We start from the raw sequence: 71,191 nt of genomic DNA, 5'->3' as shown, positions 1-71,191 counted from the left end.
GAAATATATATGTATACCTATGGCTGATTCAGGTTGAGTTTTGACAGAAAACAACAAAATTCTGTAAAGCAATTACCTTCAATAAAAAATAAATAAATTTTTAAAAAAGAACTCATAAATACAGCCTGCAAAAAATAAATAAATAAAGAGTAAACCTAAAACATCTGTGAACCCTAGAGAAGGCAGATGTCACCCAGGACAGCGCAAGTCAAGTACAAACATTACTGTCTCGCCTGTGACTTCCTCCATATGTTCCAACCTTAACCAGCTTCATGGGTGTATAAAGTCATTCACTGAAAAGGGCGCCTGGCTGTAGGTACCAAAGGGGGCTGAAATCCAGCATGTTTTCAGTCTCCAAACCATATGCCCCTGGCATGGGGCTGTGCCTACTTGGAGGAAGAGTTGCCTTTTTCTACTTCAAACAGAGGCACAGTGGTCTCACATGGGGTTGCATTCACTCACAAGGGGGACCTTTTTCTAATCTCTACAAACACACCAGATGAATAAACAGCCACTCATCTTGGAAGGATGAGACAGCAACAAGATGAGGAAAGTGGAAGCACTGAATGAAGAAGGAATGGAACTGATCACACAAAATTTTTTCATAGGAGGTGACCCACATCCTAGAGGCCCATGCTGGGAGAGAGGAAGGAGCCTCAATTTTAAATCAATTTTAGAGTGATGACTGTTAGAGGGAGCTGGGCATTTCTGTTAATTAACTGATGTTGTTTGGGAGACTAGCATTTCAGGAGGACTTTTAACACCTAATAGTGATTCGAAAAGTTGATGGACTTGACACAGGTAAAAGGGACAAGGGAAAACCAGCCATACAGAATAAACTAAAGGGCCAGTGGAAGACAAAAATTAAGATGCTTTCTACAAGGACCTACTGTATAGCACAGGGAACTCTGCTCAATGTTATGTGGCAGCCAGGATGGGAGGGCCATTTGGGGGAGAACGGATATATGTATGGCTGAGTCCCTTCGCTGAACACCTGAAACTATCATAGCATTGTTAATCGGCTATACCCCAATACAAAATAAAAAGTTTTTTTTAAAAAGATGTTTTCTGATTTATACTCTGTAGTAGAGACTTCTGACTCCCTATTAATATATATTCTGTCCTTTGCAATTTGATACAACATCTAGAATAAATTTTGTCTGATGAAATGTAAGATGGGTTGGTGTATTCAAATAGGTGGGCCTTAGGAAGCATTTTTGGGAAAACCCCCTGGAGAAGGAAATGGCAACCCACTCCAGTACTCTTGCCTGGAAATTTCCATGGACTGAGGAGCCTGGTACAGTCCATGGGGGCGCAAAGAGTCGGACACAACTGAGCGACTTCACTACTACTAGGAAGCATTACTACGAACAAAGCTAGTGGAGGTGATGGAATTCCAGCTGAGCTATTTCAAATCCTAAAAGACGATGCTGTGAAAGTGCTGCACTCAATATGCCAACAAATTTGGAAAACTCAGCAGTGGCCACAGGACTGGAAAAAGTCAGTTTTCATTCCAATCCCAAAGAAGGGCAATGCCAAAGGATGTTCACACTACTGTACAATTGCACTCATTTCACATGCTAGCAAGGTTATGCTTAAAATCCTTCAAGCTAGGCCTCAGCAGTATGCAAAATGAGAAATTCCATATGTACAAGCTGGATTTAGAAAAGGTAGAGGAATCAGAGATCAACTTGACAACATTTGTTGGATCCTAGAGAAAGCAAGGAAATGACAAGAAAAAAAAAAATCTATTTCTGCTTCATTGACTATGCGAAAGCCTTTGTGTGAATCATAGCAAACTGTGGAAAGTGCTTAAAGGGACGGGAATACCATATCACCTTACCTGTCTCCTGAGAAACCTGTATGCAGGTCAAGAGGCAACAGTTAAAACCGGACATGGAACAATTGGGAAAGTTGTATGACAAAGCTGTATATTGTCACCCTGCTTATTTAATCTCCATGCAGAGTACATCATGCAAAATGCTGGGCTGGATGAATCACAGCCTGGCATCAAGACTGCCAGGAGAAATACCAACAACCTCAGATATGCAGATGAAACCACTATAATAGTAGAAAGTGAAGAGGAACTAAAGAGCCTCTTGATGAGGGTGAAAGAGGAGACTGAAAAAGCTGACTTAAAACTCAACATTCAAAAAACTAAGATCAAGGCATCTGGTCCCATCACTTCATGGCAAATAGAAGGGGAAAAAGTGGAAGCAGTGACAGATTTTATTTTCCTGGGCTCCAAAATCACCACAGACGGTGACTGCAGCCAAGAAATTAGATATTTCTTCCTTGGAACGAAAGCTATGCAAACCTAGCTGTGCTGTACTGTGCCATGCTGTGCTTAGTCGCTCAGCTGTGTCCAGCTCTTTGCGACTGCATGGAAATCTAGACAGCATATTAAAAAGCAGAGACATCACTTTGCCAACAAAGGTCCATATAGTCAAAGCTATGGTTTTTCCCGTAGTCATGTATGGATGTGAGAGCATAAAGAAGGACCATAAAGAAGGCTGAGCACCAAAGAATTAATGCTTTAAAACTGTGGTGCTAGAGAAGACTCTTGAGAGTCCTTTGGACTGCAAGGAGATCCAACCAATCTATCCTAAATGAAATCAGTCCTGAATATTCATTGGAAGAACTGATGCTGAAGTTCCAATACTTTGGTTATCTGATGCAAGGAGCTGACTCATTGGGAAAGACCCTGATGCTGGGAAAGATTAAAGGCGAAAGGAGGAGCGGGCGGCAGAGGGTGAGATGGTTAGACAGCATCACAGACTCAAAGGACGTGAATCTGAGTCAGAGGAGCCTGGTGCACTGCAGTCCATGGAGTCACAAAGAGTCAGACACTTAGCGACTGAATAACAACAGCAAGTGAGGTGCCACTTCCAGGACTGGTCTAGTAAATACCTCCCACAATACCCACACACAGGGGAACTCTTTCCTCTTCTGACAGCTGGATGCAGCTGGATCCATGAATGACAAGGAAGATAAGAGCTGCCCCACAAAGCTGAACACCTGTTCAAGACTACTAGGTGAGCAGGAAATAAACTTCTATTTTGTTAAGTCACTATAGTTTAGATTTTCGGTATTAAAGGAATCACAATTCTTTAAAACTAGAAAGGAAAAAAAAAAAAACCAAGTGGAAATTATTTCTTGCCAGGCAAGGGAGAACTACAAGGAGACAGATAATGTCTGTGAACATAGTAAAAGATGGGGTTTGTATAGATTTGGGGGAAAATGAGGGGTTTAGATTAAATATAAATGATTGGCAATGACTGGCTCAAACTGAAGTGGGGTTAGTCATTGATCAGGTGGATTCCAAGAGCAGACCTATTGTAACAAGTTTGGTGTCCATGGGTGATTCAGCCCAAGATTGATTATGAAAAGTCTTACCTTTTCGTGTTTCAATTCCTGAGGGCATGAGGAGTTTCTTCAGGCAAGAATGGAATTTTTTTTCTTTTTTAAAAACAATTTATTGGAGTATAGTTGATTTACAATGTTGTGTTAGTTTCAGGTGTACAAAAGTGAATCATTTATACATACACATATAGTCACTCTTTTTAAGAGTCTTTTCCCAAATAAGCCATTGCAGAGTATTGAGTACTGTTCCTTGTGCTATACATAGCTCCTTAATAGCTATCTAGTTTATACATAAGAGCGTATATATGTCAGTCCCAACCTCCCAGTTTATCCCTCCTCCCACCCTTTCCCCCTGGTAACCATAAGTTTGTTTTCTATAACTCTATTTCTGTTTTGTAGATAAGCTCATTTGTACCCATTTTTTAGACTCCACTTGTAAGTGATATCAGCATATTCATCTTTCTCTGTCTGACTTATTTTACTCAGTATGATGATCTTGAGGTCCATCCATGTCGCTGCAAATTGCATTACTTCATTCTTTTTTATGGCTGAGTTATATTCCATTGTATATATGTAACACACTTCTTTATCCATTCCTCTGTTGGTGGACATTTAGGTTGCTTCCATGTCCTGGCTATTGACAATTGTGCCGCTATGAATATTGGGGTGCACGTATCTTTTTGAATTATGATTTTCTTCAGATATAGGAGTGGGCTTACTGGATCATATGGTAGCTCTGTTTTTAGTTTTTAAATAAACCCTCATACTGTTCTCCATAGTGGATGTACCAATTTACATTCCCACCAAGTGTAGGAGGATTCCCTATTCTTCACACTTTCTCCTGCATTTGTTGTTTGTAGATTGTTTGATGATGGCCATTCTGATCTGTGTGAGGTGATACCTCACTGTAGTTTTGATTTGCATTTCTCTAATAATTAGTGATGTTGAGTATCTTTTCATGTGTTTTTTAGCCTTGTATGTCTTCTTTGGAGAAATATCTGTTTAGATCTTGCACCCATTTTTTGATTGAGTTGTTTGGGGGTTTTGATATTGAGCTGCATGAACTGTTTGTATATTTTGAAGATTAATCCCTTGTTGGTTGCTTCATTTGCAAGTATTTTCTCCAATTGTGAAGGTTGTCTTTTGTTTTATGGTTTCCTTTGCTGTGCAAAAGCTTTAAGTTATTTTTCACCTGTGACCCCATTTATTTTTGTTTTTATTTTCATCATACTAGGAGGTGGGTTGAAAAAGTTCTTGCTGTGATTTATGTCATAGAGTGTTCTGCCTATGTTTCCTCTAAGAGTTTTATAGTATCCAGCCTTATATTTAGGTCTTTAATCCATTTTGAGTTTATTTTTGTGTATGGTGTTAGACAGTATTCTAATTTCATTCATTTACATGTAGCTGTCCAGTTTTCCCAACACTGCTTATTGAAAAGACTCTTATCTCCATCGAACATTCTTACCTCCTTTGTCATAGGTTAGGTGGCCACAGGTGTGTGGGTTTATGTCTGGACTTTGTATCCTGTTTCGTTGATCTATATTTCTGTTTCTGTGCTGGTACCATACTGGTTTTGTAGTATAAAGAGTGGAATGTTCCATTCTCATCTCCCTTTTGGTAGGGAGATTTGTAGTATAAAGAGTGGAATTTTTCTGTAGCTTTGTTGTATAAAGAGTGGAATTTTCCATTCTCCTCTCCCTTTTGGTCCTCACTGACAGATCATCGAAGAGGCTACTATTGTCTAGAACAAGAATGGGCAATTAAAAAAAAAACACAAACGAACTTATTTACAAAAAGAAAGAGACTCACATACATAGAAAACAAAAGTATAGTTAGCAAAGGGGAAAGGGTTGGGGGAGGGATAAATTGGGAGGTTGGGATTAACATATATATACCACTATGTATAAAATAGATAACTGGGACCTGCCTGATGGTCCAGTGGTTAAGAATCCATTCGCCAATGTAGGGGACATGGGTTTGATCCCTGGTCTGGAAAGATCCCATGTGCCTCGGGGCAACCAAGCCTGTGAGCCACAACTACTGAGTCTATGCACTGCGACTGCTGAAGCCTGTGCGCCCCAGAGCCCATGCTCTACAAGAGGCCGCTGCAGTGAGAAGCCCACTCACTGCAGCGAGAGAGTAGGCCCTGATCACAACTAGAGACTGTTCACAGCAACAAAGCCCCAACACAGCCAAAAATAAATAAATACAATTTAAAATAAAATAAATATGATAATATATAAATAAATATAAAATAAAACCAACAAGGACCTACTGTATAGCACAGGGAACTTAATATTTTGAAATAATCTATAAAAGAATCTGAAAAAGAATATATATATATACATATATATAACTGAATTGCTGTGGTGTACACCCGAAACTAACCCAACATTGTATATCAATTATACTTCAATTTTTAAAAAAAGATATGAAAAAGAATGCTAAAAAATATATGCACAGATATATCAGGATGTATCTTGTCAAAAATTAGAAAAAAAAAGAATGGGTAATTTTTTATTTTCTTGTGAAGGGCCAGAAGGTAAATATTGTAGGCTTTGTGACCCATACTATCTCTGTTGCAGATACTCAGCTCTGCTGTTGTGGTACAGAAGCATGATGAATATATAAACAAGTAAGTGTTCAATAAAACTTTATTTAAAGAAATAGACGGTTGGCCATGTTTGCTCCACAGGCTACAGTTTGCTGAGCCCTGGTCTAGAATTCTAATCTAATTCATCTAGATTGGATGGATTCTCAGATTCCTTCTTAGACATGGTTATGGCTTTCCCTGCCAGCTGAAACAGTGGTTGTGGTGGTCATCGTGTGCTTTGATTCAGGCTCATCTGTTGCACCAGCTCACAAGGCAGCCACTACACAGTGGAGTTGAATTCCAACACCAAGTAGAGAGTAAACGAATGCAACATCAATAAATGTACAACTAGCAGAATAAAGAGGGACTGGAAAGTTCACCAAAGTCATGATCCAGATTTTCACAGATTAAACCCTCAGGAAAGATCCTCTTCTTGACCTAAATTATGGGAATAACACAAGGAGTATTGACCAGGTTGTTACTTTTTGAAAATTTTTGAAGTTTCTCTTACTTTTTTGCTAATGTTGAAAACCTGTCTGAGAGGTCTTTGGGATTACAAGCTGCTTAGAAGCAAATAGAGCTGAAATTTCTGGGGGAACTATATTGCCGCAAACCCCCACAAGCCTGGCCTGAAAAAATAAGTAAAACCATAAAACAGCTCTTGGATCTCCAACCATCCGGAAGCAGGTTGTCAAAGCTGTACAGTCTTCAAGGAAGGCATGCTTCCACTTCACACAGAGCCAGGGAGAAAAGTGGCTGAGCAAGGACTTGCCAGAGGGCAGAAGCAGGGCATGCGGAGAACAAGAGAGTAACAATGACAAGGGCAAAACGGGGCCTAATCCGAGAACTGCCTTCGCTGCCAGGATAGAGCATCTTTTCATAACGCCCTTTACCTTTTTGCTTTAATTGATGTGTAACTGACCAACATTCTGTTAATAGTTTCGGACGGGGCCTAATCCGAGAACTTCCTTCGCTGCCAGGATAGAGCATCTTTTCATAACGCCCTTTACCTTTTTGTTTTAATTGATGTGTAACTGACCAACATTCTGTTAATAGTTTCGGACGGGGCCTAATCCGAGAACTTCCTTCGCTGCCAGGATAGAGCATCTTTTCATAACGCCCTTCACCTTTTTGTTTTAATTGATGTGTAACTGACCAACATTCTGTTAATAGTTTCGGGTGCACAGCATGGTGATTTTTCTGTTACGAGATGATCACCACAGGTCTAGTCACCATCTGTCACCATACAAAGATACTACATAATTATTGACTATAATCCCTATGTGGTTCATTTTATCCCTGTGGCTCATTCATTTTGTAACTGAAAGACTGCACCTCTTAAAAGCAAACCACCTTACCTCGTAATCTCCCCATCCATTTCACTTACCCACCCTCTCTCACCACCTCCCCCGCCCCCACAACCACGTGTTTGCTGAGTCTGTTTCTGTTTTGTTGTTTGTTCATTTGTTATGTTTTTTAGATTCCATATGTGAGATAACAACCGTATTTGTTTTTCTCTGACTTTTCATTTAGCACTATACCCTCTAAGCCCATTTATGCTATTACAAATGGAAAGATTTCATTATTTTTAGGCTGATATTACATTGCATATGTCAGGGTATATATATGTGTTATATGTATGTTATACATATGTTTTATATAGAGCTTCTTCATCCACTCATCTATTAATGGACACTTAGGTTGCTTTTGTAAATTGACCATTGTAAATAAGGTGGCAAAAACATAGGAATGCATATATATTTTTTAAGGTCCTTAAAATCACATTTTTTAAAGGTAACATGTGCATAATAGGAAACCAAAAAACACAAGAAGCAGAAAACAGTCACTCAAAATCACAGTTTACCATTTGATGTGTCCTTCTGGTCCACTAAAGAGTGGACCTTTTCCAACAAAACGTTTCACTTATCTATTACCGAGCCAGATGGACCCCTAGTGAGGAAACACCAAGAGTCAAACATTCCATTTCTCCCTTAAAATACTCATGAGGTGTTCAGACAGTAGGTCATTAGAAGGTGTAGAGAAGACCCAGAAGGAGAGAAAGATCACCTATATTAGGACCATACAGAGATAACTATTGTTAAGACTTTGGTATATAGTCTTCCAGTTAATTTTTTAATTTTACTTATTTATTCATTTATTTATTTCTGGCTGTGCTGGGTCTTCACTGCTGTGCCCAGGCTTTCTCTTCTTTCAGTGAGAGGGGGCTACTCTCTATTTGCAGTGCATGGGCTTCTCGTGGCGGCAGCTTCTCGTCGCAGAGCACAGGCTTTAGGGCACACTTCAGCAGGTGCACACGCGGGCTCAGTAGTTGTGGCACAGGGACTTTGTTGCTCAACCACATGTGTGATCTTCCCAGATCAGCGATCGAACCCACGTCCCCTGTGCTGGAAGGCAGATTCCTAACCACTGGACCACCAGTGAAGTCCCAGTCTTCCAGTTTCTTTAACGTACATACACACATATAAGGGGGTGTGTGTGTGTATGCATATCTGTGTACACACACATATTTTTAAAATCTTATAAAAATGGATTCATAATATAGTTTTATAAAAATTTTAACTTAAAATGTATCCTACATAGACTTTCAGCAGGTTAAGTAGCACTTCATATGCAAGGATTCTTACGGACTCAGTCTGATTCTTCTCCAATGTCTTCTCTTGGAGCTGTACCCATTTTATTGCCAGTTTTCATTTGAATCCATTGGGAAATGGGACAATGCTGCTTTTGTTCCTTGGCCAGGAATCACTTGATCCTGAAAGTCTTGTGAGAAGACATTGCAAGCAGCAAATTCCTGTAATTTCTACTCTTAAATGATGTAGGAAGTATTGTTGATTCCACTGCCTCAGGCTTTCAAACAGAAAAGTAAATTACAAACAGATAAAATTCAACCAAATGATGTGAAAAATAGACCCTGTACTACTTGTGAAAAGGTGCAGCAGGTACTGCTCTGGAGCCATTGCTCTGGCCAGGAGATGGTCAGGATCCCTTGAGGGGTGAGCTGGGAGTTTCTTGTAGTGCAGCCCAGTCTCCGGAAATGGAAAGTCACTGGGGATATCCCCTCCAGAGAGAACAGCGTCCCTGGCAGTGCAACCCCAGACCTTACCTTTTTGAATTAATGTTTTTTTTCTTCAGAAAAATATTCAGAAGTAGAACTGCTAGATCATATGGTAGGTCTCTTTTTAGTTTTTTGAGGCTCCCCCTGGCAGCGCAACCCCAGACCTTACCTTTTTGAATTAACGTTTTTTTTTCTTCAGAAAAATATTCAGAAGTAGAACTGCTAGATCATATGGTAGGTCTCTTTTTAGTTTTTTGAGGATCCCCCATACTGTTTTCCATAGTGGTTGCACCAATTTACATTCTCACCGACAGTGCAGAAGCGTTCTCTTTTCTCCACATCCTTGTTAACATTTGTTATTTGTTGTCTTTTTGATAATACCTATTCTGACAGGTATGAGGTGATACCTCATTGTGGGTTTCTTTTTCTTAACTTTTAAACTCATTGTGGTTTTGATTTGCATTTCCCTAATGATTAGCAATGTTGAGCATCTTTTCATGTGCCCTTGGCCATCTGTATGTCTCTTTCAGAAAAATGTCTATTCAGATCCTCTGCCCAAGAATATCTTCATAATGTATACGTCTGAATTCCACGATAGCTTTGGACATGACTGCTTTGTTTCCCATTCTCCCTTTTCCTAACAGGGACTTTTATTGCTGTTTTTCTGTCTTATCATTGGGTACTGGGTGGAGCAGTAATGAAGTATTGATAGCAACAACTTGACTTTTAGCTCATAGATTGCTAGACCATGAGGAAATTCATCCAGGATAATTAGAAAAGACTGCAATCATGATTTTGAAATGAAATTCAATAATTGAATGAGACTTTTGTCTTCACCCTTGGGGAGAAGGTGAATATATTTGGTGACCAGAGAGGTTGACTGCAACAGAGGCCTTATCTGTCTAGCAAAATCTATTAATCTCTGGAACTATTAGACTAGTTTCCCATATTCCCATTCAATTTGAGTATGGCCACATGACAACATTTTCTCCAGTGTGAGTGGAAGCAGAGTGTACCACTTTCTGACCCAGGTGGTGGCAAACCAGACGACCAGAGCCGAGGCCTATGAGGGACAGTAATGTAGGAGCGCTTCCTCCCTGACCTAAGTATCTGTCCAGAACTATTAGGTAAGCAAGAAATACATTACTTTGCTGAGTCGTGTTTTGGATCTATTTGTTGCAGTTGTTTAGCCTGCATTAACTGATACACACCCCATGAGTCATGCTTGTTCAACATAATGATTATATATGCACATCCTGTTTAAACATAATTATTAATGGTAACATACAAGCATCCTGTAATGAGCCTTGCTTTTTTCATTTAATGTCTTGGAAAGTGATCCACATTAGAACATTACAAACTTCATTTTTATCTCCTTTCCATTTTGCTTTTTGATAGCTTAGTACCATGTTAGTTAACCAGTTCCCTACACATGAACCATTTAGGCTGTTTGAACGATGTTGCAGCTCTTTCGGTTTGTACTCTGCAAATGTAAGGCAGAGGTCAGCTTCAGGTCCACCAGTATCTGGCTTTACTCTCTGAATTAGGACTTTACTTAGCTTCTTTTAGCCAAATTACAAAGCTAATATTTGACCATATTGATTCTCTGTGGCCTACTATTGTAAAACTCAAATGGTTACAAATTCAAACATTTACATTGATGGGAAGAATATAGCATGGAGGTCAGCAGCATGAATTATAGTCAGAGACCCTGCGCTCAAAGCCCAGTTCTGCTACATGTAACATGTATTTGACCTCTGGCAAGTTGTTTAACTCCTATATGCATTAGTTTTCTCAAACAGTAAAATGCAGGTTGGGGCCTCCCTGGTGGCTTAGAGGTAAAGACTCTGCCTGCCAATGCAGGAGACACAGGAGCCACGGGTTGGATCTCTGGGTGCGGATGATCCCCTGGAGAAGGAAATGGCAATCCACTCCAGTATTCTTATCTGGAAAATCCCATGGACAGAGAGCCTGGGCAGTCTACAGCCCATGAGGTCGCGAAAAGTCAGACACAACTGAGTGACTGGGCACAAGATGAAGGTTACTGTGAGGATTAAATGATAAGTAAAGTGCTTAGCACATGATAACCATCAGTTAATAAGCAGTGCAGAGTTTTCCATAATATATAATTTTGTCTAATTACCAAAGAAAACAAAAATTAAACTTGAGTCTAAGGTTAGCACATGTATCATAACTATCTTTATTATTAAGATGGGAAATTATTTTTCAAAAGATTAAATCACTTTTTCTTTTCCAAGATGATTTTATTTTACCCACTTTTCTGTGACTTCCTAGTTTCTAAATTCTACCACTGATGACTTCCTGTCAGTAGAAATGTACTGACTTCATTCTTTTTAAAGACTACAATTTTGTGGGGTAATGACTCAGTTTTATTAAGGAGAGAGCCCTCAAAGCTTGTGACTATTCATTTGTATTTTGTATCGAACTATTAGGGTTAGATTGTATTGGGTTCAGGCTGATCCTATGTATTTTTTGTTTGTTTTTTCAGGCTGATCCTATATTATAGGTTCCAGAAATTTAGTCATTGTAGATGCCAAAATTAATGTTAAAGCAAACAACACAGAGGGTTCATCGAGTTGGGAGTGAGAGGGAGGGAGTTGCAGAAAATGTACACAAATGTAAATGCCATTCTCCAAGTACTTGAATTCCAGAAGTGAAACTGGAGGGTTCAACTGTCCATATTAGGAAACGACTCGTTGCTTGATGACCACAGTGTTAAGCCAAGTATTTTGCCCTATTTTTTTGTGAGGGTGGCGGGGAGTGTGAAAGGGGATTGGTCAGGAGAACACTACTAGTAAATCAGTTAGCTTTACAACCACTCTTTTCTCTTCTAATATAATCTTAGTACAGTTATAAGCATTATGAAATCAAACTTTCACTTTAATTGGAGAGACTGAAAACCAAGCTCAGTTTTTCAACATGAAGTTTCTGAAACAGATTCCCAAATGGGGTTATCTCATTCCCTGAAATTGCATCCGAGTTAAGAACCCATGCTAAGATTGGCTTGAATCCATCAAAGCATTCAACACGTGCTCTTGCCATAAAGTAGCAAATGAAGGCTTGGAGAACAGACAATCTTTTCAGCTTCTCTAGCTCTGAATATATTCCACATTAATAAAACATCAGGAACTCCTAACACCTATTAAACTATACTTGGTTTCCTTTAGCTCAGATTCTGGATTAACTAGCCTTAAGCTCACAACAGGAAGGAACATAGCTGTGCTGTGTGGGAACAATAAAGACATGATGAGCCCAATGCCTAAACATTACAGAAGTAAGTGCTCCCCACCCTATATTTGGGAAACTTCTTCCCCTCTGAAGTTTCTCCAATATACTTTGCATCTTCTGAGCTCATGTTTCTAAAAATCCTTGCCTGGTCTCTTCCATAACATCTCTATAGTTGTCTCAATTTTTTTTTTTTTTTTTTTTAAACACAGAAAGGGCAAGAGTCCTGGTCAATCTTGATAATGAAAAGTGAAAGTGAAATTTGCTCATGTTCTTCTATACAGTCTGTGGAATTCTCCAGGCCAGAGCACTGTAGCCTTTCCCTTCTCCAGGGGATCTTCCCAACCCAGGGATCAAACCCAGGTCTCCCACATTGCAGGCAGATACTTTACCAGTTGAGCCACAAGGGAATCTTCCTGACCCAGGAATCAAACTGGGGTCTCCTGCATCGCAGGAGATTCTTTACCAACTGAGCTATCAGGGAAGCCCAATCTTGGCAACAGAAAATGTATATTACTATTTTTAAGAACTCAACATTCAAGCTGGTGCTTGGGAATAAAGATTTTTGATGGGTTAAAGCCCCTGACCATATGTAGGTGTCTGTGGACACATTTATAGGAACTGGTTAGCGCCACTATTCTCCCAGCCAACCAAGCTCACTGCCAGGCTGACTTCAGCTTGGGCACCCTCTCCTCTTAGTCTTGTCAGCACTTGATAGTATCTGGTTTATAATAGCTCTGTTGGATGGGAGGCCAGGTAGCTCCCAAAGAGCCACGACCAGAGACGCAGACCTGAGACCAGAGGTCTTGTTCTAGGACAGATGGCTTGAACTGCCTCCTATTCCTGTTTGCTTTGGAAGCCTATGGGACTACTGAGTACTGGAAATCTGGGTGGAGCCTTGCAAAAATAGCTTTCAATTCTGTGTCAAAAAAGAGTGAAATGAACCAATGTTTGCAGAGATGAATCACTTACCTTAGGGGTCTGACCTCTTTCAGGTCAGGGAAAGAACAATATAGTCTAGTTCATCAAAATGCTGGAAAATCCCAGAGTCAAAGGATTGGAAAGGACCTCTGTGGTGAGAACAGGTTAAAAGGGAATGGGCTTCCTGCAGGGGAAGGCTGGCTGCTCACCACCAGCTGGCCTTATTATTTCGGGCCTCAATAACTAGGTGCTGGCAGTTTCCCAGGGTTGATTGGCTTGTGGAGGCTACCAAACAGAACTCAGACATCCGGCACCAAATACTATCTGATGTGAAAGATGAATAACAGGCACTTCCCTGGCAATCCAATAGTTAAAGACTTCATGCTTCCACTTGCAGGGGGCACGGCTTCAATCCCTGGTCAGGGAACTGAGACTGTACATGCTGTAAGGTCAAAAAATAAATTAAAAAAATTTTTTTGAGAAAATAAACAAAAAATGAACAATAACAAAAATACAAACAGTTTTGTGAAAGAAAGGACCCAGGAGTCAGACTGATGGGCATATATGTTCCCCTGTAGGAAAACACATTGGAAGTCAAATCAGGATATGGATAGCATTACTGGTACATCCACCACCACAAAAGCAAGGTCTCCTCAGGAATGTGTGAACAGGATACACCTCCTTTCAGGCTTGTCACATTCTTTCTTTATACACAGTTATCAGTTCAGTTCAGTTCAGTCGCTCAGTCATGTCCGACTCTTTGCGACCCCATGAATCGCAGTACGTCAAGCCTCCCTGTCCATCACCAACTCCCGGAGTTCACTCAGACTCACGTCCATCGAATCAGTGATGCCATCCAGCCATCTCATTCCTCCTGCTCCCAATCCCTCCCAGCATCAGAGTCTTTTCCAATGAGTCAGCTCTTTGCATGAGGTGGCCAAAGTACTGGAGTTTCAGCTTCAGCATCATTCCCTCCAAAGAAATCCCAGGCTCCTGAGGCTATACCTTGATCTCAGAGCAAGAAGAGCCTTAATCATCTGTCACATTTTAATTTTCTATTACAGTAAAAGGACGGTCCCCTCCTGCCTTACCTGAAAAGCCTTTTGTGGGGCCAATGCAGATGGAAAATGTAATCACTGTTAACTTCAATGAGAAAACATTTTTTATGTTCCCAAGTCCCCAGATTGACACCTATTCATGTGAAAACACCAAATCTCTTTAAGATGGACACAAATTACATCAGTAATTCACACTGGTTATTATAAATTCATAAAAGCATTTTCTATTCATTAATTGTAACTAATTACATTTTTCTATAATGTGGCCATTTACCATATTTCTCAGCTTGTTTCTTAACTTTTATGCCCTGTACTATTTAAGGATAAATTAATAACAAAACATACATACAAATAGTACCTAATATTTATATAATTCAACCTTTATTTTTTAAAAATAATTAAATCAATGAAAACCATGCAAATGATATCACCTATATTGAACAGCTGAAATAAAAGACATGATGTAAGATTACATCCCTGCTGTATTTAAGCAAAATGTGATGGGAGAACTTTAGGTAACATAGGCCAGCTATGTGAAGATGATGTACAGAGACTTTCTTCTTCAGCTCTAAGAATTCCACCAACCAAATCTAGCTGGACAGATGCAAAGAAATGCCCTGGGTTTCAGTTACCTTTTATTGCCAAACAAACTGCCCCAAAACTTACTGGTTTAACTTTAAAACAATAAACCTAATTTTTCACTGGTTTATGGGTTTGTCAATGGACTTCTGGTCTTGGCTAGCATAGCTTGGCCTAGATGGTCTACAATGGCCTGGTTCACACATCTGATGGTTGGCAGGCTAGTTTGTCTAAGGGGCCACACTCACATGTCTGGCAGTTGCTTAGATGTCAGTTGGGGTGACGACTACATGTCTTTCATCATTTATCAGGTTAGCTAGAGTTTTTCACAAGGTGGTGAAAGAGTTCTCAGCAGCAACAGAGAGCAAGCCATAACTGTAAGCACCTTTTAAGATTTTAATGGACTTTCCTGGTGGTCCAGTGATTAAGAATCTGCCTGCCAATGCAGGAGACACGAGTGGGTTGGTGGGGTTCGATCCCTGGTCTGGAAGGATCTCACATGCCGAGGAGTGACTAAGCCTGTGTGCCACAAGTACCGAGCCCATGTTCTAGAGCCTGTGCTCTGAAACAAGGGAAGCCACCGCAATGAGCAGCCCATGTACCACTATGAAGAGTAGCCCCCACTTGCTGCAACTGGAGAAAGTCCACACATAGCAACAAAGACCCAGTGCAACCAAAAGTAAATAAAGTTAAAAAAAATTTTTTTTAATACTTCTAGTATCAGACTTGCAAATATCCCATAGAAACAAAGGAAATCAAATGACCAAGCTGAGATTCAGAAAATGGAGAAACAAACTCCACCTCTCAATAGGAGAAGCTGAAAAACACTATGGTTATTCTGTTCAATCTACTACATCTTGGATGCCAAAGGAGATTAAATATTTCTGGTAACCAGAACAGGTGATTATCTCCAGAGTTTAAACACCTGACTATGGGGGGTGAGGGGTGGGGTGTAGGGTAGAGAGTGTGTGTGTTGTTTCAACTACTACTGAGTTTATCTAGGAAGGCTGCCCCTTCTTGGGTCCTCTACTCTACCCAAAGCAGAGTTAAAACCAAAGACGTAGGCAGAGGCTAGGGTTCTGCCGGCCACATGAAGGAATTTAGGTCTCAATCCCAAGAGTAATGGGAAGCTGTAGAGCATTTTAAAGAGAGAGAGATAAGATCGCTTGGGCTGCAATGAGGACAGTAATTCTAGAAGCTTTGCCAGGAAGGGGAATCTTGAGATAAGGCCTTAGTCACAGAATATAGGGTCAAGGGAAAGGGTGTTTTTTTTTGTTTTTGTTTTTTCAAAGCAAAAGATGGTTGAAACTAGAGCTTGTTTGAATGCAGATGGAAGGATCCAACATTGCAAAAGGTTAAAGGGAGAACCCTGGGAATTAGGAAGGGAAATTTGAGCTCGCAAGGCAAGTTTGGTTTAAAAACTTATCATACAATATGTGACTTCCCAGGTGGCGCAGTGGTAAAGAATCCGCCTGCCCATGCAGGAGACACAGGAGATGCAGGTTCAATCCCTGGGTCAGGATGATCCCCTGGCATAGGAAATGGCCACCCACTGCAGTATTCTTGCCTGGAAAATTCCATGGACAGAGCAGCCTGGTGGGCCACAGGGCTGCAAAGAGTTGGACATGACTGAGAGTGCATAGCACGCATATTCTGAGCACAGTAAAAAAATAAAACATGATCATACAATAAAACTGACTGTATTTTTGTTATACAGTTCTATGGATTTTAACACGTTTAGACTCACGTAATTACCACCACAGTCAGGATACAGAAGGGTTCCATCACGCCCAAATCCTTCTTTTTGCTATCTCTTTATAGTCACTCTTCCATTCCTAAATCCGGGAGCCACTGACTTATTCTCTGTCACTATGTTTTTAATATTTTCAAGATTTTCATTCTGAGACCAGCTTCTTTCACTCAGCATAATGCCTTTATTGTTATGTTGTTGTAACACCAAGTTGTTGGGTATGTCAATACTTAATTCCTTTTTTAAAAAAAATCCTTCATTCCTTTTTATTGCTGAGTAGCATTCCATCGGGGTCAGCTTTGGACAAAATTTCTTGGTTAGTAATGATATCACTATTCTACCAGTTACTTGGGACAAAAACCTTGACATCATCCTTTACTCTCTTCCCTAACCTAGACATAATCCATTAGTAAGTCCTGTGGCTTCATTTTCAAAATGCACCTGAAATTTGACCCGTTCTTACCACCTCCACTGCTGCCATCATCTTCTGCCAGAACTGGCACTTCCACTCTTACTTCTCTACCCTCATTGTCTATTCTCCACATAATAGCTAGAATGAAACTTTAAGAGGCTTAAATGTGATCAAACAACTCTTCAGTGGTTTTAGTGGTAACAATCCAAAGTTGTCACCATGGCCTACAAAGTCCCACATGATTGGACCCCAGGCTACCTCTCTGATCTCATCTCCTACCACTCTCCCCACACTGACTCTGTATCAGCTAGAGCAATCTCCTTGCTATTTCTATAGCATGTCAAGCACCCTCCTGCCTCAGAGCATTTAAATTTGCTTCTCCTGTCTAGAACTTGCTTTCCCAAGATATCCACATGGCACAGCCCCATCAGATCAATTCCATTTTCTGCTTAAGTGTCCCTTATCAATGAATCTTTCTCTAACATCTAAAATAGTAGCCACCTGAGACCACTGTTTAACCCTTACCTTGCTTTGTTCTTCTTAGAATATATACATACACACATATATATTTGTTTTTCTGTCTCCTCACACTAGAAACATCCTTGAAAATTTTTGTTCATTGCTCAACAAGCACTTAGATGATGTCTCATCTGGCATATAGTTGTTCAATGAATATTTTTGATTGAGTAACTTATAGGAGGCAAGGACAGGATGGAAACACATGTAGATTTCTAGATTTGAGGGCATTCTATATTTTCTATTACTTAGACAGTAGGATAATCAGGGAAGCAGTACAGGAAGCACAGGATTAGAGATTTGCAGACAGTGGAGAGCAAGTTAACTAGAAAAATATGATGAGATTTCCATACACTGTTCAGAGCTCATTTAAGGTTGAAATGATTGTATTTAGGGATGCCAATCTGCTCAGCAGGACAACTTACTGTGACAAGATACAGGCATACAGAAGCATGTTAATCCATCAACGGTGGAGGACTTGTTTGGGGAAAAGAGGAGTGTTGGGGCAGGCTTAAGAGTAAGAGGGGGACTGTAACGATGTAACATTGAATTTAAGATGGATAAGGAGGGAACTGAAAAGTGGGACTTAAGTAGAAGCTTTCATCAGATTGGAGGTTCTGATAAAGCGAAAAAGACAGTTATGGTGACGTTCTTGAGCAGTCAAGCTCAAGGTTATCAGGCTGTGGTTGGATAGAGGTATGTTCGAATTACTGATTCCCAACAGGACAGTTTCTGGTGACAAGATCCAGGTTTTTTGACTGGGATTGGGAGGCTGAGAAAAGGGATGAAGCCTGCAAGTTAAATGAATTGTCAGTGATTCTGAATTTATCAAGATGGTAGATGGTTAGAGAAAGTAAGAAAAGGAGCTGGATCCACATATTAACAGATCATCTTCACAGAGGTGGTTAAATGGGTGCCAAAGTCTTACGAGTAAGCGTCACAGAAGCAAGGGTTTTTACAAGAGGTGACAGTATTTGGCACATTGCCCCCACTTCTGGAACCTGGGAAGTGAGAATACTAACCCATGTGAGAGAGTTCCAGGGGATGCTGAATCCTCAGATGACACAGAAAAGCTAATCTGGAAGCGGGAATTTCAGAGGAAAACGGTTTGTAGGCAGGAGGCTGGGGAGGGGACCGCAACAGCAGAAAGCCCTGACACTTCTTGTCCTTTATTTACCTTCCTCCCAACCTACCGCTGGCCCGCGTTACACCAGCCCTCACGCTAGAAAACTCGCAGAAAAAGGAGCAAGCGGACCGGCTTTTTTCAACTCCCCGCGGAAGTACTCTCACCGGAACTCCTCCGTGTTTGCGCTTTCCCATTGGCGGAAGCTTCTGCCAGCTTCCAGTAGCTTCCGCCCACGACTCGGTTGGGCGGAGCTTTCCCTGGAAGTCACTTCCGCTAACCCCGCCCCTCGTTCCCTTTTTGGCCACTTCCGGCACCAGGCCCCGCCCGTTCCTTGTGGCCCCGCCCCCTTCCCGCCCCGGGCCGGCAACCCGGCCCTGCGGCGCCGCTTCCGGTGCGGGCCCCGCCCCGGCTGTGGCCCCCGGCTGCGGAGAACTCCGAAACGCAGCTGCCGCGCCGGGGCCTGAGTGACCGCCTCCTGTGCTGCCGGCGGACCCGGAGCGCCCCGCACAGGTAAGCCGCGCGGGGTCCGTCTCTCTCAGCCTCGGCTGAAGCGGGTGCTGTGGCAGGTGGAGGGGACGGAGGAGTAGAAGGGAAGGCAGGTGTGTAGCGGCAGACGTGAAGGCGCGGGCCGGCGGAGCACTGGGGGCCGCGGAGGAAAAGTGAGAGCGCTGGGAGGAGCCCAGAAGCGCCCTCGCCCATTAGGGTGATTTGAGATAAAGGGATGGGAAGAGTGAGGGGCCCCTGGGAACGGAGAGAGCAAAGATAAGGTGGCGTTGGGACGATCTAAGAAGAGCCAGCGGATTGGCTTGGGGGTGGAGGGGGGCTTGGTAGAGGTAAAAAGGGATAGAGTTGGGTTGGGGGGATGTAAAGAATGGCGGGGTGATGGATGTATGGGGTAAAAGGGGGCTGGCTGGCAGAGGGATCTGGCAGCGAAGGTAGAAGGAATGGTGGGCGAGGCGGGCTTCAAAGCTGCAAGGAGTCCGTTGCGCCCGTCTTGCAGGTCCGGGAACTTTAGGGGAAATGGGGGAGGGGGCCGTGTGAAGGGATGGAGTGGTTTAGATTTTTGAGACCTAAGTTTTCTAAAAGTAGGCAGGTGGTTGTTTGGATCTACTAGCTGTTTAGGGTCAGGGGGAAGATGGGCTCTTTGGGGGAGGGTGTGCGCATCGAGTTGTAGAACTGAGTCATCTCAGTCTTCCTAAAGAGGCTGTGAGATACCACCCCCCACCCCTCCCCGCTGAGGACAGCATACAGAGAAGATGGTGCCACAAGAGGAGAAACAGTTGTTCGATGACTGGCAGGACTTGTTTGAAAAATTATCCCGCTTGTGATCGATTGATGTTATAATGCTATAAGGAGAATGAAAATGACCACCGAATTCTTTGCTTTTCCTTATTCTTTTGTTTACTTTTCTTTGATGCAGATTGTTTTTATTTTAAATGAACACTTTTGGCAACTGGATTTAACGTGGGTGTAAACCTTTTCATGCTTTGGTACGCTATAAAAAGGGCTATAGCAGAATGAAAGTATTGCTGCAGGCATAACTCACACTTTCTAAAGTGCGAAGAGAGGAAGTAGAGGCAGTAAGAGGCAAATTGGAATTTGAATTTTTCACAGAATGCAAAAGACAAACGAAGTACTTCTAAGATTAAACAGAAAATGAAAATTTAAAAATTTATTTTTTTGCCTAGCTTGAAAAGTTGTACCTTTTCAATCTGTTAAAAAAAAAAAAAAACAACATAAATCCAAGCAGTTGATTTTGCTAGGGGTGTGATTACTTCCCCGTGAGTTTTTGAAGACGTGAAGACATTTAGGTTTCTTTCTTTCTTTTTTTTTTTTAAGTCTTTCTGCCCAATCCTTAAACAGTTGAACAGTGCATTTATCAAATTTATCAAGTCCCAACCTGTGCACTGCTGCTGCTGCTTTTATGTGATGATAGCACTGCATGCCATGTTGCAAGTCCTGTTCACCTAAAATTTGCCCGTGCATAGTAATCCATTCAGTTGCGAAGACTTGCTGAGGAAACATAACTCAAGTGAGGTTTGCTGGGGGTGGGGGCCTGAAAAGGAGGAAGGTAAAGAGGGGGGCTGGTTAAAGGAGGAGAGGGTGTGAAAGGGGTGTGTGTTTGGAGACTGATTGGTAAGAATGCTGATAAACCTGCCTCCAGAATACTTTTGGCCTGAAAGCCTTTCCTTTTTGTATTTGTCATAGAATGTCATAGAAGTGAATCAGAAAGAAAGGGGATGTGACGAGATTTTCTAGACTGTTTTTAAAAAAGCTTTAAAAAAAATTAAAAAATTTACAAAAGGAGCTTTGACTTGTTTAGACGATATTGATACCTGTTTCCAATTAATTAAAGCTTAAAAATCTCCAGAGGAATCCCCCCTCCCCCGTTTGTTTTTGAGTTGACGATTGCAATTTGAGAACTCTTGCCTCCTTTCGTGTTTCATTCTCTCATGTTGTTGAAATTGGATTCTTTTTGAGGCTATAATGTCCAGTTAGCATTGGCTCAGCCCACTCAAAAAGTAGGCTGGCCATTTATTCTGGGAAATTTTAAAAGTTTAAACCCAAGGGGAGTTTGCTAGGTTCTGCTTTTCTATGAGAAAAATCTTTGTGTCTGCCTGATAACTCTGTCTTGCTTTGGTGGCAATATCTTTCTCTGATGGGCCTGGGAACATAAGCAATAGTCTCTTTCTTGTAGGCAGGCCCTTCTTTCCCTTTTTTATTGTGGTTTTCTTATTCACAACCTCTGTACAGTGCAAACCCAGTTGCTTTTTCAGTAATAAACAGATTAGTGTTTGATAATGTTGAGGAAGAGAGATCAGAACACAGATGTTTGCAGACTTCATGTCATCTAGGTTTACTTTGTTTTAAACCTACCAGTTGTCCAGCACTACTGGGATTCATCCCATATTTCTCCTCTTAAATCCTGTTCTCTTCCTCACACTTTTTCTTACTCACCTACCACCCCCCCACACCCGCCCCAAACTCCCACCACTCAGATTTACCGGCCCATGTTTAATGTTCAGAATTCATGTCCTTTACTGGAGCAAAGAAAACATCTTTTTTCCCCTAAGTTATTTATGTATTAATTTTTGGCTGCGCTGGGTCATCGTTGCTGCACTTTCTCTAGTTGCGGTGTGCGGGCCTCTCATTACGGTGGCTTCTCCTGTTGCAGAGCACTGGCTCTAGGGCACACGAGCATCAGCAGGTGTGGCACGTGGGCTCAGTAGTTGTGGCTCCCGGGTTCTAGAGCCACAGGCTCAGTAGTTGTGGCGCACAGGCTTAGTTTCTCTGAGGCATGTGGGATCTTCCCAGACCAGGGATCAAACCCAGGTCTCCCGCCTTGGCAGGCAGATTCTTTACCACTGTGCCACTAGGGAAGCCCAGAAAACCTTTTTATACCTGTTTTACATCTTTTTTTTTTTTTCCCTTTCTTTCTCCTATGTGGTTTCTATTGATCACATAAAGGTTTGGACCCCGTGTGCCTGTCAGGCTGTGCCCAGGTTTGGAGCCATGCCAGTTTGTGGGTGAAACTCGAGGCAGTGATGGAGCCACTGCACCCTCAGCAGAAGCAGCCGCCGCCACCACAGCCACCCCACCTGGCTCCTCTGCAGATGGATGCCAGAGAGAAGCAGGGGCAGCAGATGAGAGAAACCCCGTTCTTGTACGCCCAGAAGCTGGTCACACAGCAGACTCACCTGTCTGCCACACCTGGGAGGCCTTCTGGCAGCCCTGCTCTGGGTCCCTCAGCCAGAGTTCCACCGGCCACTGCAGTGGCCCGAGTTTTTGAACGGAGCAAGGTGAACTCAGAGCCTGAGGAAGAGGAAGGAGGTTTGGAAGGTGAGGATGGGGATGATGAAGCAGAGGTGGCTGAGAAACAGACCCAGGCTGCTTCAAAATATTTTCATGTGCAGAAGGTGGCTCGCCAAGACCCCAGAGCAGCTCCCTTGCCTGGTCTGCTCCCAGCGCCAGGGCTCGCACCCCATGGACAGCAAGCTAAAGAAGACCGTACCAAAGATGCTTCGAAGACCTCCGCTTCAGTCTCCGCGGCAGGGCAGCCGGGCTGGAACCGTGATGAGCAGCTCAAGCAGGTCAGTCTTTCCTCTTGGGGGCTTATTTGTTCCCCCAAAAGGCTAGCCAGGGAGGGATACTGGACTGCCAGGGTCTGTGCCAGTCTGTGTCTTCTCAGCCTCCTTCAGTGACCAGCAGCCTAGACAGGGATAGACCTTGAGTTTTTCCCTCATAGTTGTTTTCTTGATTAGAGCAGTGAAATGTATAAGTTACTCCTAAAATAGATAGTTCCAAGTTTAATGGGAAGGATTGTCAATACAGTCTTTTGGCGGGTGGGGGGGAATTGAGGAAGAATGAGGTTGCAACAGTGTTATGAGGGATATCTAAAAATGAGATGTATGACTCCAGTTTCAGTTTTTCTAGTAGTAGTATGATAAGAGAACTGTCTTGTCTAAGATAGAGTCTTAGCCCCAGGCTAACCCAGGATGGAGCTTTTTAAGGGCAATTTTGTTGTTTTGTTGCTAAATGTGGCTGATGGGAAGCTGTTGCATTGTGTATATTTTCCAGCAAAGAGCCTTGTAGACATGATTTCATCTCACCCTTATTATACCTCCTTTGAAACATGGAAGGGTAGACCTCACAATTTTCAATTTATTTATTTATTTTGCTGGGCTGCTCGGCTTGCAGGATCTTAGTTCCCCAACCAGGGATTGAACTCAGGCCAGACACTGAAAGCACTGAGTCCTAAGCACTGGACCACCAGGGAGGCTCTCACAATTCTCTTTTTAGCCAAGGCAAGCTTCAGTGATTCCTACACAAGGCAGAGCTTGAGAGTCATCTAGGGAGAGCTCCAGAATAGTTTTTAAAAATGTAGACTCCAGGGTCCTAATGAATTAATTCAGGAGGTGGAACCTAAGGAATCTGTGCTTTCTTCGCCTTCTGCTGCTGCTTGTCTTTCTGACTTGCCATGCTCCTTTTCTTCACCCAAAGAATGGGAGTGATGATCAGGTCTTCCAGGCCAGGTGACTTGGTGCTAAGGCAGGGAGTTCATAATAAAGCTGGTAATATTTGGGTACTCCCTGTAAGCACATAATACTTCTTTTTTTTCCCTGAAAAATACTTACTTATTTATTTATTTGGCTTTGCTGGCTCTTAGTTGAGGCATGTGGGGTCTGTAGTTGCAGCATGTGAACTCTTAGTTGCCGTATGCAGGATCTAATTGCCTGACCAGGGATGGAACCTGGGCCCTCTGCGTTGGGAGCTCAGAGTCTTGGCCCCTGGACCTCCAGGGAAGTGCGCAGCATACATACTTCTTGTGGTCCGATGATGCTGTTTAGAAATCAGTTGTGAAGAGCTATGGATTTACACAGAGCACCAAGAAGCCATATGAGAAAGGTCCTTTGTAGGCTGAAGAATCAGCATCTTTGTACCCAGGAGCCCTACCTATGCAGTTGGTCTGAGCTTTACAGTAGCAGTGTTGGCAGTAGATTCCAGAGCCAGCGAAGTGGGTTCAAATACCACCTCTTCCATCTATTACTCTTGTGATCTTTCAGTAGGGCTCTTAATTCCTTTGAGCCCTCTGTGAAATAAAAATACCAAGCGTACCTCCAAGGATGTTGTGAGGATTAACAGAGCTGGCTCACGGTGGTAGCAGTGCCCCAGGTGCTTTTTCATGCACGCAGTGCCATCCTCCGCTGCAGCTCCGCAGACATGCTCAGAAGCAGGGGAGACACCGAGAGGCGCAGAGGTTTCCCCTCTGATCACCAGGAAGGTGGTGGCAGAGCTCGGACTAGGATCAGAGAGTCCTAGCTTCCCCGACAGCAGCAGCCTGGCTGCCAGCCCAGACCCGCCTCCCGGCTGATTGCTTTGGTTTAGCAAAACATCTGTGACTTGCCGGCAGCCCCCGAACTGCTGTGTGGTTGGCAGAGTTCCATGCTGGCCGCTGAGTCAGCTCCTAGCAGGAGCCCGCCCTGACAGCACTGGGAAAGTTCAGGCCCGAGGCGGCTGGGCTGCCCCTGCCTTGGCAGCTGGCCAGCCTCTGCGTGTGTGCGGTCGTTCCTAGAAAGTGCAGCCTCGTGCGAGGAACAAGTGGAGCTCCAAGGCCTGTCTGTCTTCAGGAAGTGCAGCAGGTGTTGAGGTCAAGCCATGAGAGCCTTGAAAAAAGAAACTCTGCAGAAGTGGCATGTGGGTACACACACACGTGTGTGCCGTGGCCGACACCCAGCGCCAGTTCTCAACAGCATCAGCCCCGGGCCTGTGAAGCTCAGGGCTCAGGAGGCTGGCTGTTGGCTTCTGAAACCCTCTGAGTTCATTTTAAATTTCTGAGGCATACTCACTAATTATAGACTGCCTGACAGAGCGCTTGCCAGAATGTTTTTAAATGCCAGCGTGTGTGTGTTTAGTTGCTCGGTCATGTCCGACTCTTTGTGACCCCATGGACTGTAGCCCACCAGGCTCCTCTGTCCGTGGGGATTCTCCAGGCAAGAATACTGGAGTGGGTTGCCATGTCTTCCTCCAGAAGATCTTCCCAACCCAGGGATCGAACCCAGGTCTCCTGCATTGCAGGCAGATTCCTTACTGTCTGAGCCATGTAGCTGAGGCCTAATCTTTCACCCTAAATTTACCCTCCCCCTGAATTTGGAGATCAAGAGCTGGGTTAGGGGGTCACAGGGTAAGAATGACTTTAAACTTCGGATGTGCACGTTCTTTTCTCCTTTTGAGTTTAAGTTTTCAACATTGATTTGGTCTGTGCCTTCCCTTTGTCTAATCCTGCTTCTGAAAGTGGTAGTTAATGTGCTTGGGGATTTTAAAAACTTTTTAGTTGTGCTTTGGAAAGGGGACTAAAAAGATGATATTCCTAGGGAGAGCCTGTAAAAACTATTATAAACTAAGACTAGCTTTTTAAAAATTTATTATTATTATTCCAAGTCTTATTTCTTACCCATTTAACTTCTCGAGAGCAGAAAAAGATCTTATTAATGTGTGACAGTGTCCATTCTGTTCTTTCACACAACAGACTTTTACAGAAGCTTCTTGGGTCAGGCCCATACTCCGGGGGCTAAGGCCTCTGCTTCTCCCTTGAAGAGCCCTCCAGCTAGGTTTAGCAGAGGCAGTGTGGAAACCTCAAGGGGAATTGAGTCTTGGGTTGTAACAATTTTACTCTGTCCTGAGTCAGTTAAAGCCCAACTGCCCAATCTGAGCTCTGCTGCAGATATTTTAAGTTTTGTTTCAGGTATTCATATACCAAGATAAAGTTGATTTTGTCTGCAGCATAGCTAACATAGCTTGGTAAATCAACAGGAACACTCAGAAGTATTTTAGAAGATTTAAGGGTGCTGTGGGGGACTACAGCAAGCATCTGCCAACTACAAGCAAAATTTGAAAAGTTTAAGGGCTCCACAGATTATCTTTTGTTTCTGAAATCATTTTATAGCCTATAAAGTCAAAATTATTTGGTGTTTTCTCCTTGAAGAAACTTAGAAAATAATTCATTCTGTATTCATGGTGGAATCCATTTAGATCAGTGTTACTCAAATGGGGACTATCTCCTCACCCGCTCCTGCTCCCAGGGGATGTTTGACAATGCTGGGAGATACGTTTAGTTGTCGTGACCGGGGCAGGTGGAGTTGTACTGCTGGCACAGAGTGTGTAGCGGCCAGGGATACTGCCACACGTCCTGCAACGCCCAGGACAGCTCCCCACAACAAAGGATCACCTGGCCGCAAATGGCAGTAGCGCCAAGGTTGAGAAACCCTGCTCTAGATTGTGCCATTAGCGAGCGAACAGAGACGCTCTGCTTTCGTCAGACACTGCCCTGGTGCTTCCTTCGCATCTTGGCCTTGGTAACTGAAGTGTTTGGCAACCTGGAGTTTTCTTCACTTCTGTTTTCAGTATCCGTGTTGAGTTTGTATCTTCTCCCATCACCATGTGGGAGAAGAGACTGTCCATTACTTGGAAAAGGATTGGGACCCACAACTTTATGCTCTGTCAGTGCGTTCTTCCAGCCCAGTGTTTCAGGGTATCTAAGATGTCAGTGTTGACTTGTGAGAGAACTTGGTTGCCCTTCTAGATGTGAACCCCAAAAGGTCAAGGTACAAATCCTCGGCAACCTTGTTATGTATTAAGAGATGTGATTATTAAATCAGCATTGGTTTTGGAACCTAAAGATGTGGGTTTAGATCCTGTCTGCACCGCTTGCTATAGCGCTTGGGATGGATGCCCTGTCCTACCCATGCTTCCGTCTTTCCCAGAGGATGATAATCCTCTCTTGCCATCCTCAGGGAACAATTTTAAAGATATTACAAAGGTGGAAGAAGAGAATATGAGTGTGAAAAATCTTCCTAAAATGTATGCCATGATGCAAAGGTTAGGTTGAATTGTCACTAGCACCTAAATGCTTTTTGAAGCTGTAACTTTTCAGTTTTTACTACCTTTATAGGGGTAAGATGTTGCATAAACGTTAGTGCTGTAAAACTATGACCAAACTCTAGTATTCTGGGGTTCTCTGAAGCATTTCAGGATTATGTGAGCTAAAGCCATTGCATGTTTGAAGATGCTTCTTTCCATGTTAAAATAGGGATATTTCTCCTTTAGGTAGAAGTAAGCTTTATGTTGAATTCCTATAAATACTTGGTTAGGGACTTAATGACTCATCCCTTCATGTCTGTCTCCCCTCCCATCCCTTCCCAATTTTCAGGACTTGTTCGATCAGTGAGCCGATTTCCCTGACTCTTTCAGTCTCCTTTAATCAATAAATCTGCCCAATTCAGTTGCTACCAGGGAAAGAGAAGTCACTGTTTATTTTTTAAATTTTTGTTTACTTCTCTTTTGGCTGCACAGGGTGGCTTGTAGAATCTTAGTTCCCCAACCAGGGGTCACACACAGGCCTCAAGAGTGAAAGCACAGAATCCTGACCACTGGACTGCCGGGGAATTCCAGAGAAGTCACTTTTTAAAAGCTCTCTCTTGGTTGCACATCTCCTTCCAGCATGTTGTGTAGTCCAGGCTGCCCTCCCACTTGCCATAACGAAGCTTCCAGAGGCTTGGTTTGCACGCCTTACCTCGTTTGTCACCTTCTACTCACTCCTCAACACACTTCAGTCTGGACTGTGTCTCTTGTGTGTATATCCCTGAAGCTCCTCTTGGTAAGGCTTCCCAGGGATCACCGTGTTACTAAGCCCTGCCTGCCCTCACCTCCTGTGATCTCTCTGCAGTATTCAATAGAGTTCAGTGGGCTCCTCTCCTTGAAACATTTTCTTTTTGCTTTCTGTAGCCCCATCCATTGGTTTATTTTCTGTGATCTCTTTCTCTTCTGTCTAAACCTCTAGAACTCCAAGTTCCCCAGGGCTTAGTTTTAAACCCTCTTCTCTATATGCTTCCCCTGGGCAATTTCTTTCACTTTCATGACTTTAAATACTACCCACAAGCCACTGAGTCCAATGTATATTGTTTGAGCCCGTGTTTCCATTCTCAGTTCAGTGGATGTTTTATTAGATGTTTTACTGGCACCTCAAGTTTAATGCATGTAACTCTTACTTTCTAACCTACTCCCCCACGATTATTTCCTCCTTTATTTTGCTTCACTGTAAAGGGCATTTCTACCCACTTCGTCATTCAGAAACCTTAGGCTGGCTGTCTTTGTATACCTCCTACTCTGTCGCTCTGTCTGGCGATGTCCATCACCAGGTCTTGTCAATTCTCTCATCTAGAATCCTGCCACTTGTTTCCTCCACCATCACCTGCTTAGTCCCAGCTACTTACTGCTGTAGCTATCAACAAGTTTCTGTGTCTTCCCTCCCCCAGTCTAATTCTCCACGTAGCAGCTAGAGTGATCTTCTAAAAACCAAATCAGATTATGTCACTCCTTTAATGCCCTTCAAGTTTTTTGGCAGTTGCTGTAATTGTAAAAGCCAGAACCTGCATAATCTGATCCTGCCTGCCTCTCCAGCCTTATTTTTGCCAATATCCTGACCTATCACTGTACTCCAGCCACCCTGGCCTTTGCATATGCTGGTTTTTCTGCCTAAAGTACTCCTACCCAGCCTTCTGTTTTCACCTTAAACATCACTTTCTCAGAGGCATTAGTGTGGGTCATGTTATACCTCGGAGATATGACAGATTTGTTTGTGAATATCACTATGCAATAAAGTCACGTGAATGTTTTGGTTTCCCCGTGCCTGTAAAAGCTGTGTTTACATTTTACTGTAGTCTGCTAAGTGTGCGGTAGCATTATGTCTAGAAAAACAGTGTACATACCTTAATTTTAAAATGCTTTGTTAATTAAAAAAAAATACCATTATCTGAGACTTCAGCCGACTGTAACCTTTTTCAATAGTAACATCAAAGATCACTGATCACAGATCACCATAACAAATATAACAGTGATGAAAAATTTTTTAATATTTTGAGAACTACCAAAATGTGACCCAGAAGACATGAAGTGAGCAGAGGCTGTTGGGAAATGGCACCACTAGATGTGTTCAATGCAGGGTTGTCACAGACCTTCAATTTAAAAAAAAAAAGCAGTATCAGCAAAGCACAGTGAAGCAGAGCGCAATAAAATGAGGCTTTCCTGTATTGGCTATAACTGAACATTGTGCTTTTATGTTTGTGTGGTTTATTTGTTTGGTATCTGATTCCTATACTCAGTGGTAAGCTCCAAGAGGATGGAGATGTGTTCTGCTTATCTCTTGTGTCCCAGCACCAGCAGAATAATAGCAGATATTATTATGCGCTGCATAAATATTTGTTTCTTCTTTGTTTTAATTTGCTCTTTTATTTTTTTATGTGAATGGCACCATTTCATTTCTTTAAAAAAAAAAAAACAACACTATTTTTTAGAGCAATTTAAGGCTCACAGCAAAATTGAGCGGAAAGTACAGTGCCTTTTCATACACTCCTGCGCCCACACATGCCCAGCGTGCACCAGAGTGCTGCGTTCGCTACAGTTGACGAACGAACAGTGACACGTCATTATCACCCAGAGTCCATCGTTTTACTCTAGGATTCACTCTTGTTACACATTCTGTGGGTTTTGACACACACGTGACATGAATCCACCATTATAGCAACATACAGAATAGTTTTCCTGCCCCCCAAATCCTCTGCTCCACCCATTCATACCAACCTTTTCAGATTGACTTCTTTCACTTAGTATTAATAGTGTGCATTTAAGTTTCCTCCATGTCTTTTCATGGCTTGTTAGCGCCTTTCTTTTTAGCACCAAATAACATTCCATTTTCTGGATGGCCGCAGTTGATCCATTCATCTGCTGAAGGACATCTTGGTTGCTTCTAAGTTTTGTCATGTATGAATAAGCTACCATAAACATCTGTGTATAGGTTTCTGGTAGATAGAAGTTTTGAACCCATTTATAGTAACAACAAGGGGCACGATTGTTGGATTGTGTTGGAAGAATGTGTTTACTTTCGTAAGACACTGCCAAACTGTCTTCCAAGGGTGGCTGTGCCCTTTTGCGCTCCTACCAGCGATGAATGAGAATTCCTGCTGCTTCACAGCCTCATCAGCATGTGTTAGTATCAACGTCGGGGATTGTTTTTTAATTGACGTTTTCATTGAGATGATTGTATATTCACACGCAGTTCTAAGAAATAATTTAGAGAGATCCTATACACTTTGTCCAGTTTCCCCAATGGTAACATTTCATAAAACTGTAGTATATGATGACAACCTGAATCTTGACATTGATGGGATCCACTGATCTTATTTAGATTGCCTAAATTTTACTTGTATTCTGTGTGTCTGTCCTGCTTTTTAACGCTGTTTCATTATGTGTTTAACACATTTTCTGAAATTCTTGTTACTTAACAAAAATGCATTTGAAGCTGCTGATTTCTCTCAGGGTCGCGCTTTTGCTGTATCCCACAGGTTTTGATGTGCGGTCAAGTTTTGATGTGCTTCCATTGGTTAGTACAAAATCTCGGTTGTGATTGCTTCTTTAACCTGTGGGTTTTTTCAAAGGTATTTTTTAGTTTATGAATATGTGAGTTTTATCTTTTAAAAAATATAATTTTATAACTTATAATTAAGCTCTAACCATTGGTGTCAGAGAACTGGTGTACTGTCAATTCATTATGATGTCCTCTGTGTTGACCTTATATGTTATCAGTTTTTATAAGTTATTCATGTGTGCTTGGGAAGATGTATACTGTCTATTTGATAGACATGGGGTTGTATATCTGTTGGATCAAGCTTTTTAATTGTGTTATTCATGTCTTTCTTATCCTTACTAAGTTGTGTTTGTGTGATCACTTTCAGAAACAGGTGAATTAAAATAATCCAGTGTGAGACTGGCTTTCTTTTGGTTAGTATCTTGAGACCACATGTAAAAGACTTAAAAATCTCTTGTCTTTTTTATTAGGTTAATTTAATCCATGTAGTTAGTGAAAGTGAAAGTCGCTTATGTCCCACTTTTTGGGACCCAGGCCAGAATATTGGAGTGGGTAGCTTTTCCCTTCTCTAGGGGATCTTCCCAACCCAGGGATCAAACCCAGGTCTCCTGCATTGCAGGTGGATTCTTTACCAACTGAGCTATCAGGGAAGCCATGTAGTTAGTTATTAGGACTGGTGATGCATATTTACCGATTTCTGCCTTCTAACTTTGAATTTCCAGTTTAACTATACTTTTACTTTGCTTCTTGTTTTTTCCGTCTTTTGTTCATTTGATTGAATTGTCTTTAATCAAATCTTTTTCTCTTTCATTGGCTTAGAAATTATGCATTTTTTTTTTTTTTTAATGTCAGCATTACTTCTTGCATGACATTCTTTCCCTTTGGCTGTCTTCTTCCCTTATGGCTCAGCTGGTAAAGAATCCGCCTGCAGTGCAGGAGACATGGGTTCAATCCCTGGGTTGAGAAGATCCCCTGGAGAAGGGAAAGGCTACCCACTCCAGTATTCTGTCCTGGAGAATTCCATGGGCTGTATAGTCAGTCCATGGGGTGGCAAAGAGTCGGAAACGACTGAGCAACTTTTACTTTTGTCCTTTCCTTGTTTAGTAACTCTATATACAGTAAACTCAGTCTTGGTACTGAAAAAAATTCTTTTAGATATATATCTTTCTTTATCTTGCCCCTAATCTTGTACCATTGTTCATAAATGTAGATTCTAGAGTGACCGTTATTTGCCTTAACACTTTGAGGATATGGTCCCATTTATCTCCTAATAACTATTTTTGCTATTGAGAAGTCTATTGTCAGTTTAATTGTCACCTTTGTGAATCTTTTTTCCCTCTTTTTTAGCTTAAAAAATTTTTCTGACTCTGCTGTTTTGCACTTGTATTATACTAGTGTTCTGGGTTTGAACATATTTTTATTTACCCCACCTGGGCCTTAATCTGCTCCTTCAACTTGGTGTTTCCTTCCCACCTTGGCTCCTATTTTTCCTTGACCACTATTCTACTAGAAGTATTTGAACCTTCTCTTTAGCCTTCCTAGTAGCTTTTCTTTATAACTGAGTCTCTTTATGTCTTTTTCCTGCATTCTAGAATATTTTCACATTCTGTTTTCCAGGGTCTGATTCTCTCTTCAGCTCTGTCTATACTACTTAACCAAAAAAGTAGTTATCTTAATATTGTGTTTTAGTTTCTATTCTCTTTTTTGGTTTAAAAAAACTGCCTCTTCTTACCATATGGTTTCTATTTCTTCCTTTAGCTCTTTGAACTTCTTTAACTTTTAAAAAAACTTTTTATTATGGGCTTGTTAAAACCTTTTTATTATGAGAATGTCATAGATACAAAAGAAGGAAATGGTAATGAACCACGTGTGTCCTTTGCCCAGCTTTCACCATTACCAGCATTCTGTCATCTTTCAGCATGCTTGTTTTAAAGATGCTTTTAGATTATTATTATTATCTCTAATTCTTGAAGTGCAAGTTCCCCTTATGTCACGCTCCCCTCTGATGGTTTATTTCCTCTTGCAGTGGTTTGTTTTTGTTTTTCAACGTAAGCCTATTTTGAGTTGGGATTAGTTTCCATGGGATTCCCATGTGTTTTGGATTATGGAAACATTCTGAAGGGGAGTTTTGTTTTCTCCTCTGCTGGGGCCCTACAAATTTAGCTGGTTGCCATTGGTTTGGGGTGTGTGCATTTGGAGTCTGCATCTGTACCTCTACGTCTGTACGGTCCGTGGGATCACAGAGAGTCAGAGCTGACTGAGTAGCTTACACTCACTCTGTACCTGGTGAGAGCCTGAGTTTCCATTTTCTTATGAGCCCTCTTTTTCCATGCGGCCCCTCGCAGATGGCAAGGTTCCTTGCTTCTTCTGCAGGTTGGTGGGCAGTTTTTTAGGCTCCAGTTCATGGCGGGGGTGGGGCAATGGTATAGAAGTATAGTCCTTCCTGGCCTCTAGCTTTATGAATTTATCTCAGCTCTGGTTCCTGGCATGCAGGGGGCCTGTAGCCTGGACTCTTCTTTCTTAGGGGTGATTAAATCCCCAGTCCTCAGCCCTCTGCTTTTAAGAACTATATCTGGGTGCTTTCTCCCTTGAGTCCTTCAGCTTTGGCGCCTGCTCACTAGTCTCTGATTCCTCCCTTTTTGTTCATGACACAGTAGACTCCGCTTTCCTTCTTGGTTTCAAGCTTAGCTGTGTGTGTAAGGGGTGTGGAGTATTAAATTTTATCTAACATTTCTAGTGGGGTTTTCTTTGGAGACAAGAAGGTGGTAGAGTTGCTCTACATCAGACTCTTCTCACTCACGATTTTGTTTGCTGCTTTGGTTTTTCATTGGTTTTTGATCGCGTCAGCATTTGTGCCTCTCCTGTGCTGGGAGTTTGCCTTATTTCAGTGAGTTGTGTGAAGTAGGCCCTGGTGGTCGCCCCGTTTATGTGTTTGTTTTATTTTACAGGTGAGGAGAGAAGGGGGCAGAGTTGGGAAGCTGGGCTGTGAACACAGGTGGTCCAACTTCTGCCTCCATGCCTCTCCTCTCAATATTCTAGAGAGAGCAGGGCAAACATAATCTTTTCTAAGTTGTTTCATTAGCTAAAAGCAACTATTTTTTTCTGATTTTCCAAGTAATTCAGACACATTTTAGAAAATATGAAAATTTGTAAGGAAGGGACTTCCCTGGTAGTCCAGTGGCTAAAACTCCACACTCCCAACGCAGAGGGTTCTGGTTCAGTCCCAGGCTGGGAAACCAGATCCCACATGCCGCAGCTAAGACCCAGCACAGCCCAATAAATAAATATTTTTAAAAAACTTTGTATGGCAGAGGCCATCACAATATTGTAATTAATCCTCCAATTAAATAAGTAAATTTTTAAAAGTTTGTAAAGAAGAAAATATAATCAACCACATAACTTCAGTATAAATGTAAACTTTTTTTGTATTTTCTTTGTGTGCTTTTTTTAAAATGCCTATTATAGGCACTTTTTTGTTGTTGTTTTATTTTTGTGTTCAGCTTTTACTACCTAATAGCCCATGAGCAATATTTATAATTAAAATTTATTTTAAAGTGTTGTTTTAAAATAGTTTTATTTTTATAAAAGATATCACAAGTTATATTGACTCAAATAATTTTTAAGATACAGAAACACATAAAGTAAAAGTCAGCCTAACCTTCCACAGGTCATTGTTTGGTCTATACCTTTTCAGAGTATTTTCTCGTCACAAATACATTTACTTGTTTTTAGTAGATATAGAAGTTTTACAACTTAGTTTTTTACTCAGTATTATGACTATCTTTTCACACATGTTTATAAAGATCCATTTATTAGTGTTTTTATAATCATATCTCAGAATTGTTGAAGTAATGTTGAATAGATGCTCAGGAAAAATTGAAACAATATAGAAAAATACAGTAAAAATGCAGAGTAAAAATGTATAGTTTTTAAAAATAGAGTGTCTGGTTGCCTACCTTGCTCTCTCCCAGCCGATCCTCCAATCCCACAGGAGGCCGCAGTTAGGAATGAATCAGCCTCTATGACTGTTCCCGTGTATTTACCTATTTAGTGTGTGACCACAGAATGTGTGAGAACATATGTGTTTAGTATAAAAGCAGACTGCGTTTGTAGGTGCTGTTTGACCCTTTGCCCTTCTGTCTGTATTGCTGTGGTAGGCTAGATGAAATATTCTAGAAGTTACAGTCTGCTTAATCTGCAGGTGTATGTATATGACTGTCTTTTCATATGTTTATTTGCCTTTTGTATTTGTTCTGTGACTTACCCTGCCTTTGCTCATTTTTCTTTTTTTTAACTGTGAAAAGCACAGGATTTACTCTAACACGTTTTTAAGTATATAGTTCATATTATTAGCTCTACGCACAGTGTTGTACAGCAGATCTTCAGAACTTTTCTATTTTGGATGGCAAAGTTACACCCATTAAGCTTCCCATTTCTTACCCTCCCACCCCCGCCCCAGGCCCTGGTAACCACCATTCTACTTTTTTCCTTTCTTTTCCTGAAATCTGTTTATTTGTTTGGCTGCGCCATGTCATAGTTGCAGCACGAGGGATCTTTAGTTGCGGCGTGTGAACTTTAGTTGTGGTATCTAGTTCCCTGACCAGGAATCAAACCTGGGCTCCCTGCATTGGGAGCACAGTCCTAACCACTGGCCCACCAAGGCGTTCCCCACCATTCTACTTTCTTCTTCACTGAGTTTACTTTAGATACTTCATACAAATGGAATCACACAGTACTTGTCCTTCTGTGAGTGGTTTATTTCACTTTATTTAGGCTTATTTACATTTTGGTTGAAATGATTTTTTTGTGTATGGTGTAAAATAAGAATCTATTTCTTGAATGTGGATATCCAGTTTTCCCAACACCATTTGTTGAAGGGACTGTCCTTTCCCCATTGTGTATTCTTGGCATCCTGTCAAAAATCAGTTGATCATATGTACATGGGTTTATTTCTGGGCTCTATATTCTCTTCTCTTGGTCTATATGTTTGTCTTTATGCTAGTATCATACTATTTTATTATTGTAGCTTTGTAATATGTTCTGTAATCAGGATGTCTGAGGCCTCAGCTTTGTTCGTCTTTCTCAGAATTGTTTTAGCTATTGGGGTCCTTTGTGGTTCCAAAGAATTTTAGAATTGTTTTTTCTTTTTCTGTTAATATATGCCCTTGGGATTTGGGTCAGGGTTGCATTAAATCTGTAGATCACTTTTGGGTAGCATGGAGATTCTACAATATTAAGTTCTTCCAGTTCATGAACACAGGATGTATTTCCATTTATCTGTATCTCCTTTGTTTTCATTCAGTAATGTTTTGTAGTTTTCAGTATACAAATCTTTAATCTCTTTAGTAAGATTCATTTTAGGTATTTTGTTCTGTTTGATGATTTGCAAAGAAATGAGATTGCTTTTCTTAATTTCTTTCTCAGGTTGTTTGTTGTTAATGTACAGAAACAGAACTGATTTTTGTATGTTGATTGGGTATCCTATAGAATTCATTTATTAGATCTAACAGTTTATGAGTGTGCTGTATGTGTGGCATCTTTAAAGGTTTCTATTGATTCATATAAGTGCGTGTCATCTGCCAGCAGAGGTAAGGTTATTTTTTTCCCTTCCAGTTTGGATGCCTGTTTACTTCTTTTTCTTGCCTAATTGTTCTAGTTAGGGCTTCCAGGACTATGATGAATAGAAGTGGTAAGAGTATGCATCATTGCCTTGTTCCTGATCTTAGAGGAAGAGCTTTTAGTTTTTCATCATTGAGTAGGATGTTAGCTAGAGACTTTTCATATATGGCCTTTAAAATGTTGAAACCATTCATTCTTTTCCTAGTTTGTTGAGTATTTTTATCATGGAACAGTGTTAAATTTTGTCAGTTTCTTTTTCTGCATCTCTTGAGATAATCTTGTGACGTTAATCCTTTGTTCAGTTAATGTGGTATGGCACATTGATTGATTTTTGAATGTTGAATCATCCTTGCATTCCAGGGATCAATCCTACTTGGTCATGCTGTATGATCCTTTTAATGTGCTCTCAAATGTGGTTTGCTATTAAGGATTTTACATTTATATTCATCGGATAGTTTTCTTGTAGTGGCTTTTTCTGGCTTTGGTATCAGGGTAGTACTGGCCTCATAAAATGAGTTTAGAAGTATTCCCTCCTCTTCAGTTTTTGGACAGAGTTTGGGAAGGATTGATGTTTTAATTCTCTAAATGTTTGGTAGAATTTACTTGTGAGGCTGTCCCTTCCAGGGCTTTTCTTTGTTGTGAGGTTTTTGATTACGATTCAGTCTCCTTACTAATTATAGGTCTCTTCAGATTTTCTCTTTCTTCATGATTTAGTCTGGGTGGGTGTAAGTTTCTGGGAACGTATCCATTTCTTCCAGATTATCCAGTTTGCTTGCATATAATCATTCAGGGTAGGCTCTTATAATCCTTTTTATTTCTGTGGCATTGTTGTGATGTCTGCTGTTTCATTTCTGAATATGTCTTCTCTTTTTTTCTTAATTTAACTGAAAAGGTTTGTCAATTTTGTTTATCTCTAAAAAAACCTGTTAGTTTCGTTGATGTTTTTCTGTTCTCTGTTTTGTTTATTTCTGCCCTAATCTTTATTATTTCCTTCCTTCTGCTAACTTTGGGCTTAGTTTGTTCCTTTTCTGGCTCCTTGAAGTATAGTTAGGTTATTTGACATCTCTCTTACTTTTTAATGTAGATGTTTGTTACAACTGTAAGCTTCTCTCCTAGTGCTGCTTTTGCTGCATTCCACGAGTTTTGGTGTGCTGTATTATGTTGCCTTTACTTGTTTTTTTCTATTCTGTTATCTTTTCTTACTGATCTGTAGTAGCTCTTGTGCACATAGATCCTGGTCTTTGTGTTTCAAGTGTTTTTCTCAGTTGTTGGCTTTTCAGCTTAATTATAGTTCTTTCACCTGGTACTTTAAATTTTTGATGTTGCTAAACCTAATTGACTTTTCCCTTTATGATTTCTGTTATACGTAAAAAGGCCCTCCCATCTCCCAAGATTATAAAATATATATATGTTGTTATTTTATGGTTGTATTTTTATATGTGTATCTTAACTCCATCTAGAATTAGTGGGAAGGATGTGAAGTAGGGATTGAACTCTTTTAAAAAGCTGTGTTAAATGGCTGCACAGTGTTCTGTCACATGGAGAGGGCTTTCACGTGTTCCCTGTTCCCTTACTGTCACACTGTTAGGCTTCTGCCATTTTTTCTTATTATAAATAAAGATGTACTGTATTTCTAGTTGCTGCTTTTGGGTAGATTCATAGAACAGAACTACACGGTCAGGAGGAGACTAAGCAGGCAAGGCAGTTACCAGCAGGTACTTGAAGGTGCACAGCCGCGTTAGTTTCTCAGCCGCACTCTTGGATCACTCGGCAGCCTTCTTCAAGTCACTTCCTCGTGTCTTCCTTGTGCCTCGGTTTTCTCATGTGAAAAATAAGGGTTGTAATAGTACCTTCCTCAGAGCATGGTGCTGAGGTTTAAATGTTTAATGCACATAAAACACTGGAATAGGGCTGGGTTAGCAGTTATTATTACTTGTTATTGCTGCTGCTGTTTTTATTGACATAGGCATTTTAAGGCAAGTGACTTTCAGAAAAGGTGCTGGTGTTTTAATATTTTCCCCTGGGAATCTAGGTGATCCCATTGGCCCAATCCCTTCTTATCACTGAGTGTTACCATTTTTTAAAGCTTTTCTAATTGAATGTATGAACAAACTTCTTTTTGGCTGGCCTGGGAAGGGGAGGAGGGTGGGACTACAGTCTCTTCTGTTATCTTCCTGAACTTTAAATTGTTTTCTCTAAGAAATGGCTTATATTGCCTTTTAGTTCCCTTTTATGGAGTTGTCCTTTAAAACTGGAAGTTCACCTGCTTTTCAGTGTGTGATTCCCCGCCCCCCCAAATTCATCACTTAGCCCATAGCGACTCTCCGAACGTCATTCCTTTGGCTTCTTTTTCAGGTACTGATGTTCATTTGAGCCCCTTCTGTCTGCCAGGCCCTGTGCCAGGGGCACAGGCGCCTCAGAGGAGTAAGTTCCCGTCTCTGTATGAGAGAGATTCAGCCTGGGAGAGGTGGCAGGCAGCACAGGGGTGGCTGGCATCAGAGTCGCAATGTGTGTGCCACAGTGCCATCCACCTGTGGAGCGGGGGTGGGAGTGGGGTGGGCAAAGCCCTAGGAGAAGCTCTCAGATTGTCAGTGGGATTGATTTCTAAACATGATGCAACTCTTCTGCCTGAGGAAACTTGCTCTGTAGAATCCCAAACTTGAAGGAAAAGTTTTTTTTTTGTTTTTTTTTTTACTTTATGAAATAATTCATCATAGCAGTTTAAAAAAAAATTGTTCTTTCTATACATTTAAAATATGTAGTTTGAAAAAAAATTGTGAAACCTTTCTGAAGCACTGACTTAGGGCAGGTTTCTTGACCTCTTCAGGTCTCAGGGCAGGTGTTCTCCCGCTCGGCTCTCCCGCTCTGGCTTCCTGAGCTCTGCCGTGTGAAGGGATGTCAGCAACCATTATGGACAGTCAGGTGGTTGGTAGCTAACGGCGTGAATAATCTGTGCTGCTGACTCAAATACTGCAGAGAAAAGGAGCTGGAACTTTCCTGTGGGGTGCTTAGACTTAGCCTTGTCGGGGCCACTTCACTCTTCGGTATAGATGTGTTTTCATCCCCAACAGTGTGTTGGAGTTTTCTTCCTCCTTTTTGTAGGAACACCCCATTTCTGGGCAGTCTTCTTGATTATGGCATGAAAGTGTGATTATATGCCTAGATGGAAAGGCAGGACTGCCACCCTCTCTCCCTTCCTCCACCCTTCCCCCTTTCTGCTGCTTAATCAGAAAAGGGTCCCTTGGCTCTTTTTCCAAGCCACCGAGTTTGAATTGACCTTTGTTGCCAGTAAGAACGTGGGGAAGCACTTTCTGGTTCCTGCTAAAGTTACCTGACAGCGGAAGGTGTGCATCTGATAATGATAACTCCAGTGCTTCCAAGGCCTGAGCCGTTGAGCTAAGAGCAGTGATCCTGATCTTATCAGTAGGGTTCTGGAGTCCAACAGTGTCGCTTCTAACAGTATCTGTTTTACTTCCTGGGGCTCCCCTCTCCTTTCAGGATTCTCCTGTAATCCAGCCCATTACCCCTTTGTGCATGTCTCATTACCTCTTGGGATCAGTTAAAACTGGTGGGAGACCAGAGGTGTTTTTTCTTTTCTTCTTGAGATCTGGGAACTGGACATTTAACATTACAGCATTATCCACTTGTCCAGTAGTAGACAGTCACAAGTGTTAGGGGTAATACCTACAGAGACACAGGCATAGCAAAGAAAAGGTAGTTCATGTGTTGCTTATTTTAAAAAAAGAACAGTACTAACAACAGCAGTATTCAGCTGGAATACTTTTGTTACACTTTATATTTCAAAGTTACCAGCTGATATCCTTGAGCTTGGGATCAGCCCTTTGAAGTCTACCCATGGAGCTGACTATGAGGTTCAAGGCCCAGGAATTTGCCCAGATCTGAAAGGTGGGTGGGATTCATTATCTATCAGATTATAGAGTAGACAGAAAGGAAACACATTACTGTTGTGTTGCTTTCAGAGAACACTCAAGAATCTCTGTAAAGCTGTAGTGTGTGTGATGGTGTTCTAAGGACAGGACAGCTTCTTAGAGGTTTCAGAATATGGGGAGCTCAAGTGAAGAGCTAGTAACTTAGCCTCTGTGCTTTAAACCTGAAGGAAAGGGTTAACTCTTGCCTTGGGGAAGAGTGAGGAATGGGGACTAAAATTGCTTTGGACATCTGAGCTGTGCTTTAATAAGATATTCCAGGTGGTCAAGGAGTAATCCTAAAATAGCCTAGATACTTAATTGCTTTTAAAGTCAGGCGCTTCTGTCTCTGGGGAGGCACAGCTCTAAGGAATGCAGTGCTGGCTCCTAAGGTCTTAGAGGCGTGGTCTGGTTGGTTTTTTTTTTTTTCTTCTTCTTCTTCCAGATCCCCAGTGAAAAAGCCCAAGGTACCTTTCTTGGGTCAGGAGACGCTGGTTAAATGTCTCTTCTCACTGGAAGTTTGGCAATAAGCCTTTGGCTCCTGCTGCTGCCAGCTGCTATAGCCTGGCTTCATCCAGGGCTGTGGGATTGTTCTCGTCACCTGTAACACACCCCCAGAGACAGTGGGCTGTTTTCATTAGTGCTCCAAGGCGTCCTGCTTGATCCCCTGCCCAGCATCGCTCCTTTTTCATTGGAACTGACTTTTCTCACGTTAAGATTCAGATTCATTCTTCTTGTCCTGTTTCATCCCCTCCGTCCAGATCTAGTTGATTCTCTGACTTGGCTGCTCTTAGGACAGTCATTTCTCCCCGGTTCTACTGCTCTGCCCACCCTCAACCCAGATTCTCAGTGTGGCCAGCCCCAGTGCTGGATTTTCCTCTCAAATCTTCACTGCTGTTTACAAAAGTAATGTATTGACCTTGTGAATCATTACCGAGAAACATTAAAAATACATTTTATTAAGTGAAGAGTCATATTGCTATCTTACCTGAAACACTAAATATTGTGATTGTATCAGTTCATTAGTCTATAATTTTAGTGCAGTCTGAATTTTCTTTGTTGTGGGTATGGGTGGGGAGGAGAAGCAAGTGTTGGGTCATGACAGATGATTCAGATGTTAATCTAGAGAAAATAAACAGTTTTTAAAATCATCTCTCTCTCTCACCATTAGATTCTAACATCCAATAAGTCAGAGGTTCTTATCTATCTTGTTCTCTTCCCCTTAGAAACTTTCACAGTATCTCGTATATCCTGGTGATCCAATGTTTGTATGTGAATGAATAAAATGAAAAAATTGAAAAAAAGTGAAAATCTCCCATAATTCCAGTCTAATTAGGTGCCTACAGACATTTGTATGTGTATATCATGCATTTTCCAACAAAAATGGATCATTAAAATCAGCTAAAGCACTGATTTAATCATCTGTTTTTCTGTTCAGAAAACATCCACGGCCTCCCCGCTCTTCACGTTTCAGAGCTTAAATTTCCTCCTGGTATTCAAGGCATCTCACAGCCTCTTTCCACCTTAACTATTCAGACTTGCATCCTCCCTGCCAAAACATGCCTGTTTATCCCCCACTCCACGCTCACTGAGGCTGTAAACCTCTCGGCCGTTCTTCCGGGCCAGCTTCATCCTCACCTCTGAGCACCTCCTTCCTCCCAGCTCCCTGGCACTTTGTGTTTTGGCCCTTTGGCTTGCTCTGCCTATTAAATGCTGTGTGTGTTCAGCTTGTTCTTCCAGCTTTGTGGTAGAACTCCAGTGTGGGAACCACTTTGGGGGAAGTAGTGATTCTCCTCAGCAGCCTGCACACTTCTCTTAAATGAGGCAGGTGCTCAGGAAAGCAGCGCTGAGTGAATGTCCTGGGCTCTTTGCTTCTCCTAGGGGCCCCATCTCACGTTGGATTCCACACCATGACACAGCAGACAGACAGTCCTCTGGGGACAGGAAGCAGCCCACCTCCTGAGAAGGCCCACTCCATTCCTGGGCCGTTCTGATTGTTGGAAAAGTCTTTCTTGTAATCAGCCTGAAATCTTCTCTCGGTTAACTTCTGGTTAACTTCTGCTCGGTGACTCTAGTTCTGTCCTCTGGGGCTTTAGAGGGAAAAGGAAAAAAAAAAAGACAAGCCCACTTCCTCTTCCACAAGGCAGCCTTTTCGATTTTCAAGGATGATGAATACATTGCCCCTTCCAGGGTTGAAGTGTTGAGGAGGCAGTATTTAAATTTTGAGTGGCAGTTAGGTTAGACTCTGATCGGTTATTTTTTTCGGCCTTCTATGAGCAGGTTGGGAGCGCTAGGTGCCATATTCTTTCAGCCCCCTCAGAGCACTCACCGGCTTGTCTCTCTCCCCTTCTCTCTGTCCTGAGGGGAAGGTGGGCAGCTCCTCTTAGCCAGGACGTTCTGTTTGGAAGGTAGTGGTAAAAGGTGAGCTGTTGTTACTCTGGTGCCCTCGGTAGTCCCAGATAAGTCCCCTGGGCAAGGCCTGTGGGAGGGCTGGTTTTCTGTTTGGCTGCACCTGCCAGGTGAAACCAGTGAGAAGAATCAAGGAGTAAAAGAATCTCCCGTTGACAGAGCCGCCCAAGGCCAAGCAAGACCTGGCATTTGTAGGCGTTCTGCGTACAGAGAACATTATTCTTCATTTCTTCCCTCCATCCCTTCCTGAGGTCCCACCCAGAACACTTTCGACTGTTCTTTGCACCCACGAGGCAGTGTGGTGGTGTACCAGAGAGACAGGCAGACCTGGGCTTCGATGCTGATGCTGCCACTGAGAAGCTCTGAGACTGCGGGCAAGGTGACTTACTTGCTCTGTGAGCCGTTATTTTCCCATCTGCAAATAACCCCCTCTCCATTGTGGAATTAGGGAGAAATTGCTTGGTTAGCTCTGGGTCCGGCCCTGGTTACACAGAAGATGTGCAGACACTAGCTTCCTGCTCTGCTTTCTTCTTTCTACAGCTTTCTTTCACAACCAATTTTGAGAGATTTATAGGCAAAACACTCTGTGGCCTCCCTGGGGGAAATGAACTGAATGTGGGTATGGTAGGGAAAGCTAGCCTTAGGTGGGTATTTGGGAACAAACTGTCAGTTTCCTGTGAGTTCCTGGTGAGATCAAAGCCGGTAAAGTGAGCCCTCAAGTAGGGGAGGCTGAGAAGGTCGTAAATGGCAGCGAGCGGCCACTCTGGCTACTGTTGCTTCCGCACGTCTCTGGGCTGTTGAATCCTGGCTGCCTGCTGCCCACAGGGAACAAAGCCTCTTCCCTGGCTGCTCGACTGCATGTGGCGACCTTCAACTGAAATGGTTTACTTGGGGACCCCTCTTGATCTTTACTGAGCTGACTCTTCGGGGGTGTATTTTCTCCACATGCGCTTCTACCATTCCCTGTGTTCCTCTTCCACTAGCTGCTGTCAGCCACATGCTACATTCAAGAAATTCAGTCATTTCCGAGCTGAAAACTTCCCAGCAGCCACACGCACACCTCCTGTACCTAAACTTTAAGTGCACAAACGAGCTGTGTTTGCAGCCGTTGAACAGAGTTAAGAACCAAGAAAATAACTTCTGAAGCCTGTAATCCTCCTAATGAAAGGAGGGAGGGAAGACAGGGGCTGTGGGGTTGGAGGTTCCATGGAGGAGCCCCTTCCTGTGTCTCAGCAGATGAGTTGGGGCTTTTTACGTGCTGGGAGCCAGGGATACCCTGACAGGATGCTTACAAACTGGGCACAGGCAGGGGCACCATAACCAGAACACGAGGCGACACCGCCCAGAGAATGACACTGTGGGCAGAGGCTTCCCAGAGCAAACAGCCAGACCGTGAAGGACAGGCAGGGTGTAGGAATTACCCTCACCTCAGCCAGAAAATCCTGTGAATCAAGATGGAAGTTTAACTGTCTCAAGACAGAGCAATGCAGAGAGAGTGGACGTGTCCCTATCAGCCCCAACTGAATATTTTCAATTATATAATGGTCCAGTTTTGCCTTGGACAAAAGAAAACACCTCCACACCCAGGCAGCTCTTTTCGTGTGTTTCCTTTAAACACTAATGGACATTCTATCTGAGGAATGGGTCAAACAGGGGGATTGCTCGTAAGAATGTAGTATCCTGTTTCCGCCCGGTTCTGACAAGCCTCCTTGTCCTCTCTGGTCACCATCCTAGTGCATTTCAGGGTAAAATCACAGCTCAAAGCTGAGTGGTTCTTGGTGGGCCACGACTAGTCCACACTCTGACCGTCCCGGTGCTTGGACTGTCCTGTGACTCGGGCAGAGCTGGGGAAAACCGGCAGTCAGGACACCTCTGTCCTGCAAGGCCTTCTCCTCTGTTCCCAGAGCCGAGCCCTCACACTCAGGTGTTTATTTTCACACGTAGTCACACCACCGGTGGCACCAGCGCTGGCATGCTTGTTTTCACACTCCCTTCCTGCTGCGGAAAGCCCTGTCTGAGATTCTGGGCTGTGGATTCCTTCCTCCCTACCCGGCTGAGTGTTAAATAGCTTCTGACTGAGCATTCAGAGCGCCTCGAGGTTACTGTGATTAGCAAAAAAAGAAACTGTTTTTCCCTCTCTCTCGGTGACTGATAGAGAAAGAATCCTCCTGTGAGCAAAATCAGCTTCAGATCTCTAGCTAGAGAGTTGGGAATTGAGCTGCCACGGTAAACAGCTGACATAACAGAAGCAGCAATGATCCCCCATTAAATGTCTTTCAGCTGATAGGGGCTCCCGGGATAATTGACTTTCCAGCAGGAATTACTGGCTCAAACGAAATCACTGGGCATTAGGGCGACCTGCTGCAGCCTTTGAAAGGGGACCGTAACTCTGTCTGGTTTTGCTGACCTGACAGGCATAATTCATCTTGATTATTCATTGTGCTAGTTGCCACCAGATGACACCAGGTTTCTGTTGACTGTAATTACAGCGTGGGTTTTAGCTTTTTTTTTTTTGAAACAGTGTTCCACTTGGTTGTTGGCCTCTCTGAGCTGAAGGTGCTGTAGGAAGGTTTCTACAGCGTCTGCCTGGGGAGATGATGTGAGCACAGCCAGATAGCATTTCCTGAACACTTCCTTACACACGTCTTTCAGTAGATAAGCAGGGAAACAATTTGATGGAGCCTGTTTCATGTCAGCTGACAGGGCGTCACTTCTTCTTGGTTATCCTTAACCTGGTGTGTGGTAAATTGCTGCTCTCACAAAGTGGGCCTACAGCTCAGCCCACTCCCCAGCCCGAGACGTCCCTCCCCAGCCACTTACACACCCCAGCCAGCTGGCTGGCACACGTGTGCTTGTGTGTGTGGGCACTTTTGGCCCTGGCGGCGGGGGGAGAGAGTGATGGTCTCAGTGTGTCCAGTGCCATCCCTGGGTCCTTCATTGACAGGTGGGATGAGGTGAACAGGCAGCTTCTGCTCTGACATTTCATCCTCTCCACTAGCAGAGGGCCTTTCGGACTCTCCTGTGTGGTATACGTGTCTGTATATTTTTTTGAAGAGGTGCCTTAATTGGTTCAAATAATCAGTTAATGCCTTTTAACAATGATTATAGTTGATCAGATATTCACTGGAGCCTTAAAATTGTCAGGCAGTGTTGTGTGCTACAGGTACAAAGATGAAGACACTTTGCTTTCAAGGAGCTTACAGTATGTGGGGATGACAAATAATTCCAAAATAACGTCAGATTCTAAGCTCAAGATGAACAGAGAGTGCTTCCAGAGAACTTGTGCATCTGGGTGTGAAGGGAAGGCCCCCGCTAGAAGATGATGCCTGATTTGAGAAAGAAGAGTTACTCAACTGAATAAAAGCAGGAAGCAGATTTCAGGAACATAAACAAAAGCATATATGCCATTTCCTCCCAATCAGTTGAACGGTGTTGGTTTGACCTAATCAATTAAATTAGGATTAGGTTTTCATTACTTCTCTAATGAAAATGAACTTCACCCTAATGGAACAGTCTCTCTGTATCTTGGGAGTAATCTCAGGCCCCCGGGGCCCTCATATCACTAGGCAGTTCTAATCACTAGAGTTAGGGCTTCTGATGGTGAGGCTTGGCTGAGAGACCACGAGATCTTCATCTTTTCCCTTTGACCCTTTATCTTCTGCTGAAGTGTTGTGCGCGAGGCCAGGCTAGGTATCTTCACAACATACAGTATAATTTACAGGCACACCATAAAACATACAAACACATGCCACACTGAACCCGCAGAAGAACAGTTCACCTCAGAACGATGGCTTCTGGAACATCAACTAGGGGTGAGCCAGTTCTCAAAGCTAGGCCTTTGTGTCCGCTCTTCCAGGGTTATCCAGTGTAAGTAACACCTGCTCCCCTCCGGCAAATGAAGACGATTCTTGCACCTGACTCCCTCTGGTTTTGGAACCATAATTGAAAGCACAAAACCGAGATGTCCCTTTTAGCGGGGCAGAGGCGGTTACTCAAGCGGTCGGTCTTTCAGTGTGAGCCAGGAGAGCACAGTTGCTCAGGGTCCCCCTCTGCACCCTAAAAGACTGTCTTGCCCCCTCACTCCCTGCCTACTGCCTTCTGACCTCTTGCTTCGTTCCCCTTTAGAATGGTGGTTTGGCCTGGAGTGATGATGCAGATGGAGGCCGGGGAAGAGAGATCTCTCGTGATTTTGCCAAGGTCTGTAATGTTTCCTTCGTGATAACAGAGGGGGCCGTTCTGCAGTGGGTTATTGTATCTGCTCCCCAAGGAATGAGGATAGAAGTGGCCTGTGAGTCACATCTGTAGTCATTCAGATGGTTGTGTATCGCTGTTGTAAGACTTCCTACATAAGATGGAATTTATTTTCACTATGGCGTGTTTTTGTTTTTTTCTTTTTTCTGGTGGGTTCGGGATTGCAGCTGTATGAACTGGACAGTGACCCGGAGAGGAAAGAGTTCCTGGATGACCTCTTCGTCTTTATGCAGAAGAGGGGTGAGTGTGCACCCTACTCATCATTTCAGTTCACTGAATATTTATTGAGTGTCCACTGTGTGCAGGTCACTCTTAGCCATCCTCCCTGTGGAGGGCCAGCATCTTAGCCCAGGAGGACAAGAGCCATTTATTGCCAGTTGGTCCCATACTTAGCTGGATAATTGACAGTCAGGTTGAAGAGGGCAGAGAGGGCCTGGGTAGAAAATGAATGGAATGATCATCCAAATTCGGTCCTGCTTTATTCTTGTCACTGTTCTGATTAACTGGTCTCTGGAGTCATTTCAAATTCAAATACACTTTTTTTCTTAGCCTTATAGTAAGTAGTCTTGGATATCACTTAAAACTTGTATATGGGGCTTCCTGGTGGTGCATCTGGCTTAATAGAGACTTAGAATGGCCAATGAAGAAATGGAGGCCCTCCAGGATGTGTTGGGAGGATTCTGAAATGATCCACAAGAAGGAAAAGCTAACTCTTTTTTCCTTATCCATGGGCTCTTTGATTTTTGCATCCACTGGTTTGGTTGGGGTGCTCCTGCAGTTTAAGTATAGGGCACATGGACATCCGCTTTACGGTCCCTTACTGCGTCTGGTCTTTCTCTCCTTCTCATTCTCCTGCACCCACCCGCCCCCAACCATCTCCACTTGGGACCATGGCATGTCTCAGTCTTGAGCCCACAGTGACTCAACTTCCTGGCTTTGTATTCTGTCACAGCAATGGGTTCACCAGCTGGCAGCCCTCAGGAAGCATGGTCAGAACCCCAGCGTCTCTAGGAGATAATTCTCGGCAGCCTGGGTAGCGGCATCTTCTTCATCCTCAGGACAGAGCCTTAGGGGAGCTGCTCCTGCCAGCATGTTCCCTGGGACCCTGCCTGATCGTGTAGCCCTTGGTTTCTGTGTCAGCTCCTTTATTGAGACCTGGGAATGAAGTCCTCCTCTTTATCATAGGTGGGGCTGTAATGACGGCCTCCAGCGATGAAAGATCCTGAGTTAACTCCTCTTTTTCCCTCTCTCCCTCTCCCTCTCCCCACCAACCTCATCCCTGTTTCTCTCCCCCTCCTTCCAAAGCCTCATTGCCTTCTTAGTAGTGTGCCTATTACTGCTGGTTTCCTTACAAAGGCAATCGAAAGTTTTGAGTCTGGGTTTCCCCTCATCACCAAGCCTATCAAAGCAGTCTAAGCAGCTCTAATTAGTTTACTCCTCCAACTGTTATCTGGAGCTGCATGTGTCAGTAAAAAAACAAGAATATAATCCCGAAAGATAATGTGACTGGCAGCAATGAAACTCCCTGGTTGCCCTGAGAGAGAGAAATCCACTTAATACTTTGGTCTCCCCTTCCAATTACCTTTTAATTATTTACAAGCTCCACAAGCCCAGCTGGTGCAAACCCAGGACCTGATCTCGTCTCAGAGGGGCTGCTATAGCAATATAGATTTTAATCAGCAGTGTGGCTCCACTGCTTTAGATTCTGCTTTATTGTTTTTCTCCCTTCCCAGAAGGATTTTTAAAGGAAAATGGAAGTTATATCAGCCTAGCCAAGAGTGAAGATCCGTAATTGTGTGTTTACTGCTCTGTGTCCCCAGTAGATGAGGCTCTCCTTGAGGACAGCCGCTTTGTCATTTCTCCACGTCCCCAGTGCCAGCACAGGGCCCGACCTGGGGGCAGCGACGAGGAGGAGCCCCGCTCAGGACACATTTCCTGTCGGAACAGTTCTGTTGGTTTTCCTAACTCAGCTGCCCTGGTCGGGGGGGTGGGGCGTGGGGAGCCTCTCCTCCCCCACCCCACCCCCAATTAGCTGCCTGTGATTGGAGGTCAGCAGTACGGAGGGATGTATGCTGAGTGTCCTGCTATTGCATAGCACTGGGGCTGCCAGACTGCGTCTAGTCTATTCCAGAGTGAACCCAAAGCAGAAGTGACTCTCTTTGATCCTATTTACAGTTATTCAGGCCCTGAGTAAATCTTTTTTCTTTCTTCAGCACTTAGGTTCAGTATTTCACTATTTGCTGGTGTCAACAATAGAAGGGAAACAGTCGAGTCCGTTTTGGTGCTTGTTAATTACTCTAGTATAAGGTTCCTCAGCCTCAGCATATTGATTTTGGGGACTGGATAGTCCTTTGTGGGGGACTCCTCCCCAGTCTTGATAACCAAAAATGTCTGCAGATATTATAAATGTCCCCGGGGGGACAAAAGTGTCCCCCTGTTTAGAACCACTGCCATAGAAGGGTAGGAAAGAAGTTGAAGATCAAAAATTTGCTCTGCAGAGAAACTCTTCAGGGAAATCAACTTAGCTCCACTCAGCAATATCTGAGGGTGGCAGGGCTTGTGTCTGGCAATGGGAGGAACTTCCCGCCTGTAGCTGAGGGCCAGACAAGTGGGTGCTGGTCCCCATCCAAGGCTGGAGTGTAGGGACCCGAGAGTTGCTGTAGCTCCAGCATGGGAAGAGTGGAGGCAGAAATGCAGTGGTGTATATGTGGTCTAGACAGGGCTGGAAGAACCCTTGTCTGGCCTAGATGAATCAGGTGGCATCAGATTGTGAAGAGCTGTGTTTGGCCAAGAAGGTAGCACTCCAGTCTGTGACATAGCCGAGTTATTGAAGGGAGCACCCGGGAGTGTCGCCAGAGCTCCCTGCTTTCAGGAAGCTCTCTGTGGCAAGCAGTGTGTAGTTGGGCTGAAGAAGGAAGACTGAGGAGGTTAGGTTGTTCCCTTTAAAATCACAGTGATCTCCCCGCTGGAAGACTCATGTCTGATGGCCTAAATTTAGAATGAGTGGTTCAATGGGACTGGGAGCAGTTTGCGCTTCTAACCACATGAAGCTTGCTGTCTTTCCTCTTTGCAGAATGGTGAGACCAAGGGCCCCTAGACATTTGTGACTTATTTGTCATTCCCACATTGGAATCTGGGGCACTCAGGAGCCCACTCTTAGCTGGCTGGGTGCAAGGAAGAGACTCATAGACCTTGGCGGTGGGTCAGCAGCTCATCCTCCAGAGCTAAGATCAAGGATAAGCAGTTGATTTCAGAGGAGCCCCGGAAAGCAGCCAGAGTCTGAAAGGCCCAGTGATGCCCACCTGGGCCGTGAGTGGACTGGGCAGCTTTGACACAGAAGCTACACCACAGAGGAAGTGGACCGGGCTCCAGGGGAGGTGGCACCCAGCCCGAAGCCCCGAATGACTGCAGCTGCAGGTGATAAAACGGCTGTGCAGTGGGAGAGGGGCCTGGCCATAACTGCTGCTTTGTGCTGGGGCTCTCCGGCTTGTTAACATGTTTGGGTGAATTGACTGCAGCAGATGGGCCTTTCAGCTCCAGGCACCTTGGTTTCTAGGCCAGACCGGGTGACTTGCACCCTCGTGACCCCTCCCTCCCACCCCCAGCAGTGAAACCTGCCCCAAAAGGCACTTGAGAAGAGGCCGAGGCAGTGCCCAGTGGGTGCCTGTGTCCTGCCGGCCTCGAAACGGCTGCTGCAGCCTGTGGGAGGCCTGCGGATGAGGCAGGTGAAGCTGGGGCCAGCATCCATCCTGAGCAAATCCTTCCTCTTCCGGGGGCCACAGTTTCCTTATCTCTAAAAGGAGAAGGTTTCGGTTACAGTCAATCTGGAAGTTTCTTCCAAGTTCTCTGTTCTGTATTATGTGTCGGTGGTTGTGTCTGTTGAGCTGTGAGCAAGCAATGAGCCACCCTCAATAACCAAAATAGAAGAAAAGCCCCTTGTGCAGTTTTCTGTTAAAATAGTTGTGTTAAAAGCTACACCAGGGAGCCCCACCCCCCGCCAAACCAAATGCTTCATTCCCTTCCTTGCAGAATCATGTGTTTCTTCTTTTGCTGAGTGAAGCCACACTGAACTAAACAAGTTTCTTTTGCTTGTGCTTCCCACACAGATGTTTCTGTAGAAAGATGGGTTAGATTTCAGAACTCTGATGCCGCCTTTTCCTCACCTTTTGCTGTGTGTACATGCAGGTGTGTGTGTGTGTGTGTGTGTGTGTAAAACACATACATACACCTTTTTTGGTGTAAAAAAAGGCCAAAAAAAGCGCCAAACATTTGTAAACAAAATTCTTTGACTAATTTAACTCACTGTGGGTGATTTCTGAGGTGTTATTTATTCCCTGGTAGATTTTCCAGGGGGTACTATGGGCAAGGGGGGCAGGTGCTGATTTGGAAGTCTCATAAGCAAAGGCTTATGAACATTCTTCCCTCATCACTGAGAAAGAAGAGCTCATTCTCTTGTTCCCCAGGCAGTGAAGCAGAAGTATGATTTCATCAAAGAGGAGGAAGATGATTTCGCTGTTAATTTTATTATTGTTACCCTGTGTACTTTACAGAACCCTTTCAACCCATTATCTGATCTGCTGTTCCCCATAGCTCTACCTCTGTGGGATAGAGAGAGCAAAGATTATCACAGTAGCCGTGGAGAACCAGCCCCGGGGTTAAATGACCCCCCTGCGGCCACAGAGCCGCTTTAGCACGTGGTTTCCTCATCCCCAGGCCGGGATTCGTTCTCTCACTCTCACTCCCCTGGAGAAGCTTGACCCCTAGCACCAGCAGCTCCATCACTTTCCACTGGGGCAGTGGACAAGCCTCCGCTCTCCTTCAGCCTGCTAAGCCCCACAGGGACTGTGGCCCACCTGCACAGGTCAGGGCCCAGGAGGGTCTGACAGCATCTAGCTGATAAACATGGGGCACAGGTCTTCATGCAAGACGAGTGTTCATCTCAGAGTAAGACAGCCTGTCTCTCAGGGAAGGGCAGATTTGACGGGTCACAGTGGCACAGAGGCTGCCGTCTGTCAAGGCACGATTAGGGGGGCACGGGAAAAGCCCTAGCAGTAGCATCACGGGCCCCCTAACCAAGTGCCCACAAGCGAGGATCTCTCCTCCAGCCCCTGCCCCAGCTTGGCACACCAGACAGAGGACCTGCTTGGTCACAGGGAGGACAAGTTGTGTTAGGGCTTCACCGGAGAACTGGCCTCCCTCCCCCACCAGTTCTGTTCAAGGCTGCACACTGACCTTGGTTTTCCCAAATGGATTGTTGGATCTGTTTTTGATGTGTATATACAAAGAATTTACTGTGGGAAAAGGGCTTGGTCTGCCTCAAAGTGCAATTTGAGTGTTTTTCCTTCTGTTGTGTGCTTATCTATCCATCTCAGGCAAGGAAATGTTCGTGACATATATTGCTTTGCCTCTTGGTGAAGGGAGTTCCTCATATATTCTTTGTACCTTGCATTAAATGGTCTGTGCCATGGACACTCTTCCTGATAGACTAAAATATGTTTGTCTTTGACAGATAAAATAGGCTTTGGGGCTTCATTTTCCAACTTTATCCCCAAATGAAAGTCCAAAATACAAATCTTTGTCTCAGGATTAATCCTTTGTTTTAGGCCAGATGGTTTTCTCTCCCCAGGTGGTAGTGATGTTCTAGTTCTAGGGTTCCCCTCCCACTTTTTTTTTTGCTCTACCGGAGCTTCATTGCTACGTGTGGGCTCTCTCTAGTTGTGGCAAGCAGGGGCTGCTCTGTAATTGCAGTGCACTGGCTGCTTATTAGCATGGCTTCTCTTGTCGCGGAGCACACGCTTTAGGGCATACAGGCTTCCGTAGTTGAGGCTCTCAGGTTCTAGAGCACCAGCATTAGTTGTGGCACACGGCGTAGCTGCCCCAAGGCATGTGGAATCTTCCTGGACCAGGGATTGAACCTGTGTCCCCTGCGTTGCAAAGTGGATTCTTAACCATTGGACCACCAGGGAAGCCCCATGTCCCCACTTTTAAATACCTTATTACTAACCAGTTATCCATGATAATAGGAAGAGATCACTGGTTTTTGAAAAGCGTGATTAATTTGAATAGCTGATTATTATCTTTAAATTCAGCCTCTTCCCCTTCAAAATCATTTATTGGTACTTTTAGCACTTGGTAAAATTGGGTTGAGGGCTTCCCTGATAACTCAGTTGGTAAAGAATCTGCCTGCAATGCAAGAGACCGCGGTTCGATTCCTGGGTCAGGAAGATCCACTGGAGAAGGGATAGGCTACCCACTTCAGTATTCTTGGGTTTCCCCTGTGGCTCAACTGGTAAAGAATCTGCCTGCAATGTGGGAAACCTGGGTTCAGTCCCTGGGTTGGGAAGATCCCCTGCAGAAGGAAGGGTACCCACTAGCCTGGAGAATTCCATGGACTGATAGTTGGGCCTCCTTTGTTCCAAAGTGAGCCAGTATTCAGTAGACCATCCAAGGATTGGTGTAGGGAAGGTCTGAAGCGAGAGTTTGACCCGCTTACACTGTGGGAACATCTCCTGGGTCTTGAGAGGCTAGAGGCACAGTTGGGCAGTGGAACCTCAGACATCCGTGCACTGCTCAGGGAGAATAGCCTTGAGTTGTTGGGCCTCTCCCCAGTCACCCCTCCACCCTTCTCCTGGACAACTCAGGCCGGTCTGTTGATCAGCAGCAGGCAAAGCAAAGACCTGACGGTCCACCTCCTTCTAACTCCTTAGTTTTCTTCTCTGAGCATAGTTTTTATGGGAGGAAACAGCACCACCATGGCCCTAATTTTATTACCAGCCATAGTAGAGTACAAGACTGCATGTGCTAGGAAAGCACTTGGTCTGAGCTCGAGTATCAAGAAGGGTAATGGGTCTGAAGTTAGCCTCTCAGGTTGTGGTGCCTCCAGAACTCCATTCGTTGCTGGTGGGACTATAAATGGGCATCACTACTCGAAATCTGTTCAGTGGTGTTTACTAAAGCTAAATGAATGCCAACCCTGTTACCCAGCAGTTAAACCTCCAGGTGTATCCCCAATGGAAACGAAAGCTCTGGTTCACTAAAAGACACACGCAAGAGTATTCTTAGCAACACCATTCATTATAGACAAAAACGGGAAAGAACTGAAACGTCCGTCAGTAGTAAAACGGACAACTAAATGGTGGCATAGTCCTCTAGTGCAGTGAATCCCACACAGCAGTAACAAAGAATGAATTGCTGTGTACCCAGCTGGGATGACTCTCACAGGCCTAATGTGTAACACAAGAAGCCCTTCACGGAAAACTGTATATACTGCATTCTTCAGTTTGTGTAAAGTTCAAGAAAATCACCTATAGTGATACAGGATAATGGTTACCTCTGAGTGGGGTGGGCAGTGGGTATTGATTGGGAAGGATAATGGAAGAGTTTTCTGGAGTGCTGGAAATGTTCTGTATTTTGCTATGAGCAATGGATAGTGGGGTGTACACAGCAGAAAAGATCTGCTGGGCGGTATCCTTAAGCTACTCATCTGGGCTCTAGGCACCAGGCCCTGTGTCAGTCAGGCCTCCTCAGTGAGAGCTCGTGGTAGAGGGCTGAAGGGTGTGTGTAGGCCCAGTCCAGTATCGGGGTATCTGCGCATCCTTACTCCACCCTGACTTCTGGAACAGTCAGCTCCACACACATGGCATGCCACCACTCCCTGCTGCCTAGTGTCTCAGTGGGAAGTATTTTCTACATTAGCGAGTCACGGGGAAAATACCACCAGTCATTCCCCTACTTGTAGAGCTGGGCAGGAATTCATATGCAGAGGAGTAAGCAGGAGGCTTGCCTGCCTCTCTGCGTTCCCGCTTAAATGGGGACTTAACTCTTCCAGGCTCCCAGCTCTCTTGACGTGTTATGGAAATGATTAATGATCTTGTTCAAAGTCAGGAAAGGCAGCGAGGGTCCTGGGCAGGGCCACGCCCTGGGTCCTGGGCACTCACCCCTGACCAGTAGGCAGGAAGGCAGCCATGTGCCTTCTGTCCTGGGTCCCTGCCCTCGATTGCTTCTGGTCATCCCTGGAACGTGCCCACTCTCTGTGGTGGGGAGGAAGTGGTCCTCTCTTAATATGCCCATCATGCTCGAGGAACCCATCTCCCCGCTCTGCACTCGTCCCTGCTCTGCTGTGTCTCCAGTCCCGGTGCCAGGGAGGAGTCCCAGGGAGGAGTCCGAGGACCAGGAGCAGGCTTTGTTTGGCTCCATTTGCACTGAAGGCCCCGGACAGCAGCACTAGGGCCAGCGCCCAGCCCAGCAGCGTTCCTACCCCCCGGGGTAAAGCCCCCGGAGCCCCCAGCAGCGTGCCTGGTCCCAGCCTCATAAAAGCCCTTTCCGCATCTCCCTCGGGCTGCTTCAGGCTCCCTGGCTGAAATCTGATAAGGGGCCTCTTTGTTGGAACTGTCAGTCTCCTTTATTGAGGAGGGAACTGGAGACCAGCAGCATTTCTTGGGGTACAGATAAGGCCCTGGATTGCTGTCAGAGGGACCATGATTAATTACCCTCAATCCAAGCTCCTGCTTTGATAGCAGTGACTGACAGCCCACAGGGTTTCCCGCAACGTGCTCCCGCCCACTCTGGGAGGTGTAACAGGGGCGGGGATTCGGCCCCCTGCAGGGCCAATGCTGGTGACCCACGGAGAGTGCTCTGCACTAGCTGCTGGCCTCCTTCCTGGCTCTCTGCAGGTTGCTTTGGCTTTTATTGTGGACTGAGGCCAGCTGTCTCTCAGGTGAAGAGGCTCTTTAGAGTAAGATGTAATCCAGCCCACAGGGTGGGCCAGAAGCTCCCCCATTTCCCCCCAAGGCTAGGGGAATAGGCACTGCTTATAGACTTGAACTTCGAGTTTTTATTCCTAGACTCATAGGACTTTAGAGCTGGAAGTCATCTAGTCCAAATTCCCTGCTTCAGCCAGACAGGGAAACTGAGGCCTGAATATGTCAGCCCCCCATCCCCACGCCCCAGTATGATGTTCTTGGGTTTTTTTCGCCTTGTTCAGGGAGGGAAACTCAGCTAAAAGGTCTTCTCCCCCTCTTTCGTAGTTGAGTCTCCTTGGGACACAGGAGATGGCTCCTAGGCCCACTAAGCACAGGGCAGACCACAGAGCCAGACTAGCCTGAGGACCCTGCTTCTGTCTTAGTTGTCGAAAAAATCAAAACCAGGGCAGGTTTTATGTCCGGACTGGCTGCTTAATGTGAGAAAGCCAGGATGTCATCTAAAGTTGGCTTGCAGGATATGGTCAGCTTTGTTTCTGGTGGGACTGAGGGGCCCACCTGCTCTGGATGCTACTTTTAGGGGTTTTGTGGAGGGCCATCCATGAGGAGGAAAACGCCTGTTCCTCTTACCTGCCAATTCCTGGAACTGGGGTGCCTGGCCAGGTAGTAGGGGCCCTGCTGAGAGAAATCACGACCCCCACGTGCCCAGAGTGGGGCTGGGTGGCAGAGCAGCCCTGGTGTAGGGGAGAGGTCACCCTGGGGACTCAGAATGCCACCTTGCTCCTAACTCATCTTCTCAGGTCCCGTATCTGCCCGTTTCCCTTGCCCCTGAGCAACTCCCAGCCTAACGCAGTCAGTTGCTGTGTGACTATAAAGAGGCGAATTTTTAATGACTTTTCACATCTATGATGTTGTTGTCTTTGAAAGAAGTCATCTCAAATGACTAGACATTTAGTCCAGTGACTGCTCTGAGGGAATCTATAATTCCTCCCTGGGGAGCTGCCTTCAGAGGCAGTTCAAGCCACACGAGGAAATCTGTCATGCTGTATGGCCACACCTCATCTTCACACAAAATCAGTATAAACCGCCTGCTCACTTCATCCTATTTTCCTGGCTTGTTTTCCTTGAATGACTGTTTCTAAAAGTAAAACACACCCTATATTTGAAGATCTACCACCTTGGAGAGAATCTAATGAAAACAGTATAAACTCTGAAAGCTATTCGCAAGTGTAGTTCCAAAGCCATGTGTTAGCTGGCTCTCCAAGGACACACTTCTGAAGGACAGCACACCCTCAAGCCCAGCTTGGTGGTCACTCACTCGGCCATGCCTGTTCTATGTATATCTCAGACCCAGCCACCTTCCCCTCTTAACACTTGTCTCCCCTTCTCTATGGCCCCACTGAAAGACTTCATGGTTTCTTTACCTTCTCAAAACCCCCAGCTCTCCATCCATTCCTGTGCTGCCGGTCCTCTTATTGCAGGGCTCAGACGCCAAGGGCTGAACCACTAGAGTCCTCACTTCCTTGGTCTATTTAATAAAGGTCCTGACACTCACAAACCTGCCAGTATCGAGAAGAGCCAGTGACTTCTGTTCAGGGCTGTCAGCATTAGGCACTTAGAGCCAGTGACAGACCCAGGCGGGCACACCACTGACAGGAGGAGCATGCGTTTGATATTCCCTGTCGGGTTGGCACAGAGCTGGTTGCTTTGACTCTGAGAAGCACGTTGTTTGTTTAATCTGCATGGTAGTTTCGCTTATTAAACTTCATAATATTCAAGACATGATGAAGGGAAAAACAGTCCCTGCTTTCATGGAGCTTACGATCCTCCTGGGATACCAGACGAGCATAAGTGAAATATGTGTAATTATTTGTGGAACTTGTAGTGGTTATAATAGAAATTCGGAGAGGAAAGAAAAATATTCGAACCAAGGTGGTTAGAAAATTGTTCCTGGAGAGAGTGAACATTGAAGGCCCGTATAAGGAGGATTTGAGCACATCATTTTAGAGTTGATGAAGAGGAAGAATAAAACCCAAAAAATAGAGGAGAAAGAATTTGGGTTGTGGGATGAGGGTGAAAAGACCCAACTGATTGAGTGAGAGTAAGTTATTGGAATGTGTTTGAAACACATCATACGTAATCTTCTAAGTGGGGGCTTCCCTGGTGGCTTAGATGGTAAAGAAGCTGCCTGCAATTCAGGAGACCAGGGTTCAGTCCCTGGGTTGGGAAGATCCCCTCGGGGAGGGAATGCAACCCACTTTAGTATTCTTGCCTGGAGAATTCCATGGACAGAGGAGCCTGGTGAGCTACAGTCAGTGGGGTCGCAAAGAGTCAGACACAAGTGAGCAAATAACACACATACAATCTTCTAAGGAGTGTTCAGGAACCTGAGTCATGATATTGAACATGTGAGGCGGGCTGGGTTGGCAATAAGAGTCATTGTGGGTTTTTTAAACTAGGAAGTGAGTAATGGGGTGAAAGTGGTGTTTTCATCAGATTGTCTGGCAGTAGCATGCAGGTTGAACACGTGGATTCAGGGCTGCTAGGGTCTCTAATGGGGAGCCAGTGAGGGCCTGGCCCACGGTGATGGCTGTAGAGAGCAAGTGAGCTTTGAAAGGTGCCTCAGAGGAGGAATCGGTGAGCCTCCAGACAACCTAAAGGTGGGGAAGAGAGAAGAGGAGCAGTCTCCCTCTGAGGTTCCTGCCCAAGACCTCTCAGAGCGATGGTGTTGCTGAATGAAGAGGCAAGGATGGGAAAAGGGAGCTCGCCTAGGGGATGAAGGGGAGCTGAGTGTGAACATCAGACCTGGAAGTGAATGGGTCACGTATAAAGATGTTCCGGAAGCTTCTGGAACTGACATCTTCAGGGTCCTGTGGGAGGGAACCTTGGAAGTGGTCCTCCAAACTCTCAAGGCAAGGCCATGAAGGCTCAGGCAGACCAGCTATAGAGGAAGGAGACCTTAGCCCTGTTCTGCCGGGAGACCAATTTTGTTGTGTGAGACCTTTGTGCTTATGACAGGAATGAAGTCTGCTGTACAGAACAGCACAGGGAGAAGTTAACCAGCGTGTGCGCTATTGTGTCTTAGGAGCATGCCGGCAGTCCTCTGACATTTTACCAGTGATCCTTTGGATTTAACTCCGTGGCCTTTGTCAAGACAAAGGTCTTCAAGGCCTCTAGCTCCCTCCTACACTGAGGAAGGGGGCCTGGGACCACCATAGCAGTGCCCTGTGTTTGCGCTCACACTGCTTCTCCCTCATAATCGTGGGACCCTTCACTCCACTCTGGCTTGAATTACCCTATAAAAAGAGCGAGGGCAGTGTGCAAGGACTGAGATGAAAATGCCATTCCTTGAGGGGAAAGAAGCAGGAGGAGCTGAAACAAACAGCCCTTCTCTAATCAAGCTGGCCTGACGTCCACCAGGCAGTCAGTGAGACTGCAGCAAGCCGGAGTGGGGGTGGGAGGGGGTCTGGCGGCGGGGGGGTGGGCAAGGCAGAGGAGGAGCAGCCGGTGTACAGTAAAAGGACTTGCCATCAAAAGGCAACAAGTCTCATACGGTGCCCCGGACGGTGACCCTTCCCGCTGGAATTCTCCCCTCTGACCTCCAGATCATTAATCCCGGGGCTGCCAAATGACAGTCATCCATCACGCCTCCTGACGAGCATCCCGGCTGCCCAAGAAAGGAGCCTGGCCGCGCCCTCCCTGCCGTCCCCGGGTGCTCATTAGTGGGCCTTCCTGCTCCGGGCCAGGTTTCCTAATCAAGTCCCTGACTCCTGTCACTTCCCTTCGGGGCCAGGGGGCGGAAGCAGCTCTGACCCTCCCTCTTTCAGAGGCCAGGGAGGGGGTGGAGTGATTAGTGGGGAGAGAACTGTTGAGTGGTTTTTCATCCCCTTGGAGACCTGTGTGCCCAGCAGCTCCTTTGACATGGTGGGGACACAGGAGACAAAAAAAAAACCATTTCTCTATCCTGCAGCAGGAGAAGAGATAAGGAGAAAACAAGGCAGGATGAAAATAAATTAAAGCACGGTTATAAACGGCGCTGAGAGCTGCAGAAGAGAAGCCCGGGAGCTGTCCATGTGGACAGTGGGACAGGCCCTCCCCTGTGCAGGGGTCAGGAAAGAGTTAGTTCACTGGGGAGGCAGCCAAATGACTTCTGAAGGCTCTAGAGGACTGAGTTGCCAAATCATTCAGTTCAGTCGCTCAGTCGTGTCCGACTCTTTGCGACCCCATGAACCGCAGCATGCCAGGCCTCCCTGTCTATCACCAGCTCCCAGAGTTCACTCAGACTCACGTCCATCGAGTTGGTGATGCCATCCAACCATCTTATCCTCTGTCATCCCCTTCTCCTCCTGCCCTCAATTTTTCACAGCATCTGGGTCTTTTCAAATGAGTCAGCTCTTCGCATCAGGTAGCCAAAGTATTGGAGTTTCAGCTTCAACATTAGTCCTTCCAATGAACACCCCAGACTGATCTCCAAATCATTAGGAGTCATATTGCTAGCAAAAAATAAACTCTTTGAAATCATGTAGTCTGGCTCTCTTATTTACAGCGGGGAGCAGACCCAGAGAGGCCATGTGCTTTACCCAAGGCCACACAGCCTGTGAGTCAGACCTATCTCTCTGTTCTTCCTGAGGAGACCTGGCAGCTAGTCTGATAGCTTCCAGGCTTTGGGAGTTTGACTCAGATTACACTTCTGAGCATATTTGTGAACATGTTTCCAACTCAGCAAAACGTGGCCATGCACAGATGTCTTCTTTCTCTGCCTGAAAATGACCTAGCCCTGTGTTTCTCTCCTTGCACCATCGCAGGGACCCCCATCAACCGAATCCCCATTATGGCCAAGCAGATCCTGGACCTGTACATGCTGTATAAGCTGGTGACGGAGAAGGGGGGCCTGGTGGAGATCATCAACAAGAAGATCTGGAGAGAGATCACCAAAGGCTTGAACCTGCCCACGTCCATCACCAGCGCCGCCTTCACCCTGAGGACCCAGTGAGTGGCCTGCGCCCTGCAGAAAGGCGGCTGAGGCCTGCAAGAGGGAATTAACCTTGAGGCAAGGAAGGAAGGAAATTCCACCATGTAGTGAGCAAAACGGGCGGAATGCCTGAAAGAGCCAGGAGCTTTCTGAGATGAATCCCTCGGTCACCTCAGTAAACTGAGAGTGCCTTTTCTCAGGCGTGTCCTGTGTCTGTTGCTTCACCTTTCCGTTTCGTTTCATTTCATTCATTTCATTTCACCGGCAACCCCACCAAGCAGGTTTTGTCCCTGTTTTCCAGATGACAAGAACTAAGTCTCAGAGCCTAGATTGTTTGGTCAGAGCCGTATCAGTTAGTAAGCAGGCTGAGGTTCATACCTGGACTTCTGTCTCTGAAGTCCACAATCTTTCCAAGACATCTTCTCCTACACAGTACCCCACTCTAAGCCTGGCTCTTTATACTTGACATTCAGCTTACCCAGAGGAAAGCAGGCAGGCCTCCACTGGGATTGGTGACCTGTTTTTGTACCCATTTGAGTTAATTATAAGGGTGGCAGGAGCAGGGGGAGCATTGAAGAAGGGGGTCCAGAAGCGAATCTGTTCTTTGGGAACTCGGGATGTTGCTCTGTGAAGAAGACAGAAGGATCAGCCGTGTGTGGCTTGGGTGGCTTGTTAAGGCCTTGCTGAAAAGTAGAAGGGTCTTATCCAGTGAAACAGTTCCTGCAGAAGTTGGGAACAGAGCGACAGCCAGCAGAGCCATCTTTCTCCGAGAGTTCTTAGGTAGAGAACTGCTTTCTTGGGGCATCTCACACAAAGCGGGACGGCACTTCTAGGCCTACCCACAACGGGAAGGGTTGCGCCTGTCTGAACAGCTGACTCAGAACGGTTAGGAGATCAAGGAGCCAGAAAGACATTGCAAAACATGGCATTTCCCCTTTCTCCCAGGGCACTGGAAAGGTGCCACATGGACACAGAACATGAGTGATGATAGCCGTTTCCCCGATGAGCCATGACTCTAGTTCCAGCCGCACTCAGCCCTGGGTGCGCTTAGGGAGCCTGGGCTGGGGTGTCCCGCCATCCTGAGGCTCCTCTTCCACCGAGTTCTCCAGGTCGTGCTCCTTCGTCCTGGAGGACAGAGCCTGCCCCACAGAGGCCCCTTGCAGAGGATCATCAGCTTACACTGGGCGGTCCTGGCACTGCATTTTGGGTGATCCTTCCTTCCTTCCCTCCATCCAGGTATATGAAATATCTCTATGCCTACGAGTGCGAGAAGAAAGCCTTGAGCTCCCCTGCTGAGCTGCAGGCGGCCATTGACGGCAACAGGAGGGAGGGCCGGCGGCCCAGCTACAGTTCCTCCCTCTTTGGCTACTCACCCACCGCTGCTGCTGGGGCCCCTGCCCTCCTCTCCCCACCCAAGATCCGCTTCCCCATCCTTGGGCTGGGCTCCAGTGGTGGCACCAGTGCCAGCGGCTCTCGAATATCCCCAGCAGCTCCTCTCAGGAAAGGTCTGCAGGGCTCCTGGGGGAGAAGGGGCACCAAGCTCCCTGGGTCCAAGATGCAGGAGGGAGGGCGGGTTGTGGGCTGCATCCAGCTCTGGTGCCTTTGTCAGGTGATGGAGTCCCGGTGACCACCGTGCCCGTGCCAAATCGCCTGGCTGTGCCTGTGACTTTGGCTGGCCAGCAGGCCAGTACCCGGACGGCCACGCTGGAGCAGCTGCGGGAGCGGCTGGAGTCAGGGGAGCCTCCTGAGAAGAAGGTGTCCAGGCTGTCAGAGGAGGAGCAGCGCCTGGTGCAGCAGGCTTTCCAGCGCAACTTGTTCAACATGGCACGGCAGCTGCCCATGAAGATCAGGATCAATGGCAGGGGTGAGCAGCAGCCTGTGTGCCAGGCCCCGGCTCCATTCAGGGCGGGTTCATGTCCAGGGACTAGGGTGGGGGCCCTCCAGGTGTTGCCCCCAGCCCTCTCACCCAATCCACAGAAGGATCTAGAGACCAGGGAGTCACTTGGGGGTTCAGTGGCCACGGAGACCTCAGTTCACCAAGCTGAGGTCATTTTCCAGGGTGCCTGCAGTTCCTCAGGCGTGCCCTGTTTTGTAGCAAAAAGGAAAAGCAGTTGTTCAAAGAGGAGGAGCTGGAGACCTTCAGGGCCAATTGCGAGGTCTTCCCTGTCCACTCCTGCTTTTTGATCTGTCTCAGTTAAAGGGCTTGCCCTTACCCCCCACTGCCCCACCACCTGGAAGAAAGACTGCGCCCCACTCCCTAGGCCCAGCAAGGGGCCAGAGCTGCCTCAGGCCGGCAGCCAGTGGCCCTCAGGAGGGAAGGGAGGAGGAAATACAAGTTTGGCAGCATAATTGACATCTGTCCCTTGCCCTCCACATTTTTCAGATGCCCCACCTTCTCATCCCTACAGCCACACACCCCACACCCCTCATTCCTGTTTCTCCCCTTTCCCCCTCACACATTTCTTTGCTATTCTTGACTCTCTCTCAGAACAAACATGAGCAGGCTTGTGTTGGGGGAAAATCAGGTGTGAAGGGAGCTGTGTGTATTCCCAGGCAGCCCCTCCCTGTCCCACTCTCCCCTGGTGAGGAGCCCAAGGAAACGAGATGGTGGCCCAGAGCAGGGCTCTGCCCTGTTCCCTGCTCAGGCCAGCTGCCCCTGGTCCTGCACGAGCCAGAGGCTAATAGATGAAGCAGCTCATCTGGAAGAATTATTGGCTCTCAGCATCAGGAACGGACAGAGTCTCAGGTGGGCCGGGCAGAGGCCTCTTGTGCCAGTGCCTGCCGCCTTCCATAGACCGTGGATGGCTCAGATGGAGAGGGAGTGACAGGGACTAGATAGGCAGACCCCATCCTTGAGGACACCCCAGTCTAATTAAGGGGAGGAAGAAGCCAGGCGAGTTCTCAGTGGATGGGGCTGGTCTTAGTGATCTCCGACCCCTTCGCCCATCCTGGCCCCCCGTCTGGTGGATAATGGGTGCTCAGGGTTTGTTGAATCACACTGAACGCATCAGTGCACAGCTATGAGCCGAGGTCCGCCTCCTTCCCAATGTGACCCCTCTTCTCTGAGAGCAGAGCGAGTTGGGGAAGTGAAGTGAGTCAGTGGAGAAAGCAAGCAATAGGATATTGACCAGCCTGGGTCTCCTGCCAGACCTCATGCTCGAGAAGGTTACACGGTTGCTTTCGAACTCTGGGAGGCCTTAGCCTGCTGCGGCCGGGCTGGGAGGGTGGCCAAGCCTCAGAGGGGGTGACGGAAATGCCCAAGGGCTTGACCGGGCCTGCCGTCTCCCTTGTCCCCAGCAGAGGACAGAGCAGAGGCCTCGGCGGCAGCACTGAACCTAACCACAAGCAGCATTGGGAGCATCAGCATGTCTGTGGACATCGATGGTACCACTTACGCAGGTAAGGGAGGTGCAGGCTGGCAGCCAGTCTCGGTGCTGCTCCCCGCAAGGCCCCCTCGCCCCACACTCCTGTCTGAACACCTTCCCAGGGGGCCTTCCTTTCATGTTGTCTCAAAGTTCTAAAGGTAGAGTAGTTCTGGATGAGGAGGACTGAGGACTGCCAACAGGATGGCAGGTCCCCCTCCACCTGTGACGGAGTCATAGAGACCCCTTGTCTAACCCTTTTTTGACCAATTGGTTGGCTCGCTCATTAAAAGAAAGTCATTGAATGTAAGGAATCATAATCAACTCCATCCATGTCTTTAATATTGTATTGTAAACTAAATCGGGGTTTCCCAATGGCACTAGTGGTAAAGAACCCTCCTGCCAGTGCAGGAGACATAAGAAACATAAGTTCGATCCTTGGGTCTGGAAGATCCCCCGGAGGAGGGCATGGCTGTCCGCTCCAGTGATCTTGCCTGGAGAATCCCATGGACAGAGGAGCCTGGTGGGCTACACAGTCCATAGGGTCACCAAGAGTTAGACACCACTGAAGCGACTTAGCACACATGCATGCGTAAGTTAAATGTGTCCGCCATTACAGTCTTCCTAAGCACAGGTCTCCTTTCTTTGACGGGTTCATCGCTAATCTTCCTAAACATGGTCTGGGGACACTTCCCTTAGAGCCTTTGGGGCCTTTCAGCAAATTGACTGCCCGCCTCAGCAGCTTAGACACACCTGCTGGCAGGGCAGTATCGGCACCAAGCGCACCACCCTGCCTGGAGCCTCACCCAGAGTTAGGCAGCAGTGAGATGGTGAGGGACTGAACCCCTGCACCTGTCTCTGCTCTCGCCACCTGCTCACACTGCCTTCTCCCCTCCTCCGCTCACTCAGGTGTGCTGTTTGCCCAGAAACCTGCAGTCCACCTCATCACAGGATCCGCCCCCCAGAGCATCGGCAGCAGCTCCAGCAGCAGCAGCAGTTCTCACTGCTCACCAAGTCCTACCTCGTCCCGGGGCACCCCCAGTGCAGAGCCCTCCACCAGCTGGTCCCTCTGAGGGGCAGGACCCAGCTCCGTACTCCCCACTCTTCCTTCAAGAGCGGCGGAAGTTGATGCACAGAATTTACCTCATCTCATGGAGCCCACATCAGACACCATTTGGCCAGATGTTGAGAGTTTGGACATGTCCATCTGCCCAGGCTCCATCAGGTCCTGCTGTACTCTAGAGGCAGGGAGAGGCTGGAGGGGCCTGACCGGGCAGTGTTGTCCAATCAGGGATTGTCCTGGAGAACTGGGCGGGGTCTGTGGGCGTCCAGCTTCCTCCAGGGCTCCCAGGCCCCCTCCCATCCCGGGCACAGTGTATTGACAATCTGTAAGCTGACACAGGGCTGGAGGCTCTCCACACCCTTTCCCCTTTAATTTATTTCTCTTCCCCTGCCTTCTGCTGTGACTCCAGGGTCACTGGTGTCTTTCCCTGCTCAGCTCCCCCATCTTTAACTCCCATGTGGGGCTGCTTGGAGCCAAGAGCACACCTCTGCGGCCCTTCTCTGCTGAGCATGGGATGGGGTCCTCCCAGTCCACCTTGCCTATACCATGTTTGGTTCCCGGAGTGTGGGTCCCTCAAATTCATGTCTTGAAGCAGTCCTCAGGGCCCCATATCCCTTTTTAATGGTTCCGAGCAAGGGCTGATAAGGGCAGTCCTCAGGACCCAGGGCCTGCTGGGGATCTGCCAAGGGAGAGGCAGAGCCCCGGGGGTGGCCCAAGCAGGCCCTGGCACCCACTCCACTGGCCCTTTTCTGACCCACCCAGACCTCAGGCCCCTGCCCCTGCCCCCGCCACCCTCCATTGGTCCCTGTTGGCCAGCTCTCCCAGGAAACAGCCTGCTTGTCCCTCAGGCCCCACCTCTTCTCGGCGGGGGGCCATCTCAGCCCCTCCATCCCCAAACCTGCCAGTGTCAGGTTCATTGAAATACCTCAGATTTGTAATTGTTGATGTTTGACTCTTCAGGAAGTATTTGCATCTCTGAAATCTTTTTTATATGTGTTTGCTGACTTTTGTGGGTTTTTTTTACTTTAAAATTTTTATTGTTGTTACTGTAGCACCAAAGAAATGAAAGCAGATGTCCCCCAAAGCCGAGCAAATGGTTTGGCACCCCAGCCCCTCTGGCCCCTCCCTAAGATCCCCCAGTGAGGAGGAGGGGGAGGCGGCAGGAGAGATGACTCAGGGATCACAGCGGCGGGAGGAGGTGGAACGGAGGGACCCCTCTCATGCAGGTTGGGTCCTGAAACCACACTGGTTGTCAGGATGGCCCTTGACCCATTTCCCACCAGAGCGGGGCAGTCCCTCACCAGGCTAGGGGCAGGGCATCTCCCCTTCACTCAGTGTTCCCACCTCAGGGCAGGTGCAGACCGTGGAGGCCATGAAGCCTGCAGGGGTCAAGCTGCCCCAGAGGGTGAGGAGATGCTGAGAGAGCTCTGTCTCTCCTCTTGGATGCTGGGGTGAAACAGGCTGCTCCTGTGTCATAAAGAAGAGGTGATTCTCACACATGGCTCAACTCTCAGTCAAGTTCGCTCTGCAGTGTTCACTAGAACCCCGCCCACTGTGACATTATCCGGCGGGAGGCTGAGGTGGACCCAAGCCCACACAAGCCCCACGCTCAGTCTGGCTAGGAAAGGGAAATCAGACACGAGCACAGAACACATACCTCAGCCCGGTGAGCTGCAGCGCCACCAACTCCATCTCCTCTCTCTCCCCTAGCCCCCAACACCATCTCACTCTCACACACACATACACACACACACACAGTCCCATCCGCTGGGGGCTGACCCTCTCCTGGCCTCACCAGGCCAGCACAGGGCTGGGCAGAGAGGGGCATCTGGTGTCTGTGTCAGGGAGGAGCCTGGTTGGCTGGTGCTGGGCCCACTTGAAGGCATCACAGACATTTGGCCAGTGTGTCTTTCTCAGGACTTTGGTCACGAAGGATGGACCCTTGCCACCCGGAGGACACAGGGACCATGTGCTGTGTCTTCCTGGTTGTTGGATCCTCTCCTTTCCCCAGGCAGCTTGCCCAGTCTCGCCCTCTCATCAAGGCCTTGCTGCCCTGAGGGGCAGCAGCAAGGTCTCAACCTGAAAGCCAGAGGGTAGGCATGCCCGCCAGTGCCCCCAGAATGAGGCCCTGGGCCAAGAAGAGCTCTCCGGACGGTGCAGCCCTGAGGTCACATGGCAGCCATTGACCGGGGCACTCTGTCCCTTCCCCTTCCCCATCTTGTATTTAACCAGGAAAAAAATGTGATAGCACAGGGGTAGCCTAGGCAGTGGATGAATACCTCAGAAGTCCTCTTGCAGCAAGTGTCTGTATATGTTGTGGTTATTTTCTATCTTACATGTTCTCGAATGTTTATATTTCAATAAACCTCTACCTCTTCACACAAGCAGGACACAGGTGCTTTGGCTCTTTGATTTGACAGTAACAGGAAGAGGGCAAGGGACTTCCAAATAAAAGGGGCTAAATAAACTATTCCTCTGATCCCTTGATTTTTCCTAAACTTTCTCTTCACTGCTCACTCACTGTTTCCCCAAAGCACTTACTCTCAGCCTGTCTTCTGTATTAGCTGGGTGCCTCTGATACTGCATGACCACCCGCACTGACCCCTGGCATCACGTCAGGGTCCCAGCAGGAACAGGGCCACGAGCAAGCCCTCTTTCAACTGCTAAGTACAGTCCCCACACTTACAGAGCTCACACTCTTGTCTGGAAGGCACACACGACTCTCGACAAAACATGATTGGAACCCATGGGCAGATAAATGCTGGAGCAGCTCACTAGGGAATCCCTGGAAGGCTTCCTCAGATCAGATCAGATCAGTCGCTCAGTCATGTCCGACTCTCTGCGACCCCATGAATTGCAACACCACAGGACATTTCATCAGGAAAAATGAAGTTGCAAACAAGACATGAGGAAAAGTGGACGAACTGATCCATGTGGTATCAGGATCTGGCACTGGGGAACTGGATAGTACTGGTAGACAAAAGTGTGGCTGGGGCCAGGATGGAGCCCAGGCTGAGGGATTTGGGCCTATCCTCAGCATCAGGATACTACTGCTGTGTTTTGAGGAGGGCATAGGCTTAGAGGCTTTTCTAGAAGGGTGACCTGGAACTGGGAGACATTCTAGATGTGGACACCCTGGGACACTGCCACTGAAACTTAGGCCTAGGCCCAGGCTGCTCAGCATTTTTCTCTACCGCAGTGCACATCCTATGGGCACAACCTGGGACTGACAACACTAAGAGAAACGGGCAGAGAACTAAAGCACTGGGCAGGTTTGTGATTGTCCTCCTCCATCCATGACAGACACCTCACCTGTCAGACCTTTCTCTGCCATTTTGAAGTGCTGGAAAGTGAGAGTGACATTGGGACAGTCTTGAACCTCTCACTGATATTTTAAAAAAATTTTTGAAAGAAAGAACCAACCCTTTAGTACTTATTTACCCATAATTGGGATAACACGTCACAACTTCCAGAGACACATCACAGGGCTGCCACGTGGAGATTCAGCGGGCCTGTTATAGGAGGAGGCCGCCAGATGAGAAGAAGCATGGTCCAAAGACATATTAACAGCATGGAGTGAATGTGAGGTGACACTGAGGGAGAAGTGGCAGCTGAATAAGGGTCCAGTGAGAAATGGAGAATCTGGGAAGAACAAGGCACCAGGCCTGCAGTTCCATTCCACTCTCAATTAACAGGAAAAAAAAAAAAAAAATATATATATATATATATATAGAGAGAGAGAGAGAGAGAGAATATCTAAGACCTTGAGAAAAGAAGAGTTCTTCAAACTAGACCCTCCAAAAAAAAAAAGTTCATCAAAAGATACCAAAAAATAAAAAACTGGCAGGAGATACTTGCAATACAGAACTGACAAAGGAGTAATGGTCAGAATTTTTTACAAATGTTTAAGACAAAAGCAGTCTTAAGATCAAACCAGTCAATCCTAAAGGAAATCAGGCCCTTATTATACAGAGCGAAGTAAGTCAGAAAGAAAAACACTAATACAGTATATTAATGCATATATGTGGAATTTACAAAGATGGGAACGATGACCCTATATGCGAGACAGCAAAAGAGACACAGATGTAAAGAACAGACTTTTGGACTCTGTGGGAGAAGGTGAGGGTGGGATGATTTGAGAGAATAGCATTGAAACATGTATATTATATGTGAAATAGATCGCCACTTCGGGTTCAATGCATCAAACAGGGTGCTCAGGGCGGGTGTACTGGGATGACCCTGAGGGTTGGGATGGGGAGGGAGGGTCAAGATGGGGAACACATGTACATCCATGGCTGATTCATGTGAATGTATGGCAAAAACCACCACAACATTGTAAAGTAATTAGCCTCCAATTAAAAAAAGAAATCAGGCCTGAATATTCATTGGAAGGACTGATGCTGAAGCTGAAACTCCCAATACTTTGGCCACCTGATGTGAAGAACTGACTCATTGGAAAAGACCCTGATGCTGGGAAAGATTGAAGGCAGGAGGAGAAGGGGATGACAGAGGATGATGTGGTTGGATGGCATCACCGACTTGATGGAGATGAGTTTGAGCAAGCTTTGGGTGTTGGTGATAGACAGTGAAGCCTGGTGTGCTGCAGTTCATGGGGTTGCAAAGAGTCAGATACGACTGAGCCACTGAACTGAACTAAAGACAAAAGCGAAAAAGAAAAATTGAGCAGATGGGGCAAAGTCATAAACAGATGTTCTGCAGAAGGGGAAATAAAATGACTGGACATCAGTGATCAGAGAAACATACAGAAAAAACATTCGCTGTCATCAGATTGTCACAAGCTGTAGTCTTAAAATACCAGGCCTTGGATTCCCTGATGGTCCAGTGGTCCAAAAGAAGGGACATTTGATCCCTGGTCTAGGAAGAGTACACACACTAAGGGACAATTAGACCTTTGCACCACAACTATGGAGCCCTTACGCTATAGAGTGTGAGCACTGCAACAAGAAAAGTCACCGCAAGAGTAGCCTCTGATCGCTGCAACTAGACAAAGCCCAGCAGCAATGAAGACCTAGTATGGCCAAAAAAAAAAAAAAAAAAAAATACACCAGGCCAAGATGGAAAGCTATGGGAGCTCTCAGACTGCTGGGGGGAGTGTAAATCAGCCTAACTCTGAAAGACACTTTGGCTTTTCCTAGCAAAATGGAACATGAACATGACGTGGGGCCCAGCAATTCTGCTACCAGATTTGTACCCCAGAGGAAATCTGCACATATGCCCCAGAACGTGGGATGTGTATAGCTGGCAGTGATAAGGAGGCTGTAAAAGTCCCAATTACTGAACATTGGTGTGGGCCAGGTGTGCTTTTAAGTTCTTTGCAGGAATTAACTCGTTTGCTTCTCTACACGTATATGACACGGGAGGTACGGAGAGGCTGAGTAACTAGCAATGCGGTCCCAGAGTGGAGAGAGGAGCAGTCAGTGGTAACGGAACCCAGGGTCTGTGCCCTAACCACGAGCAAGGCAAAGCACTCTGTACTCAAGTGTCTCATGTAACACTAAACCCACAGACGTGTGAGGCAGTGACTTTGTTCATTCTGCGGATGAAGAAACTAAAGGGCAGAAATGTGCACGAGGTCACATGTAGTGAACGGCAGGCTGGAAACAGACTCTTAACGCAGTTGTCCCACCTCTCCCTCATGTGCATTTTTCACTTAGGGCCGGGGTAACCCAGCGCGGTGATGAGAAGGAAGCAGACCGTAGAGAGTGGGTGTGATTATCACTCTAGCCCAATCGTCCCCACGCCGCGCACAGCAGGGAATCACCTGAGGGACTCCAGCATCCCGGGGACCAGCCTTCCCGGCCACTAGCCGCAGCCTCCCTCACCTCATTGGCCAGGGCTGGGTATGTGCCTTCCGCGCAGCCAATGGGGCGAGGGGGCGGGGCGACTGGGAAAGACGCTCGGCCAGTGGAGGGAAGTCCCCCAGCGCAGACCGCGTCTCCGCCCGCGTCCCTGAGAAATGGAGTGCAAGTTACTGCCCGCAGAGAAGGAGGAGTTGGTGGCCTGGGGCTTCTGGAAGAGAAGGTTTGTAACCACCGCCGGAAGGAAGGGGAGAAGGAACCAACCAGACCAGCAGGACTGGGAAGCGTGGGGCCACCCGTCTGCGCTTGGAGACGGTGAGTACAAAGCCCCGCAGCAGCCGGGACACAGGGACACACAAGAAGGCCAAGGATGGTGAGGTGGTCTGTGCCGAGGGAACAAGCCGGAGCCGGGTCTAAGATAAGCCAGTGGAGGGCAATGCTCGGCCTCCAGGGAGGACCTTTGGGACAGGGGGCAGTCCTCTGGTTTGGAGGCATTGACGGTGTTTTCCCT

At 45.7% G+C, this 71,191-nt stretch overlaps 1 protein-coding gene and 1 pseudogene across 2 annotated transcripts; one reads left to right on the top strand and one right to left on the bottom strand.

Annotated features, from left to right (window-relative positions):
- Window positions 1-8,597: 8,597 nt before the first annotated feature.
- LOC109575200 (large ribosomal subunit protein eL39-like) lies at window positions 8,598-8,752 on the bottom strand (annotated as a pseudogene).
- A 10,250-nt stretch (window positions 8,753-19,002) lies between these two features.
- Window positions 19,003-67,245, top strand: ARID3B (AT-rich interaction domain 3B). Of its 2 annotated transcripts, none has more exons than XM_019983882.2 (9): window positions 19,003-19,150; window positions 22,109-22,731; window positions 46,640-46,711; window positions 46,933-47,005; window positions 60,270-60,453; window positions 61,673-61,941; window positions 62,046-62,300; window positions 63,737-63,835; window positions 64,708-67,245. In XM_019983882.2, exons 2-9 carry the CDS (start codon window positions 22,186-22,188, stop codon window positions 64,869-64,871), a joined length of 1,662 nt encoding a protein of 553 aa, XP_019839441.2. In that variant the 5' UTR covers window positions 19,003-19,150; window positions 22,109-22,185; the 3' UTR covers window positions 64,872-67,245. The 2 variants fall into 2 exon arrangements, with proteins under 2 accessions (XP_019839441.2, XP_019839440.2); XM_019983881.2 differs by having other exon boundaries at window positions 63,734-63,835.
- The last annotated feature ends 3,946 nt before the right edge of the window (window positions 67,246-71,191 follow it).

This window comes from Bos indicus, chromosome 21 (assembly GCF_029378745.1).
Source record: "Bos indicus isolate NIAB-ARS_2022 breed Sahiwal x Tharparkar chromosome 21, NIAB-ARS_B.indTharparkar_mat_pri_1.0, whole genome shotgun sequence".
NCBI classification, from domain to species: domain Eukaryota; kingdom Metazoa; phylum Chordata; class Mammalia; order Artiodactyla; family Bovidae; genus Bos; species Bos indicus.
This window is presented reverse-complemented; position numbering and strand designations above follow the sequence as displayed.

Bases quoted from the DNA above. Each gene is read 5' to 3' on its own strand.
- ARID3B (XM_019983881.2), top strand. From the start codon at position 22,186: ATGGAGCCACTGCACCCTCAGCAGAAGCAGCCGCCGCCACCACAGCCA. The intron at 46,712-46,932 runs GTCTGTAATGTT...TCGGGATTGCAG, and splicing joins TCTCTCGTGATTTTGCCAAG to CTGTATGAACTGGACAGTGA. The intron at 61,942-62,045 runs GTCTGCAGGGCT...TGCCTTTGTCAG, and splicing joins AGCAGCTCCTCTCAGGAAAG to GTGATGGAGTCCCGGTGACC.